The sequence below is a fragment of the Callorhinchus milii genome, unplaced genomic scaffold (assembly GCF_018977255.1).
Source record: "Callorhinchus milii isolate IMCB2004 unplaced genomic scaffold, IMCB_Cmil_1.0 Scaffold5, whole genome shotgun sequence".
NCBI classification, from domain to species: Eukaryota; Metazoa; Chordata; class Chondrichthyes; order Chimaeriformes; family Callorhinchidae; genus Callorhinchus; species Callorhinchus milii.
In genome coordinates this window covers 12686254-12751554 of record NW_024704746.1, presented here as the reverse complement: position 1 = coordinate 12751554, position 65301 = coordinate 12686254, and the positions used below count along the sequence as shown (strand labels likewise).

General features: G+C 40.0%; 1 long non-coding RNA gene across 1 annotated transcript; it reads left to right on the top strand.

Moving 5' to 3' along the window:
• Positions 1-24785: 24785 nt before the first annotated feature.
• LOC103174769 lies at positions 24786-64089 on the top strand. The gene is made up of 4 exons (XR_487381.2): positions 24786-24976; positions 39461-39643; positions 61112-61191; positions 63804-64089. It is a non-coding gene; the product is annotated as an uncharacterized LOC103174769 (long non-coding RNA).
• The last annotated feature ends 1212 nt before the right edge of the window (positions 64090-65301 follow it).

Below are 65301 nucleotides of genomic sequence, written 5' to 3'. Positions count from 1 at the left end.
TGTATTTATATAGGAGAAATAGAGCTAATTGAGGGGTTTGGGTCTTTATTTTTCAATGCGGTTTCCTACATAATCGGAGACCAATCTGTGTTTAAATTCACTAAATTTGAGTATTCATGTAAACCTGAGCCCCTCCCAGATCCTCAGACTGTCTGGTGGTTTTTCTGTGTGTACAGAGGGATCATTCTCTGCCTATGTGCAGCTCCTTCCTGGAGCCCTTTTTTTTCTAAACTGCATTGATCCAGCCTCAGTGCTCAGCCTGTGCCCTGATGAAGCCAGTCTGCCATTTCCTGCCACAGGATATTGTGCATTAAATCCCAGCTATAAATCATCCAGTTCTCCACAAGATATAAAAAAAGTTTAACTTCAATGTGACGCAAAGCCTAGGTCACGTGAGGCCTTTGGATTTTCTTGAAAACAAGTCTTGTACATTAAAGCAAGACACATACATGTCTTTAAAAGCTTTGACGTGACGGAGGAAATCAATTAAACACCTCGTTATCCTCATACATTTGTCGGCTGAAATTCTGAACTCCACTGATCCATAAGGAACCAATCTTAGAAACACTCAGCTGATCAGTACTCCAGACTTCCGCAGCGCTGATATACTGTACAATGCTTTCCGGTGTTCTCTGCATCTGAACCTAACCGTATCCCCTAGATCAATGGTAACAATATACACTAGACTGTACTTCAGTACTCAGGTCTGTATCTGAAGTCCTCCTTCAACATGTGTTATAGATTAAGGGCAGGAATGCCGTATTGCAGTGTTTCTTTGTACTTCTTGTAAAGATTACTCGTGGGCTTAATTTCCATTACAAATATTCCCCGAATAAATATACTCTTTTTCATCATTATTTTTTTTTCATACTCATATTCCTCCCAAATATGATGTTTTAATTATAACCTTTTCTTTCAAACCACTGGATCAATTTACATGGGTTAAAACAAAATCTCAAAGTAGCTTTTTCTCGCAGACCATTGCTGGTTTTCAGAGAATGTAGAAGGCACTCAGTATCCTACATTTTTTCTTTCAGTACAAGACTCCTAATCCAGTGTTGCAATACGAGTGAAACATCACAAAGAAAGACATGCAAGTATAGATGTGTACGCACAACACTAAGGGAATTCAATACTGAAAGGAATGTCTTCAATGGAATAAAAGTATATTTAGTACAGGACAAAATGTGCCCTGAATGAATGTTTACATTTTATTTCTATGTGCATGGCTAACTTTATTCGTGTTGTTGCTGGCTTAATTATTAAAATTTTGCACCTGCATGCTATTCCGTGAATGAAACCCACTTAAAACAGACCCAATTCAGTAAGGATTTTAGCAAGACTGTAAAAACTATCGACAGCAGTTAAAAAGACAAAAGTGCCATTCAAAGACAATTTCACAGCTACCAGAACCTAGTGCTGTACTGAGAACCTCAATATCATCACAATAGGCCGGTGAACAGATTAAACAGCAAGCACAGCTGTCACACAAAACTGCCGAGACTATTCAGGAGATATAAAATAATAAGGTTAACCCTCCAATGAAGAAGCTTGGGTGGACTGGCAAAGCTTTCTCATATCATGTCATCATCTCATCAAAGTCTGAGGTCCTTGTAAACTGCAACAGACATTCTGTCTGAAATAGGGAAGGAGTCTGTTATAACTACAAGCTTGCAATAATGAGATTACCCAGTATATATTCTTCACAGGAAGTGAAATCCATTAACTCATTCACTCCCCATTGCCATTTGGATGTCAGTTACCATATCCCACGTCCATTCTACACAGCTGAAGTAACACCACCATCTGGCATATTCCTGGTCCAGGGATTGCTGTGGGAGTGATGCCAAATGGCATTGAAAAGCAGTTGAATAAATCTGAAAGGAATCTTCCAACTTGGGCAACCATATTTTCTGAGTTGTGGCCAATCCCGTTTTCGTAGGCCTAACGTACAATGCATTAGCGGGGGCGGGGTGGGGGGAGGTGGGAGGTATGTGGGGGGAGAGAATTAAGAGGTGTTCTGTTAAATAAAAATGTTTTGACCCAAATCTAAATCTTCTTTCAAAAACCCAGCCGTATCAGAAGATGTAGAATATATTTTAAAAAGTTTTTTTTTGGGAGGTGTTGGGGGGCTGTAAGCAAAAAATTCATCCATTTCTAGGTCAGCGGAAGATTGCAAACCTGCTTTGATCTTTTATATTTGATTAATTTTGCTGCTTTGAAGATTATCTAAGTGCATATTCCAGGAGGATAATACTTCAGTTTAGGTGGGAGATCGGGGCCCATTTTTGCAAATCAAATATTCATGTCTGCAAACAAATCAACAGGTATATTCAAGGAGGATTGAGATAGAGTCAGAGTGGGAGAATGGGCAGTGCTTCTTCTCTGTTCTCTTCCTCCTCAGTCTCCCTTCCCCCACCCCCTACAGTTGAGTCATCAGATGTATTGAATGATGGTGGCTCACAAGCTTCCTTTGAAGAGAGTTTTTGTCACCCAGTTGCCAGAATTCTGTCCCCATCCCAGATGGCAGAGGACAGTGAGTTTGGCTACCATCTTTCCCACAGAATTATTTAAGATATATAAACAGTGTAGATTTCCTCATTAGGGCTGTGTACAAAACGCTCATTGTTTGAACATAAAAGGTACCATTGAAAAGGTTAAGGTTGGCTTCAACTCCCACCCCCACCCCACCCCACACACCACACACACACAGCCCAGCCCAAGTTCCCAGTGGTCATACAAAGCACTTTGAGACGTGATCCTGATGTGAAAGGAGCTATATAAATGCAAATTATTGTTGTTTGCCATTTCAGACATTCATTGCCAGTATTAATGATTGGAAACCATTTTAAGCTGTTTCCACAATTATTCACTCAGTTTGGGACTCTGCAGCCCAGGTCCAGTTTTCACTTAAAAAATCTCACATGTGCACATTACAAAACATCTGTCAGTGATGTGATGTAAGGCATTGGATTCCATTAGCAGATCGGTGGGACATCTCAGTCTCTGTGCCAAACTAGTCCCAGTATTCATCATAGTATGGTCTTGACTTTGACCATTGACCCTATCTCTTCCAAAAGCAAACTGCAATTCCAAATAATCATCAACAATTACTGTACGTGCCTGGTTAAGCAGAGAAGTGAAGAAAATGCACCCTTATATCATACGCTGACATGAGTGAGTAATAGCATTAAAACATTAGCAAATGAGATGGTCTATTCCAGCCTAAAACTAGTCTAGATGGTCTACTCCAGCCTAAAAACTATTCCTATGTTGCTCCAGCAAAGATTACAGAGAATGTACAACATGGAAACAGGCCACTCGGCCAACCAGTCTGTGCCAGCGTTTATACTCCACATGAGTCTTCACCCATTCCTTATTCCCTCCCATATCCTTCTATTCCCCCCTCCCTTGTGTGAAAATCTAACTTCCTCTTGAATGAATCTACACTATCTGAATGTGTACAATACAAAATTAGATTTGTATAGGCCTTTCACATCGGGAGGATGTATGCAGGCATGTTTGGTTTACTTTTACCTAATATTATTCCTACATACGCATGTTCGGATCACCATCAGAAACCCCATATCTGTCTTGCAGTTACATACTTTGCTGGTTCTCAGGCACATGACATTTATCTAATTTATACTATCAAATCAGAGTGAAGCTGGTGTGGAGTCCAATATGGAATCAATATTGGTAGCCTTTCAATATTGGTATTAAATATTCCAAATCACCTCAAGGCTGTGTTGTATGATAACATCAGGGCAGTTGAACTGTGTGGATGATCTCAAGTCAAAGTTAACCTGCTGACATAATAGGGGGTTCAAATAGCTCTGATATTCAAAGCGTGCATAACATGAATTTAAGAACCCCAAGATCTGGACCATTGGAGATCTCAGACTAATCCCTGGATTGGCTTCTGGTCAATACAAACAACAAGTACAACAAAATTACATTCTGTATAGCGCCTTTCACATCGGGAGGATGTCCCAAGGTGCTGGACAGACAGAGTTATGGACCCGAGCTGAGGATCGGGGTGGGGAGAGTGGAGGGCAGGGGAAAGAAGCAGGGAGATTGAAAGCACGGTTGAAGAGGAGGGTCTTAAGGTGGGTCTTGAAGGTGGCGAGGGAGGGGGCGAGACGGAGGAACTGTGGGATGGAGTTCCAGAGGGTGGGTGCAAAGTGGTGGAAGGCCCACCCACCGATAGTGGGGCGAGCAAGGTGGGGGACGCGAAACAGGCCGGAGCCCGCTGAGTGGATGAAGCGAACAGGATGGTAGGGGGTTAGGAGATCGGAGAGGTAGTGGGGAGCAAGACCATGGAGGGCTTTGAAGGTGAGGACCAGGATCTTGAACTGTATCCTCTGTGTGATGGGAAGCCAGTGGAGTCGGGCGAGGATGGGGGTAATAGGGTCGCGGAGCCTAGTGCGGGAGAGGACACGGGCTGCAGAGTTCTGGATGATCTGCAGCCTGTGGAGGGAGGATTTGGGGAGACCAACAAGCAGTGAGTTTGCATAGTTGAGCCTCAATGTAATGAAGGTGTGTATGAGGGTTTTGGTGGTCTGCGGTGTGAGACAGTGTCGGAGCCGGGCAAAGTTGCGGAGGTGGGGGAAGGCAGAGCAGGTCATGGCGCAGATGTGGGGTAGAAAGGATAGTATTAGAGGCAAATTACGTCATTATGTAACAATACAGTTTACATTTATATCGTGCCTTTCACGTCGGAGGAGTGTCACAAACTACTTGGCACTGCTGGCTGAGCACCCCAATTGGGGGTGGGAGCCAAAGGAGGTGAGGAGGAGAAAGATGAGTGAAAGTGCGATCAAAGAGGAATGTCTTCAAAACCTCCTTCACCAAGAGAAAGAAGTACTGTGTACGTAATAACATTGACTCTTCTCATAATATGCAATAGATTGTCAACGATAATTCCTAAGATTCCCATGTGTATTATTCAAAAGATGTTTATTTAGGTGACTTCTGAACATAATAGAGAAAAACTGCACAAACAACGGCCGTTATCCCACAAAGGACTATGCCATCTGGATCACACACACTTCAATGAGTTTACAAGCATGAGGTGCTAATGTCACATATGTGTCAAAATCATATCATGTTACATTGCACATGATCAGAAACAATGATGTGGAATGGCAGGACAAAGGCAGCAATTAAAGAGCCCTATCCTTAATACCATGTCATCCAAACCAATGAAACTCCTTTTCCTCAATTTTCTTGAAACGCTAGTGTCTGTAGGGTTAAGAAGACTATTCGTATAACCGGTAATTCAAAATAAACAGGGATTTTTTAAATTCAAGACAATCTCTTATGCCACGATATGCAATTGCTTACAGTCAAAGTCATCACTTTTGATTACTGGCTCATTTGGTCAATGTTCTGGCCAGGGTGAAACTGAGTCACACAGTCTGAGAAAGTTCAAGGTTTGATCCCCCAGTCTGTACTGAGTGGATCTCCTCAGCGATGGGAGTCTTATACCTGAGTGAGCACCAATGGAAGGTATGGGGGTGGGGTAAGAGAACAAAATCAACCAGAGTTCATCCCGTGATACCTACTAAAAGTTTATATTTCTGTCCGTCACTAGAGAAATAGTTGGAGCTCAGCTGCGAGAGCCGCTACAGAGAAATAGTTTGCTGACCCTTCATTGTCGTAGAATGCTCACTTGGGCAAGGTTACTAAGGGTACTTGGTGCCTGTGGAACTGTACTCATTGATTGCCTTCAGGAAGAGGGAGGAGAGGAAAATAAACGGCTGAAGCTGCTGGAAAATGTTGTGTAATACAAAATGATGGTAGTTGTTAAATTGCTAATTCACTCATCTGATACCTTTGTGAGATTTACACAGTCAAACCCCAACTACTGGTTATTCTTCCACATCTGGATATGACAATTTATCGTTGCTTTTGGAAGGGTCCAGGGTATGAAAAATTAAAAGCTTTTATCCTCCTCGCCGAAATCTTATAAATCTTGGAGGAGCCTGATCCAAAAAATAAGCATGGACATCAAGAACATTTTGCTGTGTTGGTTAAAATGTAATCACTGATAATTTGTCATTTCCTTTCACTGGAATTTGTGATTTTAATTTAGTCACTATTCATCGAACACTGATGCCAAAAGCCATGTGAGATCTGAACTTCAGCGTGGCGTTTGATGTCACGTGACAGCAAAGGCTCCATTTTGTATTCTCTAACGCATTTTTCTTCAATTAGGTAAGCTCTGTATTTTTTAAAAACTTTTTTTTAATAAAGTTGAATCAGCTTGACTTTTTTTTAAAGGCGTATCAAGTGCCTTGGGACGTCCTGCGGGGTTAGGGTTAGGTGCTTCATAAATGTAATTTTGTATTGTATTGTAAACGTGCATTCACATGGTTTTCCTCCCTTGTTGTAGTCATACGGCAGAGTCTTAATAAAATATGCTGCAACAGACAAATACAAAGAGACTGAACTAAAATCTAGAAACCGTCGTACTATACTTATTCCCTTATCTAATAATTCCAGCAGCTTTTTTAACAACTTGCATGTAACCGAGCATCAATGCAGAGGAATTGAATCACATTCAGATCATAAATAATGAAACCCAGTTTTTGTATCACTGTCAGCAAAACACAACAGCAGGCCACCAATAACCCAGGAAGCATTTGATTTGGCTTACCTAATGATGCATGTGCGCAGTGTAGGGCCAGTACATACAAGAACTAAAATGGACTGCAATAGCATCAAACACTGCAGCATTTGTGAATACTTTCATAAATTACAGGCTTGCTAGCAATCAGACTAGTTATCACCATCACTATCACCACGATAGCAATTGTGTGCTCTGTATGGATTTCCTGTTTATTCAGCAACAGTAAGGCTTATAGAGTACAAAAGACAAAGCTTAGAAAATGGACCATTATTAATTCCAAATCTTTACTGGTCATATCCGTTTTTCAAACTTTTTTGGAAAAAAAAGAATACATTTGATATGCTGATTGAATAAGCTTCTTAAAGGGAAAGTCCAGTCCAGGAGTTTTGCGAAAAAAATTCAAACATACTTACCCTTTTAGCTCCACTTTGGATGAAAATCTAACCTCCTGCCAAACTGCGAGCTCTCTGAAAAGCACCCATCTGGAAGCCCCAGTGATTTTATCCTAATGGGCCATGGCAAGGCATTTCATAAAGTTACTGTCAAGCCAAAATGACATTTAATTTTACAACAGACAGCATGGATAAATTGCATGTCAACAAAAGTTGAATTATGCAAAATGTCAAATGTAGAAACGACTAGATAATCTGACCACATTCAATGGAAGCACGCTTTGCACAATTAAAGGGAAATTCCAACAAATGGGTTAGTACAGAATTTCAGAAATGTGTATCCCTTCACCTTTATGTTTTTCCAATTACAACTAAATTCATAACTCTTGCCTGCAATGAACATGTTCAGAATCTTGGGTCATTTTTATTTGTAATGCTTTACATAATTCATTTCTTGTTAAATTTATCTCTGCAGTCTGCTGCTCCTCTCAGTGCCATTTTCACTTGACAGCAACTCCTTGAAGTGCCCTGTCATAGACTATTAGGATAAAAACACTGGGCTTTCACACATTTCAGTGCAGATCATACAGAATGACTGTCACACAAGTGCCTATTGGAATTTGGTCACTCGTCGAGAGTAGTTGTAAGCCAGATCCCAGCACAGTCAAAGACCAATGAAGCCTTTGGCCAAGTGGTCGCATAGATTTAAAAAATGTCACTGCATCAATCAGGAAGTAGAAATAGCAAGCAAAGACCTCAAAGACCTCAAAGACCCTGAGGGAAATCTTTGGGCATGTTCAATAAGAGATTCCAACATTAAAAGATGTAAATGACAGACATATAAAAAATTATAATAATCCTTGCATTTGATATTGCATCTTATCGCATCTTCGAGACATCTCAAAGCGCTTCACAGAATATACTGCAAACTGAATTGACTGTATATTTTGTATGCAAAATGATTTTAAACATGAATGACCTGTAACCAGAATTTTATGAAGTGATAGATTTTACTTTTATATCTCGACTGTGCTGTAGGTCATCTTAAATGAGGTTTGTTTAAGAGTTAGAGCTGCTCTGTACAGTCAAAGCTAAGCTTTCAAGGTCTTGCTCTCAGTTTCACGATTTCATAGTCTCAGAGGGCCCTGAACTTCAAACTGAACATTAGCTATTGGAAATTAAGGTATCTGACATAATTTCGGGAGTTAATGAAAAAACAAGTGGTAGTTTTACGCCCAAAATGCCTACAAGTTTTTTTTTGCTTATTTATTGGAGTTCTGGTGACAAACCACTGCAAAGGTCTCAGTTTTTGGCGGGTTCACTATTCGTTGGAAAGCACGTCATTTTCCGACTACAGCAAAATGGTGTCCGTATGGTATCTTTAGAATCCAGTAAACTAGATATTGTTTAGTTTACAGGATATCACTTTTCCTCTCTCCATGGATGCTGCCTGACCTGCTGTGTGTTCCCAGCGACTTCTGTGCATAAATTAAATATCGTGTTCCCTGAGAACTAAAAAGTACTTCATAGAAATATATCTATGCCAGAAATACAAGCATGTAGAATGAACACATGGCTGTGGACAATTGTTAGACAATTGACAATTGTGTCAAAAAGAAATACGAGTATATAATTTTAAAAAGTTTTTAAAAGTTTACATTTCACAATCTGTCCATGTTCATACTATTGGTGTGCAGCAAATCAATGCAGCTCTGAGCAATGAAATCTGAACAAGAAGAAATTGCACTTTTATAGTGTCTATAATGTTGAAACATTACTAAACCGTTCACAGTAATGAATATCATGTGTAGTGGCTGGTGTGGTAGATGTACATGGCAGCCATTTTGCACGCAGCAAATTTCCACAAACAGCCATGAGCTGATTGATCGATCAACTTTGAGGGACACTGGCCAGAACACAGGTTAAAATCTCCCTTCTCCTTTTGAGTACTGTTGTTCACTATCTAGTATTTTGCATGCTGCTATTTCAATAGTCCATATAATCTAATACTCTCATCTAATCCCAAAGACCCATCAACTTTCACGATCATATCAAATCTCATACTGAACCGAATTGATAAAATCCCAGTCCAGTCATCAAGGTGTCTAAATATTTCCTTTATCTCTGGGTGCAATATCTAACCTACTGCACTAATATTATCCATTACTGTGCTGAAATAGGATGAGCAGATTACAACAATAATTTACATTTATATAGCACCTTTTACATCAGGATATCTGAAGCATTTATCCAACTGACTGGAAGCCCGAGCTGGGGGGGGGGGGGGGGGGGGGTGGGGGCGGGCGATTGAGCAAGGTGATGGGAGAGATGGCTGATAGAACAGTCAAAGAGATGGGTCTCGAAGGTGGATAGGGAGAAGGCAATGCGAAGGGTCCCCGGGGTGGAATTCCAGAGAGAGGAGGAAAAGTGGGTGAAGGTTGAGGCGGAGGATGTGAAGCAGGCCAATGTTTGCTGAGCAGAGGGAAAGATGGGTGGGGGGGAGCAATAGGCTCATGGAGCCTGGTGAGGGACAGGACCCAAGCTGTGGAGTTCTGGATGTGTATATTGCAGACCCATGGTGGGGCTAATTGACGTGCAATTTCTAGCAAAATTTGCACCATGTCAAATCACACCACAATTCTCGTAAGAACTTGTGCAAAGCAACTTCCACCTTTGTAAATCTCATACTGATTGATGTCTGTATGCAAATGTGCCTCTCCGAAAGTCTGAAAAAAAATCATGACACCAATGCACCTTTAAAGTAAGTCAGATTATATGGTGCAGACATTAGTCAAATCCATGTGAGGTGTGGATTAGAAAAAATACAATGCAATGCCTTTATAGTTTAACTGGTACCCTTCCCAGCTTATCTGTAGAGTGTTCTACACTTGGCCAGCCCTTGTAACAAATACTTCAGAAAATCACTAATGCAATTTTTATATCATGATAAACTGAGCTTTACAACTAAAACTAAAAATAGTTACAAAAGTGATATAAAGTGGCATGGGAGAGAGGGAAAAGGGAAGGAATTTATCTTTGAAGGGGGAGTTCTTGAGCCTGACAGTGTAAGCGAGATACACTAAACATGAGAGAATCGAAAAAATAGCTGAAGTACTCTGGGTTAATGCAGCTCCTTCACATTCGTCACGCATAGAAAGTTCTGCAACACAACAATAACTTTCATTTATACAGCGCCCCTCACCCTGGATAGCATCCCAGAGCGCTTAATAGTGGCAGAGCATAACGCCGAGCTGTGGATGGGGGGCGGGGGGAGGTGACCGTAGGCATGGTTGAAGTCTGCAGGCGCGACCTGAAGGTGGTGAAGGAAGGGGCAAGATGGAGGGAAAGAGGAACAGTGTTTCAGAGTTTGCAAGCCAAGTTCCCATGATGTCACTGGCACTCAATGATTAAACAGAAACATTCAACGCGCACATATACAGCACAGAGTCAGAGAGAGGAAAAAAAAACACACGCACATATTCAACTAAATCTTAATTCTTTGGAGCAGACTGATTTCGAAACGCAGTGAATGGTGGTGACACTTGCCCTTTAACAAGAGTGATATGCTGAGAAAGACGAAGCTTTGTAAATCTTATGAGAGTCCTCAGGGAGGTTTATTTCTCAACCCTTTCCCACCCAATGAGTTTTCAATATGATGGTTTCCTTGGTTCCCAGAATATTCAGCCAGTTCCATGCAGCTTCATATCACTGCCAATATCAATTTTTAATATGAAAAGCGCACTGTGCTCTTTACGTGAAATAAAATTACTGTCCCAAAATTGTATATACTTTAGATTGACACAGTTGAGAAAATAACGTTATTCATTTTTTAACCAGCGCTTCCCTTTCTCTCTCCCCCCCTCCCCTTCCAAAACATTTTTTGGTTTTGTTATATTTGGGAGCAAAGAATATTTCTGTAAATAATAAATTAGAGATCTTCCCCTCACATCACTTCCCCTTTATACAAAATGTAATGTTATATATGACTTAATGATCAATAGGGCCCAGTCACAGCAAAACTATCACTTTTACGCAGTTGGGTGTCACACAGCTGAACACCTGCAGGTTTTACTGGTGCAAAGAATGAGCTGTGAAGTAAGAGAAAGATGCGGCATAAACAAACCCAAGTGAGTTAAGAATCTTAAGGTTTTGCACCAAAAAAACCTCCACCCCATTGTAGCTGCTCCTGCAATGGTTCGAATAATGCCCACAAATACCACGCTTGGCTATTACTGTAAAATCCTGTGTAACTGCAAATGCCATCATTTAATTTCACAAGAGAGAAAAAAAACAGAAGCCCGAAGTGTTACCGAAGGCACCAACTCACTTGAAGAAAGCAGCGGTAGAACTGGAAGTTTCTGTGAGGTTTCTCTTTAATGTATGGGTTTGGAGTCCTGTCACTTCTAACCACTGATGTCAAATTTAAAGAGAAATTTGAACAGAAGCCACAGGAAGTTGCTCTGGGCGATTCAGGAGAATTTTAAAAAAAACATGCCTTTCGTTGATTCTGCAGAAGACAGCGCAAAGCCAAATCAAAAGCCGTCTTTACAACCAGAAACTAAGTTTTGGGGGAAAAACCTTATTTGGACCAATTTTTCTTTTGCATTTTCACACGCAACAAAACATTCTGAAAGAAGCCATTCATAGTTTTTAAGTTGCAATTAACTGCAACCAGTACTTAACATACAGTTCATAGAATACATACAATGAAGCTCTGAGCCCCCAGATAGCCCCATAACCAAATCCTATATTTTCTCTCACAACAGGAAGGCCTGCTTTGCCTCAAGATAATAACCCTATTGCTTCCAAACTGTAAGTAAACATCTGTGTGTACTTTAGAACCATTTGTAAAAAGTATACTGTTGTAACCTTTTTTGCGTAACCCTTTACAATCTTTCACAAGCATTTTTACTGCAGAAAACAGTTACTTAGAATACTCCTGACACACACTGACAGTTAACAGTCAAGTGGAGGGAGAACTCAAACCATTTTTTGCATTTAATTCGATGACATATCGTTGCTGTGGGCAATATTTTACTGACCCTTTGCCATATTGTTCAACATACCCAAGTGAGGTTGTAGACCGAGATCTAGTTGCGCACAAGGACAGTTGAGGCCCCAGTCTCCACATAAAGTCCTGTAACTCAAGGCTTCAAGACAAATGATAGAAGCTGAATGGCTGAGTTATGAGGATGGACTGAACGACTGTCTCCTGAAATGATGCAGGGCTGGTATCTCTGATTAAAGTTTTACCCTGTACATCAAGTGGTTGAGAATTGGACTAGGCTGGACGGGCAGCCACAATGTCACCATTGTCGGTTTCAAACTATTTGTCACTCAGACATGCCTGCCTCAGCTGGGCAAGTTTGACAAATGGGGAGGCTGGTAGTTGATGCAGTGAGGAATTGGATTAAAAACAGACTGGGTTGGTAATCCACATGCAACAATTATGGATTGCATTAGACATGTGCAATGTATAGAGGTGGCCTTATTAACATAACTAACAAGCAATGGAGAGGAATTACAGAATCACTTTGATTTCATTATTGAAATGAAAAACAACTTGGATATTTATGCCTGATAACATAAAAATGCCTCAAACAGCTTTAAAGATGATTACTTCTCATATGCAGTGATTTTGAAGGCAAAAATCATTAAAACCGTCTTCCATTTATTCTTTTTCTAAAGAGCCTGACCAACCTTGGAAGGAAGGTGACATCCCAAAATGACAATATCAAGCCATAACACATACTGTTCCTAGTCTATAGGAAATAGTATTCCTATTCAAAGGGGTTTTAATCCATAAGAATAAGACATGGATTAGTAACTGACTAAAATAAAGGAAGCAGAGAATAATTGGAGGGGGATCTATTTGAAAATTGGAGGGGGATGTTATTGAGAGGGGGATCTTAAGAGATTCTGTGACAAATCTCTCTCTCGTGCATACATACATTCACACAAACACGCATTCACAAACTCAGTTGTATGTAATCTCTCTGATTGAAAAAAGAACATAATGAAAATATTCTGACTAGTGTGGAGCGATATTATAGTTCATAATTGGCTTGCAATCCACCAAATTCTGTATTGAAGTAAGAAGAGGTCAGCCAACTTAAAGGATCATTACTGAGTTTTATTTGAATAAGAAAATGGGCCATTCATTCCAATCCAGCTCTACATCCCAGCACAAAACCTACTTGATTATTCATTGTACTTTCAGTAAATTTCAGAACCACTAAAGAGAGTTCTGAAACTTCAGGATTTCATCTCAGATTATGCAGCTCCTATGATTGCTCATTGTCAAGTCGTTTGAGTATTGTTCCTTTTTACAAGCATTATAATTCCTGAATTCTTTACTTACTCACTTGTTACTTTCTGCATTACTTGTTGAGTCCAACTCTAGATGGCGTAAACATCAGATAGCTAGCAGGTCTAATTTTAGGACACAGATCTCTCTAATTGTAGTTTTGCAAAGAATGTCTTCACACAGAAAGAGTTGAGAATCTGGAACTCACTGCTGAAAGCTGTGTCTGACACAAATGGCATCAATGTATTTCAGAGAAAACTAGATGCTTCCATGAGGAAGAAGCAAATAAATGGGGCATAGTTGAGGGGGACAAGGAGGAGTGGGGGCTGCTGTGGAGTATTAGGCCCATGGACTAGTTAGGCTGAATGGCCTTTTACCATGCTGTATCATTCTAAATAATTCCTATACCATTCCCCCTTTCTCCAATCTTCTGCACTGCAGCACCTTCTGTATCCAAAGCAGCACAAATGAGGGTGATTCTCTTTACCCACTCTACCTGGCTTCATCTCCACCATGATGCTTGGTAGAGTACCAAATCTGACTGTGACCGCATGTCAAATTAAATTAAATTATTAAGGAAAGCATGAGAACTTGAAGATGAATGTCCAAATTAAAATGTTACTTGAATGATATTGAAATGTGGTTAATTCGCAAATTAAAATCCCGTTTCTCCTTTAAAATTTGAATGTTTAAATGTAATTGATGGTTTAAACCATTTTACAGATAATCATGATTTAATAGGGTTGAGCACTTATTAAACTAAATATTGGTGAAATGTTTGTTTTGCAGAATGAACAATCAGGTTAGATTATAAAGAAATTTATTACCAGTATTATTTGAGTAAAATTGACTATATATTCTTCATTGTGAGTCGAGGAAAAATAACCAAGCATGAAACATTTGCCAAGATGCATCAATTTTCTTTATCTCTTATGCTCTGACAGATTTGGGAACCGAATTACATATGCTCTAGTTCCTTTGTACCTTGGCATTTATTTCTGTTCAGCCCTCAAAGGAATAGCAGATTTTTTTTCTGGCAAGATGCAATTTTGAATTGAAAAAAAATGTTTGCACGGTATGAAGCATAACCAAACAGAATATAATTTACAATCTAAATTGACAGTACATTCTTACATCCTAACATTTATTGCTCGATTTTTCTAATAAAGAAATTGTTTTTTGCATTGCCTTAAAACACTTGAATATTTACATAAGTATACATTTTGCTTGTTTTTAGCAGTCTATGTGGTGAATTTTTTAGCAATAGATTATGTGTCCTATGAGTTTTTAGCTTGATAAACACTTTGTGAAAAATTGTTGTTGTAAAATTTCTCTCAGGCGAGCTCTTCAAGCACTTTCTACTGATAGGACACTGTGACATAAAGGAATCCATGAGATATTCCAGCCATTACTGAACGCGAGGGGAACCACTTTATGCTCTCGTCCCCAAATCCAGAACTGGGAATTTTAATTCAGCATCTGCTGAAGTAAATATTATCTTAGCTACAAAGGCAAAAAAATGTTACGTCATAACTTTGACCATTATCCACTTGAAGTGACTCATTGTCCTTTGTTTTTAATGCAATTGTTTGAATCACAGTCTTTGCCCCTGCCAGAGTAATATCTAAACCTGAAATCAAGTCAAAGTATGGTGCACACTTGCAAATATTGTGTGCATTCGGACTAGGTATCCCTTTTGAAGAATTTTCACTGTTTTTGAAAGTTTAATTTTGCCACAATAGGAAAAGAAATGGTGATTCAGGTAAGTAAGTGCTGGGAGAGACTGTCACAGGAGGGCAGGAAACAGTCAACATGTTTTCCACTTCAAATTTAGCAGTGGAGTTTGCAAAGCAAAACCACATTGTCTATATTTGCTCTTTATATGAAATGCACCAAAACGTGTGCTTCATTTTTCAGTTTTCATTTCGTGTCAATGATTAATGACACAATGGGAAATGAACTGCACTTTTTCTTTGATTTGGTTTCCATCAATAACTATGAACATGGGCAATATACACATGCAGACAGTCGAACATAGACAGAAATGTGGAAGTGTTTTTAAAGCATTTAACATGACTGTATTATAGACGATCTCCATACAAAATAAATGAACATTAAAAATAACTTCTTGGAAAACTTGCTTGGCAAATTTCTTTACTAAAAGTAAAAACAATTGGCCACTAAATATTGACATGTCCAATCCATTAAGACCTGGACCATACAATGGAAAACCCATGACATTTTAAGGGAGTGAAGAGTTCATCAATTGGTAAACCAGTTTGGTTTTCGAAGCAATCCCAAGAGGTTTCAAATGCTTAACAAAAATCCTTCAATATTATCCTAAAACATTAATATATTTACCAGGCGAGGGAAGGATACCAATCAGATGCTAATCTGCTCCATCATGCTATGTATGAAGGGCTGTGCACTGTCATGCTTTGATACAATTTTCTGGTAGAAAAAAGATACTGAACAATGTATTAGAAAACACCAACTGCTAGCACAAGTCAAATAAACATAGCGATCTGATATCACATGAAATAAGAGTACCCTTAATCAATAGCTTACCAAACAAAGGAAGCTGCCCAAATGGTCATAAAACAAAGATATAAATAATGAGCGTTCTCCCTTCTCAATACCTGGATTTGCTGTCTATCATATAAAGCAAGAGAGAGATAGAGACAACCTAAGGAGAAGCTAAGCATCAAATAATAGGCGTATCCATAGACAGTAAAACAAGGATATTACATTCAATCGACATGGCGGGCATCCCAAACATCTTAAGGTCAAAACGTGTAGAAGTGTTTCAACAACAAATAAGATATTTGAATTTCACTAAGAATGTTCACACGTTTAGAGAGTTGGGAGAGAATGAGTGAATTGGCATATTTCCTTGATGATCAGGAACAGAAGAAACAGATAAAATAAATCTTCCACGTTCCACAGAATTGTGACAATTCACCTTGCAAATGCAACCTAAAACATCCAGTAGTGTGGTGAGAGTTGAGCATATCTATTGCTGACGGGCAAAACTAGTAGAAAAGATCTTTGGCAATTTGAAGGAGTCAGGTGGAGTATGTTTGAAGGAGTATGTTTATTGCCTGGAAGAAAACTACACAAATAAAACTAGAATAATGTAGGAATTATTCACATTCATTACATTGCGAAAACCAATGATAAACAATTTCAAGAAGCCCAGTGAAGATTAAATCATGTTTATGCTATTTCTGAGAAATGAGAGTGCAAAGTCAGCCCTCAGAGAAATAAATCAATCACTAAATATATCGGAGACATTGGTTGCTACTTTCAGTTTAATGATTGTGACCTTCCGATAAAAATACACCAACAACTGGAACATCAGGTTTAGGTTTCTTTTCTTACCCACAATATCTTCACAGGAGTGTTGACTGCTGGGCCTATGAGAAATTACAGTAGGTCCGATTGTCCCTGCCCCATCTGAACAGTTGTGCTTTTGTTCAACATTCTTTCCTTAGTTCATATTTAGAAAATTCTTCCTTCATTGCCAACATCTCAGTGGTGAGAAACTTATCCATCTGCTAGTCTCAAGGAGAAATATCCAGTTCAGAAAAAAATGGGATCAGTGGCTGCATTTTGGTAAGAGAGTTAGCTTGGTTTAAAAAGCATGATTTGAGGCCTTTACCTGTGGTGAGGTAAAGATTTGTATTTTTTTTTGGTCTGCCAGGTGTCTGATACACATTGGAACCCACCATCATGCTTAAGAGTATCCAAACCAAGGAACAGAAGCAGAGAGCATCGCTGTCTGAAGGTTCTTGCTCCACCTTTGAAGTTCCGGTTCTGACATGTTGTGCGAGGCAAAGATGCAGAGTAAAACAAAAAATATGAGAAGCAATGGTTTGTGTAAGAGTTCACACACTTTTCAGCCTTTTGTACCCAGGGAAAGAGGGAGACTAGGCGTTTTTCAGCCTCTGTCTTCTAGCCTTCTCTCATTTGACGAGTTTCTCAATGAGAGAGAGTAAGGCTCACATTTTTCATTCATTTAATTGGTCTTTTGCCTAAGGCTCCATTAGAGAAAAGAATATAGTCAAGAGAAACATGTGGAGCTGAGTTGTACTGAATTTCATTTGATTGTTCAATGCAACTGCAGAATTTTAAACATATATATTAAGTTATTGTACCGGTAATATTATCATTATGTTTGCTTTGTGAACACCAATGTAGTTTAAAATGATCAATCCATTCTAGATGTGTGGATTGATAGGAATAAGTTCATTGAGATGGGTATACATTAGGTTCCATATGTTTAAACTGTCAGAGGAAAGTGCCTGCAATCAACCGTAAAAGGCAGTTACAATACTATTTGAATCTTCAAAAAAACACATTTTACAGTTTTTATTACAATATGCTCAGAAGATAATTAAAAGGGTCATTGAGCTTTTCACATGAATAGAAAGCATATAATTTGGCCAGATGAATCTATAGGGTTAGTCTTCCCACATTTAACTCTTTAAAGCCTTTGGCATCATGTTGAAATTCTGACAGATCTTTCAGTATTCTACTTCATTTTGGAAACAAGCCAAGTTTCATATGTTGAGTTCTGCAATCTTCATCTGTTTGGTATTAGATTAAAAAATGTTAAGGTATCATATTTCCAGTCTTGTGGAACACGGCTCAGTATGAAACTAATGTAAAAACAGACATTTCACAGCCATTTTGGGATACGGTGAGGCTAAAAAGCAACAGTTCACAAAGGGCTTTACTTGTAATAATAATAATCCTTACATTTGATATAGTACCTTATCAACAACAACAAAATTACATTTATAGAGTGCCTTTCACGTCTGAAGGACATCCCAAAGCACTGAGTTATCACATCGTTGAGACATCTCAAATTGCTTCACAGAATATATTGTAAAATGCAGTGACTGAATATTCAGTGGGCGAAACATGGCAGCCAATTGCACACAGCAGTGTCCCATAAACAGTCGTGGTTTGAGTGACCGAATTAATATTATTTTTTGCAAGGGATTATTACCCCCAGAAAGTGATCTGTCAATTGACTAATGAGCGGGTTCCTACTTACTGCTGGGTGAACAGAGGCATGTGTGTGAAGTAAGGAAACTTGCCTAAGGTTTCGCCTTGCCTGGGAATCAAACCCAGGTCTTTTTGCTTGCGAGGCGAGTGCTCCAACCACTACACTACAGGTGTTGACTCCTATTCTATCATTTTGGGGTGAATCTCGGAACCCACATGGATCTTAATCCCCCCTCTCCCCCTAAACATAGAAACAGGAGGAGGATATTCAGCCCCTCAAGCCAGTTCCGCCATTCTATTAGATCACGGCTGATGTTGCCAGTGGGAATGTAGTCACCTGTGGGAATGTTGCTGGTAACGAGAGGTAAGGCAGGAACCCCACAATCTACTTTCAGTGTTTTGGAGCAAGAATCCCACAAGTCAAGCTTGACAGTTACTAGCAGGATTCTCCATTACTAACTGAGTCACTATTAACAAATCCCGTGTGAATAGCCTTTTCTTTCCAATCCTACAAAAATGTTGAATCTATCAGCAGTGGGTTAGTACACTGGCCTGCACATTCCTGGACTGGTTCTGTAAGGGTTAGGAAATATCCTTTTACTTGTAAAAGTTCCAAGTCTCATCAATGTGCACTAAAAGTCCACAGCAAAGAGCCATCCATAATTATTCATGAAAATGCACTATATTCTCAATTAGAGAGCCCAAAAGGATGTATAGTACAGGACAAATGGAAAGTCACACTTGAAGGGCTTGCTCCTCTGAGACTGAGGTTAAAACATTGTTGTGTCAGAATTGAGAAACCTTCATCTTAAGCTTAATCTGTTCTGTCCCTTACCTGGGAGACAATTGATGCTGACGCTGAGTGCATAGAGTAGAAAACTTTTCCAAATACATGAACAGTATTGAAAAGATGTTGTAGCGCGGGTCTTTCTCTAAAGATCACTTGGGGCAACAACAGCAATAACAGCAGCAGCGTCTTAGATTCAAACTGCTTATATTGATCCTTTCATTTGACATAGCCCCTTACGGTGGCATTGAAACGTCTCAAAATGCTTCACAGAATTCACTGTAAAAAGTGTTGTGATGTATGATTTTTCCTATGATTTGACAATTTCACACAGGGGAGGGGGGGGTGACCAGGGAGCTTGAATAGGAAATAAAAAATGTCATCCGGGTGCAAGCAAGAGGTCTCTTCTGAGTTTGGGGCTGAGACATAATGTCTTCTGTGAACACGAACTCACCAAGAAATGATTGGAAAGTTATTTTTGAAATGTTCAACTTTGAATACAGCGAATGCTAATTTCTAATAAGGAAATAACTATTGCTGAACATATGGATATTGAATTTAAAAAAGTGCAAATCACATTGTAAGCCGAGGTGTAGTCATGTTACATTAAAAGATCAAGTTATACTTTTTACGAAAAACTCTGCCAAATGGTAGATCTGACCTTCAACAGGTGTAAATTTCATATAGGACACTCTGTCAACATGCAATTCCAGCGTAGAAAGATTCTAAAAATATTTCGGTTTCTGCTTAAATAATAGGAAAGGATCTCCCAAAGTGCTTCACAGGGTATACTGTAAAAGTGGAGTGCCTGTATTTGTAGAACACAGCAGCCAATTTGCACACATCAATGTCTCACAAATAGCCATGAAGCGAATGGCCAACTCCATCTGGGGGACTGTTTAGCTTGGACACTGGGAGAAACTTTTCAAAGAATGCCATGGGATCTGAACAGGCAGACGAGACCTCAATTTAACATCTCAAATGAAGGACAGAACCTCTGACAATGCAATACACCCCCACTGTATTGGAGTGACAACTTGAACAAAATAAATATCGAAGCAGAGCAGTCACTGGGCAAATTTATTGACTTATTTTCAGCTTACGTCTTGAATATGAAAGCAGAAGAGTTACAAAATTGGTATCTTTCAAGGGTGAAATTTGCGAGCATCAGTTTGTTATTCAGGGACTTCTGATGGAGATTCAATAATGCGGTAGGTTGCAAATGAGAAGAGATGCTCCACTAGCCTCAGACTCGGGCACATACAGAAAACCTGCAACCTAGGAAATTGGATGCTCAGTACCTCTCAACCACCAGGCATTTGTTGCATGCATGTGTCAGCCCCACTGCAGATTATCAGGAATCACAATACATTTGATATAAGAATATCTTGTAATAATATGGGCCTTTCACATAGGAGAATGTCTCAGAGTGTTTTGCAAAGACTGAGTGGGAGCTCAAACTGGAAGGGAGATAGGGATTAGGGGAAAAGTGGCTGAAGGCTCAGTCAGAGATATGGGGGTAGAAATTTCACCCTTGCCTAGTCTTACTTTATTTGTGAAGCATTTCAGACCACCCAGAATTTGTCAAATTGTTAAATATAGTCTTAACGTTGAAGGCAGTTTTCTATCAGTTATTTTGAGTACTATAAGAAAACAGCTTCAAATTGAATTCAACAATTTGTCAACTTCTACAGTCTCTGAAACACCATATAAATAGAGTAAATCTAGGCCCAGGAAGTATTTTTCTACAATTATTTTTTAGACAGATGGCTAAAGCGGAGAGGAAGGCAGTGAGGAAGAGAGGGATTTCAGAAGAGAGGGATTTCAGAAGAGAGTTCCAGAAAAGCGGGGGTTAGGGCCAAGTGGCTATAATAAGATTTTAGGTACTTGTACCAATTTTCTATGAATCTGTTATTGACGGTAAACATAATTGCCAATATAATGTTTGTGTGTTGACTGAAGAGGTGAGTGAATTTACAACCATCTACGGTAACATTTCTAAGTCACATCAGCGCAAAAGTTTGCAGACCATAAAACAGCTGCAAGAGATCGTGACCCAGACATCGGATGCTACAGCAGATACAATTTATTTAACACATGCACCAATAGTTAATCTGAACTAAATGCAATACGTTCATATTAACTGTATGAAAAACTGCCAATTCATTGTTTATATACTTACCCCAAGACCACAGATTCAATAACATATTTATTCAATCTAGAATCTTCAGTCCTTGCATACGTATGTTGGTTCTAGTCTGTACCTGCTCTTGACGTTCTCTTCAAATTTGGGCTCTGTTCCTGTTGGCCTGAGAACTTAACATATTCCAGGAAGTTCCTGCAGTCACACAGCCTTCATTTAGATCTATTGTTTTCTCTGTAAACAACCTTCTGCACCAATTTCTAACAGAACACCTTCTGCGAGTCTAAAACTGAGCTGCAGCGTGCTTTAACGTTACCCGAGCAGCGATAATGCTTTGAGCAGTTTGAATCTTTTAGTGGTTACATGATGGAAGGAGTATTGTGAAACAAATGGGATTTAAAATTAACACGGATCCACCAGAACAAGACCAATGCATTTCGTAATGGAACAGCAGCACTGGGTGTCCCCAATCACCTGGATCAGTCAGCGTCTTCCTGTGCTTCAACATGAAGAAAACTTCCTGCACTGGCTGCTTACAAACCGTTTTCAGCAAGCACCTGTGTGTATTAACTGCCTGACTAAGTCTATCACAAGATTTGAATCTTTTTAAGACAAATGCAAAACTTTTGACTTGTCAATTAAAGATTCTTCCGTTTATAATTTTGACCATTCCAAAGCAGGTTCCAAATTTCCCTTCTTGAATTTAAAGGCTGTACCCTTAAACTAAAGGCAATTTTATGAAAAATGTATTACTATGAAATGATCAGAGACCAAAAAACATTCAATATTGATGGTCGGGCATGTGTGCAGATATAGTGCCTCATCTGGCTATATGCAAATCAGGCCCAAGGCAAATGCACTGACTGTGAATTTAAACACGGTACAGTGTGCAAGAATGTTGTACATGGCTTTACTTGGGATGCAAATCCAAACATCTTCATTTACAGTATCACAGTACAACGCCATCTCCTAAAATCCAGTTAAATAATCCAAGAAAGAGGAAGAATGTGGTGATATCCATACAAATCGGTCACATTGGGGATGTCGGAGGTCGACTTGGAACAGAACTCTTAAGAAAATCGGAGGAAATCTCTCCACTGATGAACCCATGGGGACACATGGATATTATTCTGCACTTAGAATGAAGGTACAAAAGAGAAGGAGTCTCCAGTTGAATTGTTATGATGGAATGGAATGGAAATCAGCTCAGAGATTCTGAACTAAGCATAGAACACAAAGTGGAGTTTCTGAATATTTCTATAAACTCTGTGTAACTGTAGATTGAATTGCTACATAAAGCTGTTAGAGTTCCATTCATTTCAATAAGTATGGGATAATGATGCATGGAAATGATTGCATTACTTCAGGAATGTTAAAAATGGACCACAAATTGGTGATGAATTTACTTGCTAAATTCAGCACTACAAAACAAAAATATCCAATTTTTCTGACCCTCATTGGACACCATGGAGAGTTTTTCATAGGAGAATAGATTCTCTTCCCCCCCGCCCCTGCCCCACAACCACACTGCTCTATCCATTCAGGCTCTTCGAACTGTGATACAAACCAATGGTGACCGGTAGCATTCTGGGGGCAACTGAAGGGAAGAAAATTGGAAACTAGATTTTTGGTCCATGACAAAAATCAGGGCACAGAAGATCAGGGAAAATGCATCACGAATGGGAAAACCCGGAAAAGTCAGAAGCTTGATAGCTGGTCTTTATAATAATAATAATCTTTACATTTGATTTAGCGCCTTGTCACTTCATTGAGATGTCTCAAAGCGCTTCACAGGATATAATGTAAAGTGTAATGACTATATTTTGTGAGTGAAAGGAAATAATTTTTTCAACAGGAGTAGGATCGGTGATTCAACAATAACAAATTACATTTATAAAGCACCTTTTACATTGGGAGGACATCCCAAGGTGCTGGATAATCAAAGATGTTCACAATTGCTGAGGATTGGGATCAGGAGGGGTGGAGGACAGGGAAGGTGGGGGTAGGAGGGTGACTGAAGAGAAGAGTCTTGATTCAACTCGCAATTTCAGTCGCCCTTTGAGTCATTCCCATCGTCTCAGTATCCAAACACCGATAACATTTTTGAAATGTAGAACAAAGGGAAACATGAACACAAACACAAAATCACTTTCACCGTCCCCCATACTGAGAACAGAATCGGAGTATTTTCCATGATCTCAAAACATTTTTTTAAAATCAAACTTGCATATTTGTTGCGGTTATGTTATGTTATGTTAATGAAAGGTTAAAGCAGAGCACAACTGAGTCATACTGGCACAGAAACATGAGGGAGGAACTTTTATTTTAAATGACTTGACAAAAGTGGACATCACCTCTGATCTGGAAATTGTTGTATTTAAGCAGAATTTGCTTTTAAACAGCTACCTTCATAGCAACATTGGATTCTGCAATTATTTGATGCAGCTTATTACTAGGTTTGATTCTATTAGAATTCATCTTATCAAAGCACTGCCTGGTGCAGCGCTAAGCCATGAAAAACAAACAATTGCAGGTTTGGAAACCTGTCCTGTGCTGAGTTAGCAGATCTAAGCCAGGGCATCAAGGAGGAATGTAAAATCAACCAGTGCTCCTTGCTGGAGTCCCGTAGTGTTAAGAGTGCTCGTCTCGCAAACGAGAGGATCTGGGTTCAATCCTTTTAAAAAAAACTTGGGTCGCTCAATCCACGATTGTTTGTGGGACACTGCTGTGCGCAATTAGTAACCGCATTTCTCTCACATAATACAGTCCATCCACTTTACGACACATTCTGTGAAGCACTTCGAGACGTTTCAATATCAAAATGCCAAGGATTATTTTTATGCACGGCTATCCAGTAAGGACAGGATTGAGCTAAGCAGTTACGCCACCGGTGGTCCAAAAACCTGCTGACATTTCCAATCAAGGCTCCCTTGTGAATATTGGCTGCTTTTGCAAGGTACCAAAATGAGACTGGCGCCTGTGTGGGAAAAGGAGTAAAAAGCCTATAGGGGGAGAAGAGAACAGGAGAAACAAATAGCGAGATAAAGAATATTGATCAGTGGGGCTCATCTGCACTGCATTGGAGACTGGTGTCTGAGAGTTGCCGGAGTTGACCGTGTGCCCAAGTTCATCCTTTCGGCCCCTCCTGTTTTATGTGCAGAATGATAATCACAAAGGGACGATGAAATGCAAAGTTAAGCTTTTATTCCTCCTCTCCCGACCTCAGCCTAATAACGGCTGCAGACCTTTCCCAGCTACTCCCCCCCCCCCCCGCCCCCCCCCACCCCCCGTCAGCCTCACTCCCACATAATCATTCTCCCAGTAAAACCCGGGCTGGGAGGCACCGCACCGCTTCCATCTTCCAGTGCAGCCAATAGAGGGGGGAAAAAAAATGTCTCGCTGAAAGATCGTCAGAGGAGCCAATCGTGGGCCTCCGTGTGCCCCACGTGACTACCTTTCCCCCCTGTCTTTCACATGGGGATTATATAGTTCAATTCAGTGCTGCAGATACAAGCAATACTCGAGCAAAAGGGGGATGTCCGCAGACAACTGTCTGACTAAAGTGTCCGACTCGAGTGACTTTCTACGGTCGATGGAACTTCGTGGTCCCTTTCCTTTATTCGTCTTGCACTTAAAAGCGAAAAAGACACCGCTGTGCCGCTGAGAAGAAGATTGACAAAAGTATTCCCGCAACTGAACCGTAAGTATCTGTTTTTAATCCACTTTGCATTCCTGAAATAGCTGCGTTGCGCAGAACAAGAATGACCCACCGGCTGCTCGGGGGCTTTTGCAAACAAACAGCGTTTGCAAAAGAACGTGGAAGTTTGATGTGTGTGTCTCAAATGCCACAAAGTAAAACCTTAGATCGTTCTTTTTTTTAAAAAAAAACAAAAAAAAGTCATCAGCCTGAGGGGTCTGTCTGTCTGTCTGTCTGTCTGTCTGTCTGTCGACTGCAGTACAGGCTGACTCTGAGCACAGGCAGTCTGGTCTCTGCATTATTCAGAGAGCGGCACCAGATGAAATATGGGATAAGACATCCACTGTGTCCAATCAGTTGACTGCGAGCGTTAAAGCTGAACAAACTTGACTGACCCGTCCGCAAGGGCTCTGCTGCACCGTCCAGTCAGCTCGGGAGCTCAGGTCATTGCACAGAGCTGCTGAGGGAGCGGGAGCTGCTACAGAGACGTAGCTGCTGAGCTCTGAAATTCAAAACAAAAAAAAAAGGGGGGGGGGGGGTGAGCAGAAGGGATTTTTTATTAGTTAATCTTTCCAACATCATTCTACATTCGTTTCGGATTTTGCTTCCTCAAAGCCTGTCTCGACTCAATGTACAGACATTCGTGTTGCAAGAGGACGCATGATGCATTTTTTGTGAGCAGTTTTTTTTTTCTCTTTGTCTGCCTTCATGTCGTCTACACCTCCTCCTCCTCCTCCTCTCCCCCCCCCCTCACCCACCCCCCTTCCCTCTTTCACCACCCACTGTGAGTTGAGACACCTGAAGGCTAGACATAATGATCAACAGAGCTGGAGCCTGTCTGGACAGCCCCCCCCCCCCCCCCCCAGCTTTTTCTACAGCCAAGGAGCCTTGCACGCAATGCAATGACAAGTCGGTTCTGTGCTTCTGCTGCTCAGTGGGTTCAGTAAAAGCATTGCCTTTCTTTGTTCCGAATCAAACGTTAACGTTCCCAGTAACGTTACCTTAACAGAACCAAAGCAGGAGAACTTTGCGCAGAGTTTGACCAGAACAGATGGCCACGTGCCCTTTTTATTGTTCCTTTCACGTTATTCTTTCCGGCTTATAAGGTTCCACTTGAAATCTGCAGCAAATGGAATCGGCTGAGTATTTTCGATATTAATTGACCATATGCAGCAGGAAGGGCGAGTGCAGCAATCAGTGGAGGCATTCTGACCCTCACTGCATCAATCTCGCCTTTGTCTTTGGTTCACAGCAGCGAAATGTGGAGAAATGTAGGAACATTTAAATATTTCCGCAATGAGGGTCATGCTTTATTTCAGGACTGCTTTATTTCTGACAAGTCATTTATGTTGACTGAGGAGGGAGAGGAACTCATTGAATGCAGACATTTGTTTTCAACCTCTTTCATTTTTGCAGCAGTGAATGCGTATATCGTGTGCGTCTGTACACACGCACATATAGTTTATGTATTTTAAAAAAAAGTCATCTTTCTGTGACCAATTTGAAAACCTGTTCACAACTTATTAAAATTGGAGGCTCAGGGTTGGGTGCTTTCGAAAAATAATGTTAAGGCGGGATTAGTGGATGAACCCCATGGCCTCTTATAGTCTCTATAGCTTGGAAATAGATTTTAACTCTGGCACTTGCATTTTCGTTTTTTTAAAAAGCCAAAAGTATTGAAGTGGTTTCACGGTAGGCACTATTGCAATAACAAATCTTTAGAATTGCCGATGCCTTACTTTCATGCCACAAATATGGCAGACATTCCGCACTACCAGCGCTAGACAAAATACCTACTTGCCAGGGTGACTGGCTCTTTGAAAGGAGATGACTTGCACAGAGGAAAGAATTTCACTTCTTCTGTGGTGATCAACTGAATCGGGATACAGCTGTGTCTAAGTGCACAACACAATTGATTTGAAAAGGAGAGGGTGCTTGCCTGACTTACGGCCCTATTAAACTTTACAATACAAGCCAGACCCTTCCCTTCCTTTATTACACCTTACTTCCCTACCTGGATTTAAATACAAATCAGACAGTCATTTGCCTGCCATAACGGCTGTGTTTGATTAAAGAGGGACAAAGGGGATGGGGAGGGGGTTATTCAGTATGGAATACTACAAAAGGTAGCTACGGTTTACATAACCTTCAAATGGCAGGTGTGTCCGAAGACAACGGAGGAAGCCATGTGGCTGTTCTTCTCCGGCGTGAAAATTAAACCGAGGAATACAATGTTATTATTATTATTATTAATTATTATTATTATCATTTCTAAAAACTCTAATTAACAAATTCTGCTGCTTGTGTAACAAGGAACAGGCTTAAATATTAAAATTATCTGGCAGCTGAAACAAATTATTGCCATGTTCAATTCTCCAGCCTGAAAAAATGTGCTCCCCCTCACCCAGTCCACTGTATTAGTTCTACTGTCAAAAGCACCAGAGAGCCTCTGCACAACTTGCAGATTCCTAACTCTTAATCATATGGATTTAGATCAGTTTGATAGAATTAGCAAGTAGTCATAACAAGGGTTCTTGTGAAATCTAATCTAAAAACCGCGATCTATTAATTTTCTGAATTCTTCAGAACCAAACGGGAGGAGAAAATGAGAAACTGGTAGATAATTGCACCACTGGTGATCTCAGTATATTCTTTGGAATTACCATGTCTAGAAAAGAAGAAAGCCGAGTGTCGCATGATGAATCCGCAGGGGTTGTCTGGACCTTTCATACAGTGTAATGTCTGTTTAGTTAGTGCCCCAGCTGGGGTCAGCCTTTGCCCTCACATGCTCCTCCCTGCTCCAGGTGCAGTCACTTGCTGCTGCCTTTGCATGAACTGAACAGGATTGTGGTGATGTAAGGTATGCATCAATCCCAAGCACTGAATATTGCTGAGCGGGCCAAATCAGGAGTCTACATCTGTACAACCTCTGTGCAACCAACAGGACTAAATCCCACAGAATACATCCTGGTAGACTAGTCAAATTTGCATTATTAAGTATCCTGCTGCTTCATTATCAGCCACTGTATCCAATATCATTTTACAATTTGTTTAAACCTTTGAGGACCCCAGGAGTCTTTGGTGCCAAAGATAGAATTTTTAAAATTAAAAAAAGTGTGCTCGTTTTGTTCTCCAACAGATCTGCAATTATTTAGAAATAGTCAATGTTCTTAATCAAAAGTTCTGAAGAATGCATTTTGTTTGGAAAGGGGAAGGGTACTTCTTGAAACCCGAGACAGTCCTTGAAGGGTTAAAGGCGGAAAGTTGCCTGAGGGAGTGAAGACGGGAGGCAGTACAATGTTGGCAACAGCTTAGAACAGCTCTAAGCTGTTGCCATAGCAAATTTGACCATTCAGTTCAATCAAATATGGTGTTGGAAACACAAGTCTGAAATGGAAGAACTTTACACAAAAGCTCTCTGTGAGATGACTCCATGTTTGGAGATAACTCAGAAGAACGTTCATTGTGAAAATCGTGGAGCAATTACATCTCCACCACTATGACATCTCAGACTGATCCGACTGCTCACTCAGTAAGCAGAAATTTTCAGACAAAATTTGCTGAGAACTTACAGCCTTTGAGTGGCTTTACAGTTCATGAGCTAGAGTAAGTGTATGATAATGTAATAAGTTCCATGCCACGTACAATACTCAAGTGTTCTATTAAATGTTCTAGGCGGTTTTGTTACAGACTAAAAAAAGCAAAATGTATAAAACAGGCAACTGCTATTTTTCCACGAAGAGAATGACTTATAAAAATAGTTTCAAGGAATTGAGCATGGGAAATTGAATCAGGTTGTACAGGATAATTGGCAGCAATAGGAGGGCCTTCTTAGTTTTTGGCGTATTATTTGCCATACCCAACCCCTCCTCTCTCTCCCCCTGCCAAAAAAGAAAATCACAACAGTATTTTCATTCATCCCATTTCTGTGCATTGTTCCAGTCAATGCGTTTTACCACAGATTTGATTATCAGTGAATCTTCCAATACCTTTCTTCATAATAAATGTGTTCCCTGTAATTCATTTTACCACTCTGTGTCTGAAAGACAAAGCAAAACCTCATGACGATCAATAATTGAGCAGCCAGCAATTGAATTCTGTGAAGAGATGCATTTAAAATCAAAAGCCCAGACATGCTGTGAGCTTGACTGTCTGGTTGGATTGCCACAGACATGCAGACTGTCGGGAAAGCTTTGCTGAAAAACTCCATCTTAACCCAACGTTATAGAATTCCACCATTTCGTACATTAATCCTTTTGAGTAAATTCAAGGGCCTGCAGCAAACTCTGCAGAGCCAACCATGTATAAATAGAACAGTTACAAATAAGATGCTTATGTAGCCCACTTGGAAAAAAAGGATCTTATTTCTAGCCCCTTTGCACAGAGGCAGAATTTTGCTTCACCAATAGCACAATTATTTGGCATTCTTGAGTTTGTGAGGAAAGGACCTATCTGGATAACCTAATTCTTGACAATTTCTGCTCAGTGTGGCTCAGGTGCAATAGGATAAGAATTTCCAGCACTCATGTAAAATGCATTTCTATTTTTAAAACATCAAAAAGCTTAAAAACTATGTTCAACAATTATTTTGACACCTGGTGCCCTTATGAAACATAACTTTGTTATATTTTCAATGACCCGCGAATTGTATTTTGATTGTCTTATCTAATGGGAAATATGAGGCATTTTTGTAGAATTCCCTGTATTTTTTCCTCACGTGAGACCAAGGGGCTTCCTGTAAAGTTAGACCAGTTTCATTTGTTGTACATTAGTTCCACTCTGGGTCATGCAGCCTTTTCCCCAGGCACTTTGCCAGGGTATTCAATTTCCTATTTGTGGATCATGATTTATATTTTATGAGTTTGTACATTACAAGAATCAACCTTTTTTAACTCCCCAAAGCTTATTTTGACTTCTTACTTTCAGGACTGGCTGTCCAACCACATGCAAAGTCTGAAATATTTAGTTTAAAGGCAGGAAAGCAGAATCAGGAGAATGGTGGGTTTTTTCAAGGAGCGGAGAAATGTACCAAGTTAGATTTAGGGCAGTCAAATCTGTGAGATTTGTAAGCATCTGTACCTTTTATATAGAATATTGATAGAAGACTACAAGAATGATATTTCTTCTGAACCTTTGTTTCTTCTCTCCTGAATGTTGAAACTCATGCTGGGTATTATTTCACCGATGCCAATAAAGAGGGCAGATGGGCAGAATGGCTTCCTCTTTTTCCTGGTTTCCTATATCCTTAGAAACCTTCTGATACTTGCTCAAAAGATGGACGTATCCAAGCTTGTTGGTTCATCTTCATTCTTCAAATAAACAGTCCTGTTGTGGAGTTCTATATCTTAGAGGTTAGAGCACTCGCAATTGGCTGTTGTGTTTCTCCCACAAATATACAGTCAATTCACTTTACAGTATATTCTGAGAAGCGCTTTGAGACGTCTAGAAGATGTGATAAGGCGCTACATCAAATGCAAGGATTATTATTATAATAGGCATTGTATGGATTCCTCATGGTGTGTGAAAGGTGCCTTGACTGAAGGAAAAGACCATTTCTTAATGGTTAAGTCTGATCGAGACTTCATTTAATGTGAACTCACACATACCTAGTGAAGTTCACCAGATTGCAGCCAGAATTAAGAACCCTGACTGATATTTTAGATCCCTTATTATACCTATTATACATCTTCATCAATAATCGTATGACTCAACACAAATCAGAGAGTGAACCTGAGATTTGTTTGGTCTGTATGGCTTTGCACTGTACCATGTAAAGCATCTATCTACCCATCCGCCAGTCAATCAACAACATTAAACATTGTAACTGTTACATTTCCTCTTGAAAAGGATTGTTGCCATAAATGTATGTTCAATGACTGAAATCAAATATCAAGGGAAATTGGTCTTAAATGATTTAAATATGAGGTGACCTTACCAGGTAGATAAGAAGATATGGCTAAGATAAAGAAGTCAGTGAAGGAAAATATACGCAGCACTAAGATATGTTATTGTATCCTCTGGCAAGCCAAGAGGTGGAACTCAGCATTTTTATAGATCTCGTACTCCACACCCGATTTGAAACCAGTATTTGTTTTGAAAAAAAATCGACAGATAAGTGCACGAGCATGACCAAGTGTGTTAGTCAGCCTGACCTCTTTGTACCGCAGTTTACCAAAAACAACAGGAAATGGGTTGCTGGAAGCGGGAAAATTACTTAAATAGAACCACAAGGCTAACTCTACTTTCCAAAATGCATTCTTCTGATGAAGAAATGTAATGTAAAACCAAAGAGCATTAGGAGTTTTAATTAAACTCTACTCTCCTTACTGCACATGGGCCTACGAAAGAAATATGCAGTGGCTTATTTTCTGTTAACGTGTTTTGCGTAGCAAAACGAAGCTAAGCTTATCCCGCAAAGGTAGCTGGTGGATTGTAGAATTAACTGTCTGACACGCCAATCCATTTTAAATTCTATGGGAAAAATGTGAGCAATACCAACAATGCCGAGATGGAGTTCATCTGCACGAGATTCTCATTGCAAAAATACCTAGAAAAATCATTTCAATTTTACCAAAGAAATATTTTGAAGAAAGTCAAAATGTCTTCAAATTAATTCTTGGGGTCAACATTAGCAAAATTATTTTACCAAATGTGGTCTGAAGGGAATTTAATTGTACAACGAGAATAATTGGTTGATAGTGTGCATTGGATTCTTAGCTGTTGTTTTAAAAATAAAAAATGAATGCAGGAAAAAGGGATTTTGAAATGGCATTTTGAAACCAAAGTGGATCACGGCTTTACTGTTAAGTGATCTAATATTATCAGCACCCTGTCTTTTAGTAATTGGATCATGGATTTTTGAAAAAGTACAGTGCTTTCCACACTCTGCTTTTGTGAATTATGTTTAAAAGCAGCCAACTGCTTTGTCAAATGAAATGCACAGGCATGGTATTCTGTCAGCAGTTTTGTTTCCCCTATTGAAAGCCATAAGCACAGGGCAGAGCAGAAATGTATTGCTATTTCATGCTCCTATTGCTTTCAATAGGAACACACAAATGGATGTGATGTAATAACCAAGTCAGGCTCTATCAAAAAATCAATCCTTTACCACTATTTAACAGATAAAAGGCATATATGAACTCCTTTCTTCTGATGCATTTTTCATTAAATACTGATTAACTTAGAAATTCAACTCTTTAATATTACAAATTGTAAGTGAAACTTCCTTTGCCTTTCTTAGCATTGTGCTGGAGCTGCCAGCAGCAGATTTTCCAAATGCAAAAATTACTCAAAAGAAAGATTATGTACAATATAAGCAGTGTAAGAAAGAAAAAACTGCTGCACTCACACCACTGCATTAGTATTGATCTCTGTCGATCAAGGCTTGTTCCATTTATTGAGTGAGAAAAGACAAGGTCAGGTTGGTTCATCTCAAATGAAAGGTTCAAGCTATTATGTAGACTTTTAAAAGATAAAATTCAGTCTGAATGTGCTTATCTTTGGATTTAGTTTGTAAACTTGCAGCTCAGAGTAAAATTGGTTGCTCACCCTTTACAAATTCATTGATAATGTTGTACCATTTTACTTATGCAAATACATTTATATAAACTGAAAGAGAACATATAATTATTGCACCACAAGCCAATGATATATGTTTTTTAAAAATTGCGCTCAGAACATGGCCTAAACTGAAACCACTTATGTATGTCTTTCAACAGTTTCTGTTCCTGTTTGGAACGATTTTTACCAGATGAAGAGTAAAATAATTTCTCATCAATTTTGTTTTGGTGAAAAGCATGTATTTTCTGCAGTTCACTGAGAACTGTCATGTATCTGCTTATGCTTCATTCAGCACAATATTTGTGGTTATTTGAAAATACACATACACTTTTAATCCAGCGAGGACAGAATGTCCTTTGCAGCTTTCAGAGTAGCCACATGTTTTCTATCACACAACATCTGCAATGCTGACCAAACACTTTGAATATGGAATATTGTGAAGCAGAAGAATGCATAGAATCACAGAAAGCATTTCAATCATGGTGTTCTACGAAGAAACTAAATATTGTAAAAACATTTTTTTCCCGCAGGCTTCCAAAGGTTAATAAAAATATACTTTGCGCCACAGTATAATACCTTCTTTCTTTCCCAGCCAGCTTTCTCATGAGGCAGAACGACATGGAGCGGTGCAAAAATTGTTTCAACGTTTGACCTCTGACCAACTGGAAATGTGAAAAATTAAAACCTACAGTGGACTTCTTTCCTCTTAAATTGTGGATACATAAAAATTTTAACATCTTTAATTACTAGCCAGGTGTACATATACACACACATACACATGTGTATATACACACACATACACACGCTAATACATCCAAGGTGAGACCAAATCCGAACAGCTCACATCTTGGCTCAATCACTATATAATATATGTACCTTTTTTTAAAACTAGAACTACGGGGAGATCAATGTGATATACATGTAGAAAAAGAGGTTGCAGTGGCGTGAACACTAATGGCAGAATTCTACAGAAAATTGCCAATGTCAATCCTGTCGTGGAACAGGTCTATTGGGCTGATTGGCCTCCTTCTGTTCCTATTTTCATAGAATTGACTTGGTTCATATTTAGAGAGTTTACAGTGGAGTCAGCCATGCAAAATGTGATGATGTGATGATCTTTACACATTGGTGCACTTGAGGAACATTCACATTTTTTTATCCAACCAGCAAAGTATGAAATACTCACAATTGGCAATGTTTGATCCAAGCCTGGTACAATGGAAACTCACTCATAACATCAGCAAATGGACTGGTGGAAGTTTGACTACTTTAGTGGGGTTGGTTCACTTTGCTTGTGAGTTTGTAATATTGCACTGTACATATAATGCTCTAATGAAAAAGAGTGCCAAAAAAATGGGTTACATTATTGGGGTGGTCTCGAGGCAAGTTTCCACTCTACTTCATTGTTCAAATAATTCGATGTCATAGAGATTAAATTTAGTGTCGCAGACAAATGATATCTGATCCTTTTCTGTAGTAAAAAATCTATTATGTCTTTGGATTAAAATCTTGAATATCACTGGCTAAAGGTACTCTCAAAGACATATCCCCCCCCCCCCCCCCCCCCGCTGATCTTAGATCAACTAACGAATTAAAAGTCATTTGATCCAAGGTTGATGGGACACTGCCTTGTTAAATACATTGGCAAGTCAGAATCGAGGTGAAATGAATTAAGGTGAACACCGAAAACGCTGCTGAAATTAAATGAAAGCTTTGGAGCAAAGCAGAGTATCTGGAAATAATGGAACTCTGCAGCAGAAAGTATCTAAAAAAAATAATAATTCTGGGTATAACGCAATGCATCTGACTCCCTGCAGGCAGTTATGGTCTCCTTTGCAACAATGGAGTAAGTGTGAGGCCACAGAGCACACAAGCTGCAGTTTATGGTCATAAGAAATAAAATATTGTCCCTTGAGCTTTGGAGGTGCAATACATCACCACCGATGTTTTCTTTTCGACATTACAACATCCCCTTGGTCACTTCTATGATTCAGTTCACAATTCTTTAGCTTTAAGTCCCCCGAGAGGCATCGTGCTATCAATCAAAAAGGATAGCGATAAGGGTTTGTTTCAAATTTAGTACTCGTGAAGTGGCATTTCTTGGCAATGTTAAGGGCTCATAATGGAACAAAGTACTTTTTTCTTCTGTAACATTTCTAAGGGTGGCCCTCATTTCTATTTACAGATCAACATGATTACCCCTTCATCAAAGCGTCTGTACTTTACTATATGAAAGGTTTATTGTGTTGAGGTATTTACAGTGAAGTTAGGTTATGACTTGTGCTGCTTAGACTGAATGGCACAGTAAATGATGTCTCATTTAAATAGGTTAGATTGGCTAAGAGTCCTCTCATTTTTCGTTAGCCGCAATGAATAACTATTTTGAGGATACACTTTGCAATGTGATGCAGTGATTGAGTGGCAGTCAGCAGGAGAGAGAGAGCTCCACTGGTGACACGTTACAAAATAACAGGATAACAAGAAATGGAAACCTAAAGTCTTTTAGATGTGACTGGAATGGAAACAATGGCCATCAAGTTCACGAGTAACAAAATTAAGACTAGACATTGAGGGACTTGACCTTCAGTCGCTTTCCTTTAATCATCAAGCTTAGTATCACTTTGGCAAATAATACACAAGAAGAATTGGGAAGCCAGGGAAGCCCAGTGCTGGAAAAGCCAGGAAGATCCTGTTAGGGTTAAGTATAAATTTTATTTCCGACATTTGGTATTGTGCTTCCATGCCTGCAGGATGGCTCAAAACGCTTCACAGGATATACTGTATAGTGTAGTGTCTGTGTATTTTGTAGGCAAACCAAACCTGTAGATGCTGAACTGTTCATTTGATGCTGAACTGCCAAGCTCAATTTCAATTTAGATTTGGCGAACGAGGAAACTCAGGGCAATTTGTGAGGCTTTGTGTGTGTGTGTGTTTGTTTCACCAACAAAAGGCAAATACATAATAGAAGCATATATTCCTATACATGTGCAGGTGCAGCCTTTTTCTTTAGGAGGGAAATTTCCTTCTTGTGGGTTCTTGAAATATTATCCAGCCCCTTTCATTGTGTTACTATGCTATGCCCAGAAATAATAGTTCTCTCCAATGTTCAGGAATTAATGGATAGCATCCAAAGTTGCAAGTAATGTAATGTCACCCATTTCTCCTACATTTATCGCCATCAATGATTTTAGCATCTAGAAACAAAGTGCTAGAACTGCAGAGTATTTATGGTCTAAGTTAATTGTAATAAATGTGGCTTTTTGTACTTGTGGCAGAAGAATAAAATTACACAAAGTCGTTCAGTCGTCCATTCTGGCCGAGACAATATGCAGCTGAAGACATTTCCAATGTATTTTGTACAATGAAACGATCAATCAGTCTATGTAGAGCTATGTCATCTCAAAACTTAATGTACTACAGACAATTGGTCCCTTAAATGAAAATATCCTTTTTATTACTTTACTTTCGTTCAAAAATATTAAAGGATGATTTGGCTTCAAAGCTAAGACTTATCAAGTATGCAAACGCGTGTAACCACTTCATCTAATCTCTTTAAAATACTGCTACAGTTACTGAAGTAGGCTGTGCAATCGTTAGCTGCCACAATCTGACATTCATCATAACAGGTGGCACCAGCTGTGCCCACAAACATGGCATAGGTTTGAACCAGGTAAAGTGAGCTTTTCCACTCTATTCTGCAAGCATTTGGCTTAAGATAGCATATCTCATTCAGTATCAATGTTGTAGACCGAATAATTCAGCTGCGTACTGATTGGAATTGAGTTCTCATGTGAGAAAACAGGGAAACTCATGTAGACAGCCTATAATCTTTCACTGGAGAGCTGGGTACACTGAGACTATACCCATGGATGTAGACAGTGCTGATCTTTATCAGCCCATGCAGCCAGAGCTAATGCCATTTAGAGTCGCTGTGTGATTACAGAATAGACTAATAATCATTTGATTTCCAAATACTGAAGTACATGCTTGCATGCCAGAGAATCTAATAGCATGAGGAAAACTCAAGTTTAGTTAAATGTGGTTGAGGAGGGGCTTATTTAACTCGTCTGAATAACAAGAGTCACGAACACCTAGGATTTATGAAATAGCTTGATTTAAACACGACATCATTCATCAGTGTAGAAAACCTACGCTAATTATGAAAATTAGCCACCCATCTGCAACCATAACCGTGAGGAGGAGGAGGAGGAGGAGGGAAAAATATAATCACAGAAAAACAAGATTCGGGTAGCACAGTCTTTGCACTTGAGGGAAAGGATGTTTCCTTAGAAACAGCAGAATTTCATAAGTGCATATTATCAATGGTATTTTTCCCCCAAAAAAGATGCAAAAATGCAATCTTTTAACAATAGAATTCCGTGATCAATATTTTGAAATATGACTTTCGCAAACAAGAGCATCAGGGTGTAATTTGATCTTGCCTGACTCCTTTTTATAGCTGTGATGTGATGAGTCCAGAATCTCCTTTGCAGTGTCCAACAACATCAAACAACATCTGCAAAACCGGTTTCTGCAAATCTTTCAAATGTTGCAAAGAGAATTTACGTGCATGAAAATCCCAGAATATTCCGTGCAAAAATCATATAGTCTTCAAAGGGCAAGTCTTTCCCCCACCACCCCCATAAAATCATTTCTGCTTCCCCCTTATCACAAGATTAAAGGACGTTTGCACCAGAGTTCAGTGATCTATTCGGGATGGTGCGTCTCATGGAATTAATTCGCAGCATCACGACATTCCTGTCACAAGAAAGTGACATCTCTGTGCAAACTGGAAAGACTCTGAACCCGAATGGATGAGTCGTTTATAATTCTGCGAGGTTACAGTGTACGTCGGTGCAGAGAACAGGCGGATCAGTCAAGAGCATTACTCTCCCGTCTGCTTTCACTCTCAGATTTCTCGGGTCTCACTCACTCCAATCAGTTTCTCCGCAGGCGGACAGTTCATCTTTTCTCATTGGAAATCGTACGTGAATCCAGCCCTTGGGTTTTTTTTTTCGAAGGAGAAGGTTTGAGTCAGTGACAGCCGGTGATTGAAGAGTTAATGGGGTGGGGAGGGGGAGCAAGAGAGAGAGAGAGAGAGAGAGAGGGTGGGGGTGGGTGGGGGGGTGTTGGTGCATCTGAGAGCATCAGCATCCCGAGGTTGCATGTGATTTGGAAGTTTTTGGTGCTTTGGACTGTCAGTTGCATCAGTTACTAGTTCTTGGGATAAGCGGTTCCCTTTCCCACTTCTCTGTGCTGCGATCCCGGGTTCCCCACTTTCGGTGCCTAAAGCTCTGAAAATAACCCCTCACTGCCCGGGGTCCGCCACACCGATTCCTTAGCAGTTTCGCTGTCGTCTCGATGGGAGGAGAAGGAAAAAGGAGAAGCAAACGTTTTAAGGAGGTGACAGAGCCACAGCCACACAGGAGGGATTGGCTTCTCTGCTGTGATATTGCTGGGTGGGGGGGGGAAGGAGACATAGAACAGGGATGGGGGGGTGGGGGATCTACGATTTAAAGTGCAGACTTAAAGCACAGATTGAGGCCAAACGATCAGATGATTTATATGGCATTCGGCAGGAGCTCGTACTTGTTTCTCACAGCGTTGGCTTTTTTTAAACTTCATTTCTTTGTTGGTTTATGACTGTTCTGCAGCAGTGTTGCTGGTTCATTCTTACAGGTTTTCACAGAGAGCGAGAGAGAGGTTTCCAGATGTTTTTGACATCCACTGCCCCTAATTAATTACACAGAAGATAACTTGTCTGCACCCACCCCCACCCCCTCCTCCCTTTTAAGTCCTCCTACAATATAAACAGTGCTCAGAGTAGTCTAGGAGTTATGATTCATAAGTGGCAACAGTGCATTGCAATCCCCTTTTCTTAGCCCCCTTGAATCTTCCTGAGTTGACAGAAATGTCAGGGTTGGGAGAAGCTGAAAAACGACTGTCTCTCTCTCTCTCTCTCTCCCCCCCTCCCCTACCAGCAGCACAGAGCACTTGTCAAGACATGCCTCAGAGTGAACAATGAGACAAAAGCAAATAAGACTGAATTTCTCCCCCACCACCACCCCCCCATGATAATGAATGGAAACACTGAAAACACTACCGTCTGAAATCCCAGAGGAAGGTGGTAGTGGGCGGGGGGGGAGAGAGGAGGAAAGGCAACAATTTGCAACCAATTCAGCTGTTTGGGAACGGTGGTATACATTAAAAAAAAAAGCACCTCCTGCTTTGTCCGGAATTACGCACTCGAAATAAACCCCTATTACGTGAAATAGTTTTATTTTGCAACTGAAACGGCCCCCAAAAAAGACAACTGCATTCAGCACTTGTGAGTATTTGAAGTTGTCAGCTTCTATATTGCAGTAACAACAACAACAACCACCATCAGCACCACTTGGATTTCTTTTGCGCCCTTCGTGCACCAATAGCGCGTTTGGGAGCACAATCACTACACCTGGAGTCCTGTAGCTAAGTGGTTAGAGCACTCGCTTTGCAAGCGAGAGACCTGAGTTCAATTCCAGGCAGGTCAGGGCTAAGCCTTGGGCAAGTTTCCTTACTCCACACGCCTAATAATAGTCCTTCCAAAACAAAAAAACAATAATAATTTGGTCATTTTCAATCTACGACTGTTTGTGGGACATTGCTGTGCGCAATCGGCCGCCGCGTTTGCCCACAAATATACAGTCAATTCACTTTACAGTGTGTTCTGTGAAGCGCTTTGGGACGTCCTCCAGACCGTGAAAAGCGCCATATCAAATGCAAGGATTATTATTATTATCTCAGCAGCGAAGACGTGAGCTTCACGAGCGAAGCTGCAGAGTACAGGAATGCACATTTAAGGGGACAGCGCTTTAAGTCATTATCCTAATGCCGCAGATATCACAAGAATGTGTTCTGACACATGGCGTTTGCTTGTTTTTCCTGCAGCCTCACTCGTGTCTCTGCGCTTTTGGGTCAGCGCTTCAACCAGGCGTGACGGCAACGTGACTGAAGACATCATTGTCGGCTCTCACATCGAAGGAGATGAGGCATATTATGCAACATATTCACCCCCGGGCAGAGACGCAGATTAGTGAGTGTGCCGGGCTGGAAAAGTAGGAAATGATTGAGGTAAGCTATTTTTCCTGACCCAAATCGAAACCCTCCTGCAAACTGGAATGTCGGATTTCACTGCCCTCCTTATTTATTTGGTTAACGCGCTGCTCTGATGTGCTATGAACGGTTGCTTTAAAATGCTCTGCTGCAAACCCAGGTGCTGAGCCATAACAGCCTCATCCATCTCATCCCATCCCAACCCCCCCACCCACCTAAAAAAAAAAAAGGCATCAGGGTTGTGCAATGTTGCAAGGTGTGTGCAACACACCACACACACACACACACACACACACACTACACACCTGGACTCTGGCCAACATGGCATAACGTACAAGGACAGATCTTTCATTAGAAAGTGGGCTTTAATCTTTTTTGATTAAATTCTATTCTCTCTCGAAGCACATTCTGCCCAGCATTAAAGGATTTGGGAGCATTTCTGATCGGAGCTCGCCTAAACGATCCGTTTGTATTTATAGACTGTAAGAGAAAATACTGTTCATGGCCATCTTCGTGCTATCAATCGTCTCTCTTTTCCCCCCTTCCTTCCCCATCGTCGTGATTCCCCTTTGTCTCGGTGATGAGCATTTGCAGATTTTGCTTTTATTTTCATCGCTTCTGCAGGAAATGCGCTGTATGTTTTAAGCTGTCACTCGGATAAAAAATATTATCCTGTCAAGTGGTCAGACAGACTGAAACTTGAGGATTATAGGTGCAGAGGATGAGAAACTCGGGGCAGTTTCAAAGCCATAATTTTAATGATAGCTTTTCTCTGGTTGCAGCAGCTAAACCAGCTGTCAAAGACGAGCAAATTAAAGATGCCACTATTTAGCTCACTCTCTGGGAACAGACCATTACTGAACCCAACCAGCAAATCCTCTGTGTCCGATTTTAAGATGCAGTAAGTGTTCAGAGTCTCTTTTACAAGCTTCACACCCTCCAGCTGCTTTACATCCTGTCTCTCCCCCCCATCCCCGTTCACAAGGAGATTCCATTCGATCTATTCCTTCAGCTTTTTTGTCCTACTGAGTTAACAGTAATTCTCATGCTTTGACCACTGTTCCGTGCTGGGAGTTTCCAATCCTTAGCAAACAAAAGAGGATGGTTTGAACATGAAAGGAAGAGGATGTGCAGACATCCACTTTACAATTGTGAGCCCCCTTTGGTCCATGTCTCTAACATGTTCAAACAACTTGCCTCATAAGAGCAGTTTCAGCAGGAACACATTGCTCAGATCAATCATCCTATACTAACCCGAGACCCAGCTACCTTTGTTTAATCAGGAGAGGCCTCTTCACTGATTCAAGATTTCATATCAAACTGCTTTTCAACCTTCCCTGAACCCAGTCATGTCCATGTCTCACAGAATGCAAAAGAAAAGGATATTCTCTGCATAAAAATGTGCTAACTTCTGTTTTAGAGGCACCAAATTGGGTGTTTCTTCTTTTGGTATTCAACTAACGTTTGTCAGAGAGCAGTTCAGATAGTTTCCAGTCACCCTGCAGCTACTCAAAGTGATCAGATGAAAATTAACTTGTTTCTTTCACGTGTCAGAACAGATTTATTCAAATGGAGACCAGATTGTCTGAGGGGATGCATCCTTTTAGATGACAATTCTCGCCCTTGGGTGTTGAATGAAAATAAAATACAGTAAAAATATTTTAAAGAAGACTTGTAACAAGTTTGTAACGCATCTGCAGCAGAAGCTTTGACAAATGTTCTCCCCTTAATACATGCGATGTGGGGCCAATCCAAATCTTATTCAATTGACTTGGAATAAAGTGAGCCTGCTTTGGGCTGCAAATTGAATGGGTCTGGGTATTTCACAAGCGATTAAACATAATATCCAAACAAAGGCAGGTTTGTGGTTCTATTTTGACACACCTCTTCAGCTTCCCCTTTGCAACTGATCACTTTCCATTTGAAGCTCTCATCACCACGAAGCAGGAATCATTTTGTTCCAGTTGCTACGGATTCCGGTAAAACGGAAGCCAAATCTTGTTGTTTAGTTTTGTTTGTCCTCCTGTCGGTTGTTTAATTTCCAACCTCGTGACGTGCTGGCTTGGAATGCAGGTAAGTGGAACTCTAAAGTCACACACAACCACGGCATTAACTCCATTCACGTCAGCCAGCCAGTAGGAGGTATATATTTGTGCGGTAATGGGCAATTAGGGATCCTGTTGGTTTCCCCCTTCCTCCGCGCACACACACACACCATGATGCCCTCTGCCTGTGGGCAGCAAAACATAGGCAAGACATTCGGTTGGCAAGTTGAATATCAGATGCTGTCAGCACTCCAGCCTGTGGTGTAGAGGTTTGACTTGAAGGATCCAAATATTCACCACCAAGATATTGAACATAACCAAAATCGTTTTACAGGTTTTCATTTGTTTTGCCGGTCGTTCAGTTCCAGCTTACAGCTCATGCAGTTGCCTGCGAACATACCACCGAATGTAACTCATGATGACACAGTTTGAAATACATCTGAATCTGATTCGCTTTAAATGGTGTCAAAAACAACAATAACTGTTTGAAATAGGGACTGCACCTTGATGGTAAAGGGAGGAAGTTACCTGACCTTTACAAGATTTGGATTATAAAAAAATACACTGCGTTTTATGGTTAGAAGTGTGCACTTAAGATGTAATTCACAATGGATCTCTAGTTCAGAGATTAATTTGCTGTGATTAAGGGCCTTCACTTGGTTATGATAATCAGTGGTAATCTATCAAAAACAACTCACAATCAATAACCCAGCAAAACTGTACACAAGTCTACAAACCTTGGCATCACTGCAGCAGATTTTAACAAATCAAAGGAGTCTGGCACATATTGTGGGCTTCTGCCAGTAGTTAGAGTCTTACTGCATAATAGGAAGATAGGAACCCAAGTAGACCTTTCAATCTGTCAAGCTAACGCTGCTTTTTTAAAAAAAAACTGTGGCAGATCTTTTAATCTTTAAGATGCCTTTTCTCCATTTCTCTAAAAGCCCTTACTTTCCAGCTATCTACTCCCTTTTAAACATCGATTCTACATCAGTGACCTTCAGATATAGTGCATTCTCCATTCTTATAAGCCTTCGTGTGAAGAAATTCTTCTGATTTTATTTCTAAGCAGCTTAGGTTAAATTTTCAAACTATATCCCCTTGTTTTGGACCCCTAATTGGAGGGAAATCATCCCCAATCTGAACTGTTAACGCCTTTTATTATTTTATGCACCTCAATCAGAACACCCCTTAATCTCTTCAGCTCTAAAGAATACAACGCCAGTTTGCCAAGCCTCTGATTAAAGATAAACTCCTCCATTCCAGTTATGAAGTTGGTGAAATCAATGCTGGGCCCCCTCCAAGGTTACTATATTCTTCCTGAGGTTGAAGGATCAAAATTGAAAGCAGTATTTCAAACAAGGTCTGACCAGCCCTATGTACAACAGATATTTTCTTGCTTTTATATTCATATTAAAAATTACAGCATCCCATGAACTTTTTGACTGCCTTTTGCACCAACAAGCTGGATGATAATGACTTATGCACTTGGACTTCTGAATCCAATGGTTCATCAACCCCACCACAGTGCTTTCCCATATAGGCTACATTCCCAACTATCATTCGTATGTCCAATATGTACTATTTTACAACTCCCTATTCTAAACTCCATCTACCATAGATTCACATATTCGCTTGATCAATCTTTGTCCCTGTATAAATTTCTGCTCTCTTCACAATTGATTACATCTCTTGGCTTAGTGTTGTCAGGAAACTTGAATACACTTCCTTCTATTCCTATATCCAATCCAATTCATTTACAAAAAAATGGTGTGAAAATCTGCAGCCCTAACACTGATATTTGGGGACACCACATGCCACCCCCCACTCCCAATCAGGGAATGTCTCTTACTCCCTACCCCAACCCCCCCACACCTCTGATGTTTCTTCCTGCTTCTGAATCAATTTCCTGTGAATGCCACAAGATTGTCTTCAATTCCACATGCTTTAATTGTAGCACGGAATGTTTTATGTTGCCATTTCCCCCCTCCCCAACTATATTATTTTTTCTCTCAGCATCTAACACAAATTTTGTCCATTGCTTTGGCCAAAACAATCTCCAAATTAATCAATCACATTTTATATGCGTCATTTCTGGTATGACCCGATTTGATTGTGGGACCAGCATGAATTCGCAGTAAGATATAAATATCAGTTTGGTCAATGTACTGTTCCCAGTTATCAATAAGACATCTCAGTAGCTGATTGTGTCATTATTACATTTTATGTGGTATTTCATTTTAAAAACATTGAGAAATTTTGTTTCACTGAAGTATATTTCTCCCTTTCATTTAGTTCTGCACGGCATTTAATTCAGCTGTGAATTAAGAGTTTCAGAGAAATTTGTGCAACAAGCACAGACTTTTCTCTTTAATCCCTTTCTGGTTGCTTCACAGCTGCTGACAAACAAAAGGAAGCCTAAGGCTGATAAGCGCACACATCCTTTATACCCCTAAATTACAGGGTTCGTAGGGTATAAAATCCAATTACTGCAGTGACAGGAAACCAACTTCTCTGAGCCAACAACAGGCAAAGCTATAGAATGATGCAGCAGTGGCTATCTAGATACTATTGTTCCCATTTAAGGCTCTGTGACCTAGCCCGTGTTGGCCACACATTGCCCTAGTTGCACTGCACTTCGACACTGGTGCACTGCAATCTTTTGCACCATATTGATGTCAAATATGCAGCTGAAAACTGCCAGAGTCTGAGAATGGACAGTTTACAGACAGCAGCTGGTCCCCACCTGAAAAATGACAAGCGATTTTAAAGGGCAACAGTTTAAAATACCAGACAGAGTGCTGAATGAACCCCCTTTAAGTTTAAATTAGCATTTTGCTGAAAGTTAGTGACCAACGAAGAAAGCTGCGTGCCGTTCGCATGTTGTAACACATGGCTGGCAGGCTGCATAACTTAGGCAGCCCGATTGTACTACTCGCGAAAGTGTTCCCGATACTGAACCATTTCAGTGCAGCATAACTGGGGCAAGAGATACAATGGAGAGAAAGCAGTTATTCCGCTGCCATTCTTGGCAGTGTCACAGGGCCCCAATGTGGGAGCTCATGGAACTGGAAAACATCACTAATTCTATGTGGGAATTGCCACTAAATTGTTCATGCAACACAGAGCACCACTGGCCCCCTTTCTCAATGGAGCCCAATCAGTAGTCAGAGAATAAGTGAATACTGTAACACCCTGGGATATAGTGATTTCTCATTCTTCTTTCATTCACGAGAAAGCCTTTCTGAACCTCCTTCTCTTGTGGTGTTTGTGAGTCGGGGCCTTTCACAGCGTCAAGTATAAATGGTGCAGTATACTGCAGAGTACTCATAGAAGCAATACATACAATGTACAATTTTTTTGCTCCCCCAGTCACTGACTGTGCCTGTGAATATTTATAAAAGGGACTATAAAACCAGTTATTTTATTGCCAACTTCCGAGTTAAAGTATAAATCGTTTCAACATCAGTGCCTCCTTTATAAACAAATAAAATGGAGCAAGCTTCTTCTTTTTAATTATTTACACTGATGGGGATATGTTCAACTGGTATGCTAATGTACAGATAAGGACCTCAAGTCTTAACAAAGTGGGGAAAAACACTAAAAGCAAGCATGGTCAATGAAGGTAAATGTACTGACACCACAGATATCTACCTCTCCCCCGCCCAAAACCACACAAAAACAACTTTACCAAACAATCATTTGGGGCCTATTACAGTATCTGCAGGCGTTGCTAAGGTGGACAATGTGAAGGAAATTAATCTGTAGAAATCCACTATAACCACTATTTTCACACATACACACCTTTTTCGCTCCGCCCGCATGATCAAATGCCAGTAAAAATGGAGGGGAAGATTAAGACCTATTTAACTTCAAGCAAACACACAAGAAAATGTTTTTACTTTGAGCTCACCCCATTTTGACAGTCAAATTGGCTACAAATACAGTCGCTGTACTTTTAAGTCACCACAACCATTTGCATTGCACAGCATCCTTCGTGTAGGGAAACGTCCTTACACTTTAGAAGGATGGAGTCAGATGCCGAGCAAGGGAGCGGGGGGAGGTGGCCAAAGACGCGATTAAAGAGGTAGGATTGGAGATGGGACCCAGAGGAGAGATATTAAATGGATGGCTAGAGTGAGGGAGTTCCAGAGGATTAGGGGTGTAAGAACTGATGGCTCAGCCACTGATGTTGGCGTGGAAAGCCCAGAGTACATGCCTCAAGCCTGAGTTAGCCAAGCAGAGGAGTAAGGTAAGAGAAAGTCAGAGAGATAAGGAGGTCCCAGGGTGTGGACGGATTTGGAGGCGAGGATGAGTGCCTCGAATCCTGTGAAGAGATTTTCCATGTTGACAATGTTACAAGGCGCTATATCAAATGCATTATTATTATTAGATAAATTTAGCTACAGACATTTGTGATGTCAAATAAAAGCCTCAAGGCTATATTTTTCTCTAATGGGAATAGATACTTTGTTATGCAAAATTAATTCATGTTAACGACAGTCAGTCGCAGAAGAAAAAGGAGACAGATGGAAAACACAGGATTCAAACTCAGCAAACAACAAACTGAAATCTCAAAATGGAGCCACAAGGTTTCCAGAGGTCACTGTTGGTGGTCTGTTTCATGCATCAAAATTTTCCAAAATTGGATCAGATAATGAGTTGAACAAGATGAAACAAGCAAGCAATAATAGTGTTTATACACACGCGCACATACACACACACAAGCCATTATTTCCTTTCAAACTCAGTGCCTTTACTCATCCCAAATATTTTTACACTAAACTGTAGTACTGTGCTATCTTTGACATTCTATTTGGTTAAAATCATTTCAGATGAAAATCTTTTCAAAAAGATGGTGCATACAGTACTTAAGTCTGGAGTTGCATGTTTAATATGAGCAAGTTATTAACATGCCACTCTCCTTGGGGAATGGAGTCCTGTAGCTCAGTGGTTAGAGCACTCACCTCGCAAGCGAGAGACCTGGGTTCAATTCCTGGCAGGATGAAACCTTGGGCAAGTTTACTTACTCCACACACCTGATAATAATCCCTCAAGAAAAAAACAGTAATAAATTGGTCACTTCAGTCCATGACTGTTTGTGGGACACTGCTGTGCGCAATTGGCTGCCGCGTTTCGTCCACAAAAATGCAGTCAATTCACTTTGCAGTATATTCTGTGAAGCGCTTTGAGACGTCTAGAAGAAAAGCGCTATATCAAATGCAAGGATTATTATCATATTATGAGGGGGGTAAGAGAGATCACCTTGGAGCTGAGCTGGCAACGGAATATCAGAATTGCATTCCTTAGTAATTTGGTTCCCAAGCCAGATTTCAATGCACTGACCACAGTGCTCTAAGGCATTGTTGGCTACAGAGCAGCCAGCTTGACTCAGCAGTAGGACTCCATGGGTCAGACTAGTCACTGAGGGCAAGGATTCTTCCCACTCAGCTGCTATCCCTGAAAGTCAAAGCCCCAACGTGTAGGGTGGTCCTAGCTGGAAAAGCAGTGGCACGTTATCATTATTCTTCTTGTTTTGATGCAACAGGACACCATAGGTTGGTAGTAAGGGGCTGGGAATAAAACAAAATGATGACCACCTTAACTGCTAATACAGAATCCAACTAACAACAGAAAGAAATCTAATCCATTGGGGATCTAAACTCCCCCCCACCCCTATTGTCATTATTCCTGCTTTGTGATTTATGGACTTGGTTCTTAGAACAGTGATATGGCATGGGGAAGGGTAACTTTAAATCATGGGTTTCTGTAAATCAATGTAAGTGGGGACACAACTGACTTTTGAACATGAAGGCACGATGCAAAGTAATTTCACACAGACATATGGTATCACAAGGCTTTTACCCACCCCGCAGCATGTAAAGGAAGGCAGCATTCAAACACACTAAATCAGCCATTGACATCGCAGAAGGGATTTGTAGCTTCAGTTATCAATGATTACATGACAAGCAATGACAGGCTGGGTGTCTGGAATGCTAATCCTTAAATGGAACAGATGCAATGAACTGAGGCAAATGACGAGTTTCAGAATCGCAGCTCATGCACGGCCTGCATCTTACAGGAAAATAAAGAAGTAATCTCTAATGTGCCAGTTGCGACCTACTAATCAAACCTTGCCTGTTAATCCACAAGATACTGCAGTTATTAACTAATACGTAACTCACTCGACATTGTAGAATTGTGACATTACCTACATCCGTTTCCCAACAGCGGCAGTTCAAGCTGAATCATGCCAGTGTACTGTTACCCGACAAAACTAATGCGTAACAATGGTGAAAGGCACATTTAATGTTTCAGTTTCAGGAGAGACTTAATAATTGACCGTTTACAGTAACTATTTGAAATGGAGCAATGCTTAAGAGGTTGCTGCAACATATCACTGAAAACTGGAAAGCCATTCAGATGGAACGAGGCTACTAAACATGCATAATAGCAGATAAATGACTTTAGAATACAGTTTCATCAAGCACTTAGTGGGCACTGGGCAGCTCATTGGCATTCATCACTGGTTTGCAGATATAATATTAAATTACAAGACTGTTTTGTAAAGCTGCCAAGAAGCTGCTCTATGTGTTCAGTGTGCTGTAATTACTGACATTACCTCTTATAAACGTGATATGATAACATCAGCACTGGTCTGAGGTTTTAAATGATCTAATGATCCCATGGCCATACTCCAAGAGCTTACACCATTGACACATTCTAACCAGAGTATCAAATTGTTTGCTTAGAAATATATACGCAATTGAGACTTTGTTCTTTTCAAATTCTCCTGTCTGTAGTTGCAACTTTTGAGAAGGCTCGGATTTCAAAGGTTAAAATGTATATTCATCTTCGCGTAGTAATAACTTAATCACAAAGAATAAACTCAAAATCTGGGTTTAAATACCCGCGGGGAATGCCTTTACCTTGTGAGAACAGGAATCTCAGGAAGAAAATGCAGATAAAGATTCAACGCCGGGACATGGTCAGTAAAGTAGTGCACAAGTGGAGTGGCAACAATCAAATATGTCTACAGAAGGTGTTCTCCACTCACCATTGGTAGAAAAACTGAGAGCTCTCTGACACAACGTCAAAAGCTTTAAACTGTTTACTTAGAATGTTGGCTTGGATTTAGCTTTCGGACACTGCTTATTAATCACAGAAGATTTTAGCTGCAGGAAGCCACACCATCAATCTCAGTTGCAATACTACCAAGTGATGGGACATGGCAAATGGCAAATGGTGGGATTTTCTCAGTCCCCTGATCAATTGCTTTGAAATCAGTTCTGAAAGGTTGATAAAGAAGGAATAGTGGGATGAAAATGGTGACGGGGCAATTTATCGAGCTTTTATCATGCTTTTTCCACCTCCAGTGTGCCATTGGCTTAATCAGCTAGTGATTCTACTATCTGTAACTTCAAGTAATGTGGCATGTAGTTCAATCATAGTTTCTGAATGAGAAGTGAAAGCGGAGAAACACGATTGGTCTCATTGCCACCAAGTTTGAAGCGGAGCTAACTGGGCGAACTGCTGTGTTTGCATCTCACTGGGTTTCTATTGCAATGGACCGTACACAAACAGACACAATAGGCTCAAGGTCATCCCCTTTACTGCTCTGGCAGAGCACAGAGGACATAATAATAATAATAATAATAATAATAATCCTTGCATTTGATATAGCGCTTTTCACGTCAGGAGGACGTCCCAAAGCGCTTCACAGAACACACTGTAAAGTGAATTGACTGTATATTTGTGGGCGAACGCGGCAGCCAATTGCGCACAGCAATGTCCCACAAACAGTCGTAGATTGAAAATGACCAATTTAATTATTGTTTTTGGTTTTGGAGGGATTATTATTAGGCGTGTGGAGTAAGGAAACTTGCCCAAGGTTTCTACCCAAGGACATTTCTACTGCATGAATAAAGGGGCACCACTCCAAAGTTCTATTAAATAATTATTTTGATTCATTGGCATTCCTTTAATGATCTGAGCAATGGAATGGAGTTCATTTTCACTAATATTTCAGAACATTTGGGGGAAGAAAATAAAATCAGTTAGCATAATTTGAGTCCAAAAAACAGAAACCAAACCTTCCTTATTGTATACTTTACACAACATAACTTAGTCACTAGGGTCTAAACCAAACAGCAAGGTGGCAGAAGAATACTAATTGACTCTGTGAACAGAAGTAGAGAAAAGCTTGAGTGAACCCTGCTGAACCTAACTCTTCATTATGTGACGGACATAATTATTCACTGACTGAACAGTAGATACTTCAACAACAAATATCCCATTCATCTACCGACAAAACAAAAAACACCAATTTGATTTAAGTGGGAATTTCAAACTCTGACACACTGCTGCTAGTCTACGGCGTGCCCTAATAATGGCATTTAAATGACAGACTTGTGGATGTTTTTCCATCACAATAATATCTTGCCATATTATCCAGTCTCTCATTACAATCCGGCTGCACAGTAATAAACCCCTCATCTCCTTTACTTACTCCTCTGCTCCCTTCCACAATAAAATCTTCAAGCTCTCTCGACGACTTCTACATCTCCCTATGGGCCAATTTTGGAGTCAAGGATCTTATTCCAATTTCAGCCCTCATTTTCTCAGAAGAGGTTTAATAAATATAAAATGAAATGCTGTGGAGCAACTTGTGAAACTGAAAGCATTATTCTACCTTTGCTGCATTCCAAATGCCTTTTGGTTTGACAGTAAATTAATCAGAAATTTGTGAGACTTGACTACATTTGGTTTAGAAAATGTTAGGTCAGACTTCAAGTCTCTAGCAGTAATTCAGGGATGTGGGTTGCATCGAATAATAATGTCCTGGTAACATCTCGTACTATGCACTCTGAAATCATTACGAGGAGTCATGTTTCATTTCACTCTTTAGAGCAGTAGCCTTCATCAATTTTTAATCCATTTCCTTGCCATAGAAGCAGGCAAATTTAAGAGCTAGCATTAACTAGGTGTCACATCAGTAACTCAGAACCTTTTTTGAATTGAACTTGATCAAAATCGGTTTCTCTCAACCGTTGTCACATACAGTACATTGTTCCAATTGATAAATAACCTTAAGTCAGAAAAAAGATAATCAAATTCCGTTCGCCACATAATACCGACATGTTCAAAGAAAAAAAAGCAAAGAAAAAAAATGGAAACAAAGCACTAAAAAGGAACTTTGGATTGTCTGCTTTGGATTGTTCTGATTTGGTTAATTCAGATTATCACAACATATGATGTACAGTTAATTGCACCCTTCAAATATAAGCTTGATGAAAGTCACACCATAAGACTGAAAAGACACTCCATGATAAAAAGTGACTCACACAAAGTTATAGGAAGACAAGGTTTTCTGGCATGCTTAGAATGAAATTTATGCTTTATATCCATTACCCAGCTTTCTGCTTCCTGGAATATTATAATACAGCACCAATGTTACTGCTTCAGCACTTTTAAAAAGAACCTCTACAACACAGCTCAATAAGATCAGAGTACCGGTTGATATTGAATTGGATTACTAACACCAAGTTATAATTTGCGCTGTTTATCATTATTTTAAGTCTTGTATGTCAACCACTTTTTACCCAGAGCACGCTGAAGATTTACGTGTATTAATCAGTTACGACATGAAAATAGATTCCTGTAAGAAACTTAAGAGCGTGCAAACTCAACCTGAGAGCACGGCATTTGTCAAAGTTTGACAGTTTGTCTGCTATGGTATTGGAAAATGAAAAGTTCAGTCAAGCAAGATTGACTGACAGACTCTCTGTCTGAAAATCTCTGGCTACAAATACGATTGAAACCATCGCAGAAGTTATTGATAACTCTCAATCTAATTGGTATGTGAGTCAACACACTATGCTCGTTACTGCATGTTTCACAGTTCAAAGCTGCAAGTTGGGAAGAGACTGACTGGCCTGAAATATCACTGGGTTTCGAGACTGCTATAAAACAAGTTACGTCAGTTGCAGAAAGCTGGGTATCTGTGAACTGCATGAATTATAAATAAAGAACTTGTTTTTCCTGAACTATCTGAGGCCAGTTCTGCACTATAGAGAGAATTCAAAATGCGTAAAATTCTCTCACACAATTGGAACCAGTTATCAAACATCACCATTAGCCAAAAGCTATTCTGCAGCAGTCAGTGCCTTCTTTGCTGTCAGAGCTCATTGTATTTAGTCATAATGCTCCATTTTATACAATGACTGCATCTGAATCATTCCATTCCTCGCTGATAAAAGCCCAAACATGTCTGCCCTGTTCCATTCACGTGGAACATGCCCAGGGTCTTTGATAATGACAGCATTAGTTTGATTCAAAGCATTTTTCTGGAGGTACACTTTACGATTTCTCTATGTTGTTATTACCAGTATCAGTGGATGTAATGTGTGATTAACATTCCTTCAAAATTCACCAAAACATTAATCATCACTCTGTTTTGAATGGCCCAGGATTTGAAACTGCCCGATGCATGAGTCATGTTTAAAAACCGTCTCTTTCAGATTATTAAAAGATTTTAAATTTTACACCTGGTTTATTTAGTTTGCTTCAAAAACTCTCCCTTTGCCCCCCACCCCCCCCCCCGATCTTCCAGTTAAACTACAAAAAAGGTCATATGACTACGAAAACAGAAGTCGCTGGTAACACTCAGCAGGTCAGGCAGCATCTATGGAGAAAGGATGACCCTTCGTCAGAACATCATTAAAAAAGTGTGAATGAAAGATAATCTCCATAAATCAGGCAGGATCTCGCAAACAGACAACCTATTCATCAATCTCTCAACCACTGCACGGAATGAAAAATGTCCATGTATTGGAAGAATGGAAAAATTAAAGGAACGAAGAGCAAATTGAAGGCAAATTCTTTGACACGATGGTGGAAACAAAATTGGTCATTCACTTCGTGAAAATTATGTGTAAATTGGCTGCTGCATTCACCTGCAAATACACAATCAATCACTGTACTTCCCAGCAAAAAATGTTTTTTTTAACTCTGACATGATAAAGCGCTATATCAAATGCAAGGATTAATTCTTATTATGAAAACACATTTCAGCCTTTAGATTCTATTTAGATAATGCTGTTAGATTCCCACTGAACCCCTGTGAGTGACAAAACATCTTACCAGCTCTCTATGGCCACAGTTTCCTGACCAGTGTTGTGGTGGGGTATTATAAAGTAAAAAAATAACTTCAGTGCTTTTGTCTTAGCCAATGAAAAGTTGCAATTTTATTAATCTCCATGTAAAAGTTAAGATCTTTTTATCATCATGAGTTGCTTTCTTGGGAAAATGGTCGCTTATGTTCAATTGCTTGAATGTAAAGCACAAGGTAACTTACTGTACACACCATCAACAATAATCCAACGCTGTAGTACAACAGTCAACACAATACACCTCCTTTATCATGATCAGGAAGAGTATTAGAGGCCCAGTTTGTGCCATAAATTATACTTGTGAGAAAGAAGCAGTTTAGGTTCATAAACCTCTGCAATCTAGTACCAGTGCCTTAAGGAGTGTGGGGATAAGGGGGGTGGGCTGGAGAAGAGTTCTCTATCCCGCCTGAGATACAATCCTGCACATGCTCTTTGAAAACACTAGGTTCGCTTCCAAAGCAATTTTGAGTATGAAGAAAAGGGGGAAATATTTACTTCACAAAGACCTCAACCCCTGTTGAGCGAATTGACTTGTGCATCCTGAAAATAACTTCTTGAACATTGCATTTTAGTGACAGTCTTTGCCCACTGGAACCATGGAAACGTTCAAATACCCATCAAATGTTGGGGAAAGAATGCAAACAATCCTTTTAAATTAAATTCAATGTCTGCTAAGCATGTAATTAAATACAAAATGTCAGTTCCGTTACAAATCCTGACAGCTGATAAATAGGTCTCTCCCTCGACAAAGATTGGCATGTCCAATGATATTTTGTTTCTCAAAAAGCAAACTTTGCATTAACCCTTGGAGCACCAAACAGGTTGATTATTCAAAACACATGCACACACTGTCTGTAACTGGACTATGGCTTTGGATATAATAATCCTTGCATTTGATATAGCACTTTATTACGCCATTTAGGCATCAAAGTGCTACACAGCATTTTATTGTGAAGTGTAGTCACTGTGTACTTGTAGGCAAATGTGTCAGACAATTTGCGCACAGCAATGTTCCACAAAAAGCCATGAAGTGAATGATTAATTTTATTTGTGGGATTGTTGAGAGAAACTCGCTTCTCTTTTTGAATAGTGCCATTGGACCTTTATCATCCACCCGAACAGGCAGAATTGTTACGCAATCTACTGAAATCTACAGGCTATCATGTAGTTAATTCCTTCTGTATGTAGCCAGGCTAATAGAAGGAGCACTTTGCTGTAGTGAGGCACTGTTTCAGGAGAGAGGGAAAAAAACTTGCTATAATCTATTCACCACAGTGTGTGAACATCCTATATTGGAAAATGCTGGCTCTCTCAGATGTAGCATGCAGACAAAAAGTGTGTAAAAAGTAATTTTAAAAATGCTTGCAGAATGCGTGTGTATTTGATCTGAGTTAAAAGGAGTCTCGAAAAAATGTTTTAAATAAAAATCCTAGTTTGCAAAACATTAACTCAATTAAGATACAGAATTGTTTAAGCTCCAAAACAAGCATTTTATACTTCAAATCTATCGAGGACAAATCACTTCATTCCACTTTTAAATACTAAATGCTCATCTTTTTCGCTTACACATGATGCAAATTGGCACTGTGCAATGTCCTGGAGGACAATTATAAGACTCCGATTTGCTTGTTGTTGAAATGACATTGGCAGCTCACATTCTGTATCTTCACCTGCAGTTTGCTCATAATGTAATCAACTGCGTAATTACTGAGAAACTAGTTGAATTCTGGAGGATGCGATGGAAAACAGGTTTGTTATTTGAAAACAAGTAATCTGTTAATCCTTACAGGATTTACAAACTGCCATGCAAAGCTGGGGCAGTGGTGCTGACGAGAGATCCAACAAACTGCACCCGAACAGCAGGGTTGTAAACTGAATCCCTCAATCAATCGCTGATCTCAGCTTTGCTATTGTAGTGAAGCACAAGCTGAAACTTCCCGATGAACTAGGAAGGGGTAGGGGAAAGCAGAAGGAGCCACAATCCCAGGTCGACTTGATACACTTCTTACTGGACAACTCAAAGCAACATTAATAGAGGACTGAGCAAGCGACCCACTCGCTCTACATATTGAATACTCAAAATGCTAGGCAAAACACAAAGATATTGAAATGCTCGAATATCCATCCTGTTGTGTAAAATGTAAGGAAGCTACTTTTAAGACACTTTTAACCGACCTCTGTCAGGATTTATTATTCAATCTTTTCTAACTTTAATATTTATCACAGTACTTGCATATAATTATGTCATAATTACAAGTAAGTCAAAGACTACAGAAAATGACAATCTGCTTCATTGAATGTCTATTCTAAAGCCATTTTTGATGGCTCCATAAATGGATGCTTGGGTCAAAATGACCAAAATCTAGATTTAATACTGACATAAACTTATCATTCCCGGTAGATCAAACTAATTGTATAAAGGCATGTAAGTGCCAATGCACAATCTGAAACTTTTTTTTTGACGAAAAAGACCCTTTGTTTTGAAATATAACATACTGAAATTCAGTTTTAATTTGAAGCCAGTTTTTGTGTAGCTATTCAAAGGAACCAGCTTCCAAATTAAGACTGAATTTATAAGAATGTATCAAATTTCTGGGTGATCTTAAATGTGAAGGCAAACTGGTCTTAACAGGCTAAGATTAATTAGGCCTGTAGAGTGACTGAAGTGCTTTCTCACAGGAACAAGCACACTCACATGAACTTGAAAGTTCAGACATATTTTGTAAGATTTACAAATTGGAAATTCCTTTGTGGTTCCGAAGCCGATTGGTGTGCATTGCTCTTCTCTGCTGCTATACCGCCAAACAGACGCTAACTCAAAATTGTCTATCTGTGTCACCCAAGCCCAAAGAGGTAAATTAGCAAACCTTTAGATGGACTGATATACACTCACCATCCTGGGACTGAGTCCATTTGGAGCCAGATCACTAGCAGCATTTAGGTTTATGGTCAATTCATTGGCCCCGTTTTCTATTTTAATTTCCACTTATGCAATGGGAGTGACCAATGATGTTGTCCTTGTATTGCTAGTGAATGGTGGTGACAAGCTGACTCCTCAGGAAAGAATAAATACTTTCCTGTTATTTAAATACACCTTTTTTTTCAACCAATTTTTACATGTCACTCATATTGAGAGGTCACTGTGCAAATAGAATAGGCTAATCTGTCAGTTTTCTCAACAAAAGTGAACATAATGTTCAGTGATGAAATCTCAATACCAAACACTCATAAAACAATAGTTCTAACTTTTGAAAAACACTATTGCAGAGTTAGCTCCTCTCCAGAGAATGTTATGAGGTAATTTAAGGCCACATAGCAAAACCCAAAATTACCCACTGTGATAATACACCCCCTTTAAAATGCTTCGAGGGATAGCAGTTAAGAGTTTGATTCACGTCTGTGGCAGCTATCCAGGACGATCTTCGTGATAAGTGTTGCCAGTTTCTCAGTCTTGGCTGCTGTGTTTTGGGCAGCCTAACCTTGTGGAAAGAAACAATCACAAGGGGTCTTCTTCATTCTATGGGCTGATGTGTTTTCCACTCAATATGCCTGGAGCAGAACTGGTTAGGATTCAGGAAGCCAACACAGATTATCTCAGGATGTCAAAGATAGAAAGTCCTGAATAGAGTATTGGGGCACAGGTTCCAATTCCCGAAAGCTGTCCTTTTATATTATATGTCGTTGTTAAAGAAACATCATCAGGAAATACAAGTTAAAATGCACTGGTGGGTTGAGGTCAGCCTCACAGTAGAATATAAACCTTGTTTTATAGCTGAAAATTATACTCTTTACTGGACATGATTTGTGATTTGTATTCTTATCAGAATTCAGAGAATTCAAACCACTTCAACATCATTTAACAATAATATTCCTTGCATTTGATTCAGCACCTTATCACATTATCAAGACATCTAAAAGCACTTCACAGAATATACTGAAAGTGCTATGACTGTATTTTGCGGGTGAATATGGCAACCGATTTGTGCAGCTAACTATACTACATACTGTCTCACATCCATCCTCTTTGTAGGCAACTGAAGTTAACAATTAATGAATATTGTTTCCTTAAACCATTTTTTCTTGAAATTTCTTCTCTGGTTCTTTTTTTAAAATTTTAACTGAGTGATTGANTTTTTTAAAAAACCGAGAGCCCAGTATAGTCTGGTTAAAGATTGTGAAATTGCAGTCTTACTTCAGTACATTAAACATGACGGCCTACACTGACCTTACTGAACACAAAATTGGAAATGTGGAAAAGCTGATAATAAGAGTTGGTTCATAAGGACAGACCACTTTGATCATCTCTGACCCACACCCACTTAATGTTTGATACAAGAGCACAATAATTAAGTACAACCACCTGAAGGAAGCTATCCTTACAAAATATTAATACAACAACAAAATTACATTTGTATAGCACCTTTCATGTCGGGAGAACGTCCCAAGGCTCTGGACAATCAGTTTTTCGGGATCGGGGAGGGTGGAGGGCAGGGGCGGGGGGAGGAGGTTCGGTCGAAGAGGAGGGCCTTGAGACTGGTCTTGAAGGAGTCAAGGGATGGGGCAAGGTGGATGGACTGCGGGATGGAGTTCCAGAGGGTGGGGGTAGAGTGGCTGAAGGTGGGGGATGTGAAGTTGGCCGAAGCCTGCTGAGAGAAGGGATGAGGCAGGTTAGTAGGGGGTTAAGAGGTCGCAGAGGTAGAGGGGAGCAAGGCCATGGAGGGCTTCGAAAGTGAGGAGCAGGATCTTGAATTATATTCTCTATTTGATGGGAAGCGTTTCTTGAAAGATAACTTACCTGATGGCAGTACTTTTGCAACAAGAATCTCCCTGAGCTGAGTCGCACACTTGACATACAGGACAAAATACTAATAAATGACCTACGTCTTGCTGTATGCTACTGCTAGAAAGAAACTTGCTTACAAAAACAATGGAGTAACCTTAAAGCAAATGAGAAGCAGTTTAGGCATGCAGTAAACTTCATACATGGAAAAGCTGCTTTCAAGTACAGTCACCTTGAATTCAGATTTACTCAGTGAAGCCCTTTGCAATGCACTTCTTTCTCCCAGCGAGAGTTTGCAAACATTACTATTTCTTCCAAAAGGGAATTCATTGCTTTCAACCACTTATAACATTCAGTCAAGTTAAGTAATAACACCAAGCAAAGAAGTACACCAGTTTTAAATCTGGTATTAGTTTTGATTTTGCTGAAAGCTATTTGGAATAGAGAGGCACTTATGCACTTTTCTTGAAGTAGAAGTAAATCTGTTGTTACCGACGATCTACACAACGATCGAAACGATGGAACCACTTGTGTCACCGAATATTTATCACTGTCCAGCCATTCCGTGCTCCCATTGAGTACTTTGATTTCAATTCTTTATTTACGCAGACTATCCTGCAGTCTGAAAAGCCTAAACATAATCAAAGATGACGACTAATACCGGGAAGATTGCAGTGCTAAATAATTAATGTCAGAAGACTATTACACTTCTGGATATCTGGGTCCACCATCTACTTGAAACACAACTGCAGCAAAAAATAAAATCCATGTAAACCTGTATTTTGTGGAATTATATAGGTTAATTTTACTTTTTTTAAAATCTGTTCATCAATGCGATGGGTTTTAGGTTATCTGAAACCAGTAGCTGTCTGATGTAGTGCAGGAAGTGGGATAAAATGCAATTGGAAACTGAAACCATAAAAAAGTTTAATGTCATTAGCTAAGAATGGATCAACCAAGGGGGTCTAGAATTATCAAAAGCAGCAACCCACAGATACTTGAAACTTCTGCGAGTCTCCACTTTCAGCCTGCTGCAATCCCACACCTAGTAAATGACTCCAGGCTGCAGACAGTCAGTGTTTGATGGTATTGGCTGCAGCTGAGCCCCTTGTAGCTATTTGTGCTGCAGACTCAGTGTCTCGGATTTGCTTGCAGTGCCTCTGGAGGGCTGCGCATGTGGAGCCAGCACCTCCCCGAGGGCGTACAGTTTGACTTGGCTGTCAGTCTCATCACCTGAGTGTTCTCACAGTTCCAAAGGAGCAGAAAGGTCTCTGGGAACAGAATCACATACACGGTGTGCCTATAGAGAGCACATCTGCTGTACCTTCTGCTACTTTGGTCTTTTCTAAATGACTCACCATTACATTACATATCATTTACAAACAGATCTTTCCTGAACACCGTGTGTTACAGCAAGTTCAAGCACATTAGGCTGAGGCGTCTGGATCTTTGCTTAGTTGAAGTAAAATCTAAAAAGCTCTTTCAGACATACATTCAGGTCTGCAGCAATAATAAGGTTCAACAATTCCTTATCGTACCATTTACCAATTTTCCTACAGAATTGACCAATACAGTGCTTACGTATGCACAGCAATGTGAGCGAGAAGCTGATTCGTTGTCTCATTCCTGACTCTAATTGCAGAACATCAAGTTGGACAATAATGTTATTGAAGTTCTGGTTACATCATTGGTTCTTCAATAGCATTAACGTAAGGATGAAATGAAAGTTTGTGGGCAGTTTAATTGACCACTTGAGACATCTTAACAGACTGGAGATTGAGCCCACTGTAATGCACATCCGTCAAGTTATACTGTATCTGGTGGGTCTCACACTGCACCTGAAACTAACTCCCCCAGGTGGTTTCAGGAGCCGAACTTCAGACAGTTCTACACCATTTCAGCTTCATTTATACTCCATTTACCAATGTCTGTTGAAATCACAGCAATTCACTGCCCAATTGCAGAAGAAATGCAGCATTGCGGTGCGGATCTCAATTCAATACAGCAGTAAATTGGCAGCTTCCTACTGTCAAACCTGGTGGAGTTGGCAACCATTGTGGTTAGCTCAACACAATTGCTACATAGACCAAAATAGCAGAATGGCAACATTTTATGGTTTGGTTAATTCAACCTCAGAAAGGCTCAAAAGCCTTTGAGTTAACCCGTGCACAGCAATAACCCACAGTAAGTCATGAAGTGAATGACCAATTTTATTTAAGGGATTGCTGAGCAGGACATCAGGACGTCACTTTTCGTGCCATGGGCGATCTTTAATATCCACCTGAACAGGTCCTTGGGTCCACAGCTTAGCATCTCATCCAAAGGATTGCACCTCCACCAACGCAGCCCTCCTCCAACACTGCACTGGAATGTCAGCCTATTCCCTTATGGGTAGCCATGCAATGTAACCACAATGGTTGCCAAATTACAGCAAAAATTTGGGTGTTTCTCACTTGTTAATATTCTGAACAAGACCTTTTCATTTAACAATAAATTTCAAACAAACGGCCTACAAAGTAACCCATAAAAAAACTGACCTCAATTAACCCATAAAACTTACTGGTGCGTTCATTGTAACATAATATACCCTGCCCTCGGGTTAAATGGCTATTAATGGCAGTTACTGATGGAATTCTGAAGCAATGTTATGAGGTAAAAGTGACGTTCTCTTCGAGATGCTTACAAATGTGAATTGAAAAAAGTAATAAACCTTGCAATCGATTTAGCACCTTTCACATCGGCAGTATGTCTTAAAGCGCTTCATATGACTTACAGGATACTTCCTTCTCATATGCCAAATGACCAAGTACTGCAGGTGGCTCTTCTTGGTTGGAGAGATTACAACAGCTGTTTTGTTGTTTTCATTCAGAAGGGTTATGGTGTGAGGGCATCCTGAGCTGGTCACAACATAGGCCATGTGGCTATCATTCAAGACAAGAAAACCTTCAAAAGCAATCAAAGTGACCACTCATTGGAAATACAGTGTTGTTGTATTGTAAATACTGATTTATGGATAAGTGATTTCTCAGTGGCTAACAGACTCTCTAATATGGTGCTTAAATGGTAGTAACACTATTTGCTCATAGAATCAGAAAGTTTACAGCACAGGAAGAGGTCATTCAGTCTGTTGTGTCTATGCTGGTGCTATTGAGTTTCCCCACTATCTACCATCTATCATTCTCTGTTCAAGTATTTATCCAAATTCCTTTTAAATGCATAATGAACTGAGTTTAGGAACAGCCATTCATGACATCATTTTATATGCTAACAACCCACTGTGTGTGTATGTGTGCAAGCATCAAGCATATGTGTAAAAAATTGTTTAATCTACTGTATATATAAAAACATTCTTCTGGCAATAATCCTCAATTTATGTTATCTGGTGACTGTCATGCTTCACTAAAAAAGCTGTCTGCACATATGCCTTAGTTCAGAAAGATATTGATCTGTGAAATATTAACTTCTGCAGTAATTTTATTTTTCTGATGAGGTTGGCGAAAAGATAACTGGAATGTGGAACAGACCTGGACAATGGATCAAAACCTATGCAACCGAACAAAACGGAAAAGGGTAATTTTTTAATTGTCGGCTTTTCCAATATTAACTAGCTTTCACAAAGTAAATAAGGTGTACCCTTGATAAGACTACTGTGGAGAAGTCATTACTACGTTTATGTAGCATTTCAGAGCAATTAAAATTTGGCAAATTCTTAAATACAGCGTTCATTTTGAAGCCAGTTTTCTGTATGTTCTTTAGAGAACTCACTTCAGAGTTAGGGCTGAATTCAACAATTTGCCAGGTTATTCATGCTTCAAAGTGTTACATAAACAGAGTAAATTTAGATCCAGGGGGAATTTGGAGTCCTGTAGCTCAGAGGTTAGAAATAAAATAATAAATTAGTCATTTCAATCCACAACTGTTTGTGGGACGCTGATGTGCAAAATTGGCTGCCGCATTTCACCCACAAATATACAGTCAATTCACTTTACAATCTATTCTGTGAAGCGCTTTGAAACGTCTAGAAGAAATGAAAAGCGCTACATCAAATGCAAGGATTATTATTATTATTTCTCCCCAAGTTTCCCCCATTCACAAATCTACAAGCTTAAAACTACATGTTTCCATCTAGTATCTTAATGGAAGAAAAAACATTTTATTCATTGTGGCTAATTTGATTTTATATAAGATTTTCACTGTGAATTGAATTGAGTGCCAGAAATTGAGCCCACTGAGATGGAAAGTCTTGAGATCACTTGTGGAAGGAACAAGGGAGAGAGAATGTGGTCAGAGGGAAGGAAGGAGAAATACTGATACTCTCATTTGGTGGTGGGTGGGGAGAGAATTAATGTTAGTAATAATCAGAATTATGGCATCTATAGAAATATCCCTTCCAGATTTATTGTCCCCTTTTCCTAGAGAAGTGAGAGATGAAGAGGAATAGTATGGGTGGGAGATAAACATAACATCAGGATCTTATACGTGGTTCAGCTTAGACTAATAATTCCCTGCATGAACATCATGAAATGAGGCCATAACAAGTGCAGGCATTTCTTCATGTTGTAGTCTTATTGTGAATTGTACCTTCAGTATCTGAAAATTCTACAGCTTTCAAGTTCACCACATGTTGTGTTAATCATATCTGGTACACTTTCAATAATGAATGGTTATTTTGCAAAACCTGAAGAAAGAGTCACAACCACAACATTCTTAGCTTACTCCAAGAATGTTGTACTTCCTGAAAAAATAGATTGTTTTGGTTTAAAAGTATGACTGTTAGCCTGAGGAGACCAAGCATAAATGGAGTAATTTTTGTGTTTCGAATGGATGTCTCTCAATGGAATACACAAAAGCACTGAAATTTACTACGTCGGTAAGAAGTGGCTCACAAAATGGACGGGCTGAAAATGTATTGAACCTTAACAGATCAGATCACTCTTTAAAAATAGCCTATTTGTGAACGTTATCTGCATTTCATCCTGTTACTAATGCCCTATTTATCCTGCACGGTTAGTGTCAATGCTGCTGCTTCAGCATTTAATCAACACCTAAATAGCAATATAAATTGAGCTTCAGGGCACCAATTTAATTTTAAATCACTTGGTCCTATACCTTAAAGTTCATGATTAAACTTGGTTACATAACAGAAAGTCATTTCTGGTGAATTCCATTTAAGACTGGAATTTTTGTTTTAAAGAGCAAGCATCTTAAAATACATTGTGGTCACTGTCAACCTTTTCCCCTTTCAGCAAGCGGTCAAAGTGACGAGCTTTGAAAGATTGATCTCATTTGTAACGTTGATCTAATTGTAAGTGACAATAGTTAATTTGTTCACAAGTAAAAGTGATGCCAATCCACAAAGCGCTGGGGGCATGACATTGTACTGATGCACTTCAGTATCATGAGATCTATCCCCCTGTTGGTTTCAGGGTACAAAAGACTGGTTGAAGCAAATCTCCTCTGCAGTTTAGGTGTTGACTGACATTGATTAGTATCAGTTTTGCTCTCATTCCCCCACCCCCCACATGAACGCACACACACACATACACAATCTTTGAGATGTGACTTTGACCTGGGAAATAACTCAATAAGTAGCACATATGTCTGAGCATTCCTCCTGAACACAATGATTGTTGCAGGTGCAGAAGTACAGCGCGAGTCTATTCCAATTAAGATTTAAATATTCATTCCAGTGGTATCAATTTTACATCACTGCCAATGAAAATAGAATCATTTTAGTGGAATGGTTTATAAATCTCAATTGCTGTTAGCACTGCTGCATATATTGAAGATGAAATTGAATGTCTTGAGAAATTAAAATGTGCCAAACGGAACTTAATTCTGAACTTCAAAAGAAACACCCATGCAAAGCAAGTATTTATCATTCAGAAAGTATGGGATATTTTAAACCAAGGTTATTTGAAAGAAGATATTATATTTTTATTGCCTCTTTTAATTTATGCAGGCCTGGAATTTGATTTATTTAACATTAAATCCATCCAGAGTAGAAGGGCAAACACTCATCCTTGATAATGATTTCAAAGATCTGCATTGTAGTGGAAGAGATGAAACAGAATACTTTTACTTCATGTTTAAATTACTTGTTCATGTTAACAATTCCACAAGATGCAGCTCCATTGCAGACATTTAACAGCTATATTTATATTCATCGTTTGTATACATAGGTCATGACGTTTTGTACGAATGCCTCAAGTTCAACATTTGAAAGAAAAGACTTTGGCACACAGATAACAAATCCCCCTGCAAACAATGCAAATGTTCATCGGCCATGCGTAAGCCTACAGCAAGCTTCCTACAAGAGAAACAATGAGTCAGTGGTGAGCTATTCAGACAAAACCTCACTGACATTCACATGCTTAACTAAGATTCAATCCGAACTACAAGACTGAAATGAAATCATCCCACCGCACTGTCACGTCTGGTGTCCCCCGGGGCTCTGTCCTTGGCCCTCTCCTTTTTAATATCCACATGCTCCCCATTGGTGAACATCATCCGCAGAAATGGGGTCAACTTCCATATGCATGCGGATGACACCCAACTCTTATCTTTCTGCCTCCACCCTCAACTCCAGGACCACTGCTGTCCTGACAGACTGTCTGTTAGACATCAAGTCCTGGATGAGGGCAAACTTCCTACAGTTGAATGTGAACAAGACTGAGGCCCTCCTGATTGGCTCGCGTCAGCGCCTCTGGACCTCAGGCTCTGGCAGCATCAACCTCCATGGTTGCACACTCCCAACTCACCAAGCTAGTCAGGAACCTAGTTGTCTTGTTTGACTCTCAACTGCCTGCTTCCCCACATCCAAGCCATGACCCATTCTGCCTTCCCTCACCTTCGTAACATCGCCCGACTCCGCCACTACCTCACCCCTCAGGCCGCTGAAACTCGACTATGCAAACGCCCTGCTTGTCGGCCTTCCTGGCTCCTCCCTCCACAGGCTGCAGATAATCCAGAACTCTGCAGCCCGTGTCCTCTCCTGCACCAAACTCCGTGACCCCATCTCCCCCATTCTCGCCCGACTCCATTGGCTCCCTATCCTTCAGAGGATCCAGTTCAAAATTCTGGTCCTCACCTACAAAGCCCTCAATGGTCTCGCCCCATCCTATCTCTGTGACCTCCTACCAACCCGCCCGCTCCCTCCGCTAAGCCGGCTCCGGCCTGCTCCATGTCCCTCGACCCAACCACCCCACCATTGGTGGGAGAGCCTTCAGCCACTCTGCCCCCAACCTCCAGAACTCCATCCCCCAATCACTCCGCCTCGCCCCCTCCTTAGCCTCCTTCAAGTCCTGCCTCAAAACCCTCCTCTTCGACCATGCCGTTGGTCACCCCTCTTCCCCTCCCTTCTCCCCCCTAACCACAGCTTGGGTCTGAAATGCCTAGTGCCTTGTGACGTCCTTCCAACGTGAAAGGCGCTATACAAATGTAATCTTGTTGTTTTAATAGAATTCAAAAAATAGACTTCATTTGGAGCCAATGTTACATTCAAACATAAAGAGCTGTCTTACATAATTTAATGCGTTCCCACAAACCATCTGATGGCTGAGTTGATTCAGGCACGTTGAGAGTGAAACTGAGCCATAGAAACCTAGTCTGTGATGTGTTAGTCAATCTCAACTGGGGTAATAGTTGTATTGTATTATTGGATTCTGGGGAAGAAATCAA